The 66,786-nt window shown below is 33.2% G+C and overlaps 8 protein-coding genes and 1 pseudogene across 15 annotated transcripts; 3 read left to right on the plus strand and 6 right to left on the minus strand.

Moving 5' to 3' along the window:
* Positions 1–302: 302 nt before the first annotated feature.
* On the plus strand, positions 303–3,502 carry LOC111010691 (uncharacterized). 2 transcript variants are annotated; one of them, XM_088121993.1, is made up of 7 exons: positions 303–903; positions 1,311–1,828; positions 1,948–2,009; positions 2,171–2,224; positions 2,642–2,731; positions 2,828–3,004; positions 3,113–3,502. In XM_088121993.1, exons 1-7 carry the CDS (start codon positions 470–472, stop codon positions 3,143–3,145), a joined length of 1,368 nt encoding a protein of 455 aa, XP_087978119.1. In that variant the 5' UTR covers positions 303–469; the 3' UTR covers positions 3,146–3,502. The 2 variants fall into 2 exon arrangements, with proteins under 2 accessions (XP_087978119.1, XP_022139887.1); XM_022284195.2 differs by having other exon boundaries at positions 342–903; positions 3,146–3,502.
* A 443-nt stretch (positions 3,503–3,945) lies between these two features.
* On the minus strand, positions 3,946–5,219 carry LOC111010694 (Mitochondrial transcription termination factor family protein). The gene has a single exon (XM_022284197.2). It carries the CDS (start codon positions 5,095–5,097, stop codon positions 4,168–4,170), a length of 930 nt encoding a protein of 309 aa, XP_022139889.1. The 5' UTR covers positions 5,098–5,219; the 3' UTR covers positions 3,946–4,167.
* Positions 5,220–6,664: 1,445 nt separating this feature from the next.
* LOC111010717 (IAP-like protein 1) lies at positions 6,665–15,007 on the minus strand. Its single transcript, XM_022284228.2, has 8 exons — positions 14,823–15,007; positions 14,102–14,351; positions 12,728–12,851; positions 12,188–12,528; positions 10,371–12,078; positions 9,818–10,059; positions 7,069–7,156; positions 6,665–6,986 (listed from the first exon to the last, which is right to left on the minus strand). Exons 1-7 carry the CDS (start codon positions 14,876–14,878, stop codon positions 7,091–7,093), a joined length of 2,787 nt encoding a protein of 928 aa, XP_022139920.1. The 5' UTR covers positions 14,879–15,007; the 3' UTR covers positions 6,665–6,986; positions 7,069–7,090.
* Positions 15,008–17,552: 2,545 nt separating this feature from the next.
* LOC111010779 (CBL-interacting serine/threonine-protein kinase 23) lies at positions 17,553–24,614 on the minus strand. Of its 4 annotated transcripts, none has more exons than XM_022284329.2 (15): positions 23,803–24,613; positions 22,853–22,915; positions 22,611–22,682; positions 22,399–22,506; positions 22,212–22,292; positions 21,918–21,971; positions 21,717–21,842; positions 20,604–20,693; positions 20,110–20,229; positions 19,909–20,037; positions 19,558–19,674; positions 19,355–19,411; positions 19,175–19,249; positions 18,756–18,834; positions 17,553–17,837 (listed from the first exon to the last, which is right to left on the minus strand). In XM_022284329.2, exons 1-15 carry the CDS (start codon positions 24,004–24,006, stop codon positions 17,812–17,814), a joined length of 1,401 nt encoding a protein of 466 aa, XP_022140021.1. In that variant the 5' UTR covers positions 24,007–24,613; the 3' UTR covers positions 17,553–17,811. The 4 variants fall into 4 exon arrangements, 3 of the variants coding, with proteins under 3 accessions (XP_022140021.1, XP_022140023.1, XP_022140022.1); XM_022284331.2 differs by having other exon boundaries at positions 22,611–22,695; positions 23,803–23,861; XR_015789722.1 differs by lacking the exon at positions 17,553–17,837 and having other exon boundaries at positions 18,760–18,834; positions 19,175–19,271; positions 23,803–24,614.
* Positions 24,615–37,656: 13,042 nt separating this feature from the next.
* On the minus strand, positions 37,657–39,677 carry LOC148212501 (uncharacterized; annotated as a pseudogene). Its single transcript, XR_015789900.1, has 5 exons — positions 39,555–39,677; positions 39,221–39,418; positions 38,219–38,332; positions 37,952–38,120; positions 37,657–37,847 (listed from the first exon to the last, which is right to left on the minus strand). The product of XR_015789900.1 is annotated as an uncharacterized LOC148212501 (transcript).
* A 1,747-nt stretch (positions 39,678–41,424) lies between these two features.
* On the minus strand, positions 41,425–42,779 carry LOC111010839 (endochitinase EP3). Its single transcript, XM_022284410.2, has 2 exons — positions 42,283–42,779; positions 41,425–42,001 (listed from the first exon to the last, which is right to left on the minus strand). The coding sequence occupies exons 1-2, from the start codon at positions 42,698–42,700 to the stop codon at positions 41,595–41,597; spliced, it is 825 nt and encodes a 274-aa protein (XP_022140102.1). The 5' UTR covers positions 42,701–42,779; the 3' UTR covers positions 41,425–41,594.
* A 5,602-nt stretch (positions 42,780–48,381) lies between these two features.
* Positions 48,382–51,886, plus strand: LOC111010834 (uncharacterized). 3 transcript variants are annotated; one of them, XM_022284407.2, is made up of 4 exons: positions 48,382–48,540; positions 49,068–49,381; positions 50,458–50,703; positions 51,357–51,886. In XM_022284407.2, exons 2-4 carry the CDS (start codon positions 49,124–49,126, stop codon positions 51,681–51,683), a joined length of 831 nt encoding a protein of 276 aa, XP_022140099.1. In that variant the 5' UTR covers positions 48,382–48,540; positions 49,068–49,123; the 3' UTR covers positions 51,684–51,886. The 3 variants fall into 3 exon arrangements, with proteins under 3 accessions (XP_022140099.1, XP_087978211.1, XP_087978212.1); XM_088122085.1 differs by having other exon boundaries at positions 49,080–49,381; XM_088122086.1 differs by having other exon boundaries at positions 48,408–48,540; positions 49,048–49,381.
* A 902-nt stretch (positions 51,887–52,788) lies between these two features.
* LOC111010890 (Signal recognition particle, SRP9/SRP14 subunit) lies at positions 52,789–56,755 on the minus strand. The gene is made up of 4 exons (XM_022284466.2): positions 56,598–56,755; positions 54,123–54,216; positions 53,930–54,039; positions 52,789–53,204 (listed from the first exon to the last, which is right to left on the minus strand). Exons 1-4 carry the CDS (start codon positions 56,598–56,600, stop codon positions 53,055–53,057), a joined length of 357 nt encoding a protein of 118 aa, XP_022140158.1. The 5' UTR covers positions 56,601–56,755; the 3' UTR covers positions 52,789–53,054.
* A 4,634-nt stretch (positions 56,756–61,389) lies between these two features.
* LOC111010677 (pentatricopeptide repeat-containing protein At1g11290, chloroplastic-like) lies at positions 61,390–63,941 on the plus strand. Its single transcript, XM_022284177.2, has one exon. The coding sequence runs from the start codon at positions 61,591–61,593 to the stop codon at positions 63,751–63,753; it is 2,163 nt and encodes a 720-aa protein (XP_022139869.1). The 5' UTR covers positions 61,390–61,590; the 3' UTR covers positions 63,754–63,941.
* Positions 63,942–66,786: the final 2,845 nt, after the last annotated feature.

The raw sequence follows: 66,786 nt of genomic DNA on the forward strand, positions 1-66,786 counted from the left end.
GAAATTGTATTTAAAAAAAAAAGTAAATATATATATGTGTGTATAAAATTCTATTTTATTATTGTTATTTTGTTAGGAGTGTGGGTTAGATAATAGATAGTGCGAGAAAGAACCAAATCGTATTTATTACACTTTGAAACCCTGTCCCAAAAAAATAAAACAAGAGATATTATAAACATCATTTCTTTGATATTTAAAAAATAAAATGTCAGAAAAAAAAGTCCTCTTCATTTTTAAATTCATCTCAACATGAAAAAAGTAGTTCCGTTTGTTTTGTTGGAATATTAATTAAAAAAAATTCACAAAAAATGGCCGTAAAAGAAAAAATAAAATAAGCTTTTTGGTGTATAAATATGTGAAGGCAGAGCTTCCGTTTGTTCCCACGGTATACACCACCACCTTCACTTCATCTACTGAATCTCATATTTCTTCATTCTTTCAGTTTCTGCATCAGATTCTTGCCCGAATAATGGACCAAACCTGGCGAATGCGCTTTGGGATTCCGCGGTTCCGTTCCCGGAGATCGGAAGACGAAACCTTGCACCCCAAACCCACCACTTTCCACCCAGACGACTTCTCCGACGTCTTCGGCGGTCCGCTGCGGACAGTCATCTCCAGGCAATTTTCCGACTCCAGTTCCTTCTACGAAGAAGTATTCCGATCCACGGAGTTCGATTCTCGGCCGCGGAAGGCCGGGCGGAGCTTGCCGGCGTTCAGAATCCCGGTTAAGGAGGATAGGTTTTACCGCGATGTATTTGGATCCGACGACGGCCGGCGGTCGAGAGATAGGTCGGAGCCGAGCTCCAAGGAATTCACCAGATCGAACTCATCCTCCGACCTCAGCCCCCTCCGGCCGCTCGTCGGAGATGACGTGGCATTCCCTTCATCTTCTTCAAATCACAGGTTGGTAGTGTACTGCAGAAACTGAGGGGCCAGACCCCCCCTAGTTTGGATTATTCGATTTGGACATGTAGGCCCTTAAGGCTTTGGCCATTTTTCCATCTCTTGTTTGATATCATTTGGCGTTTTCATGGAGATAATTAACAAAAAATATGAATTATCTGGGTTTGATTTCATAGTATTAAGTTTATGAACTAACAACCAATTTTTGTTTTATTGAGGACTTTGCTTCTTAGAGCTTAATGATGAAGCATTAATGTTTTATTACTATGTATGTCTGTAAATTGATTCTCTGTTTTGAAGCTTGATTTGACCAGCGTTGTTTAGTACTTAGTTTAATATGTTTTATCCATTCCTATAATTTAGTTTTGACTGATAGAATTCAATATCTTACCTCCTGATTGAAATAGGCAAAGCAATGTCTCAGCTCAATGGAATTCATACAGAACCATGTTCAAGGAACAAGAAGTGCCTCAATTTCCACCCGATCTCTCTGCCCATATAGATAACCAGTATGTGGAAGATGAATACGATGATGGTTTCAGAAGCTCGGACCATGGATTCGGCGACCCAATGTCGTCACCAGAAACCGTTGGTCTGGAACCAAATTCATACAGAAGCATCAAAATCCCTGTGGATGATTTAGAACTCAACTCCCCGTCATCTGCTTATTCTTCACTCTGTGAAGATCCGGTTTATTATGGTGATATTCATTGTAATGTCTTACCAGAAGATGACGATGACGATGACGAAGATGCTATGAGCTCTTATGTCATTGAGATAAATTCCATCAATAGAGAAGAATATAGAGAAGAAGTTTCTATCGATGATGCAATTGCTTGGGCTAAATCGAAGTATCAAAGTCCCACGTCCGAGACAGATTTGAGCGGTAGACCACAAGAAAGTGAGCAATCTGGTGAAGAAGAAGGTAAATTCCAGTTGTCCAGTACCAGTACATGTATTTCCTTGTGGGACTGTTGTTTATGAATGTGTGTTCAATAGTGAAAATCAGTAACAGTATTCTCATTTGGTAATTTTATTTTGCAGGAAGACCTGTTGCGTTTGAATTTGCAGATCAGCAGTTGAATGGAAATTTGCAAACAGCAGAGGTAACGATTTTCAGCTTTGCACATGGGAAAATAGGAAATATGAATACATTTCGCTCATATTTGTGCTCCAACATGCCCTTTTATGCGATTCATCTAGATTTGCAATTGTGTAATAAAGTTTAATTGGTTTGCTAACCTAAGTGATCTACTTTCTGCCTCAGACACAACAGAGAGATGTAAAAGTTGAAGAAGGAACGCCACAGGTGGACATCGATGTAAGCAATTAGCTTGGAGCTTCATGTTTTTAAATATGGCATCATTTCATTTTCACCAGAATTTAAAGTACAGGATATTTTCCCGATTGATTTGCTCCTGGTTAGTTCTAAATTTAGGAAAAAGAGGAACCAAGCTAGCAAATTTATGCAAGACCATACAAAATGGTTGTCTAATGATTTCATCATGTACTCTTATTTATAAAGAAAAATATTTTATCATACACAAGGGACAAAGCCTGAGATGGGTTTAATTAATTTCAGGACTAAATATTTATCTGGCTACGTAAATGGTGGGGGGAAATGTTAAAGTTCTCTACAAATAATCCATATGATATCTACGTGGCATATTGCTCATATTCTTTTTGGCTAAGGAACGAGTTTTTAATCTCTGTTTATTCTCCTATTGTCAAATAACAGAGAGAACTGGAAGGACTGGATGAAAAAATCAAGTTATGGTCAGCCGGCAAGGAGACCAATATCCGTTTGCTACTTTCCACGCTGCATTATGTAAGTTCTTTGGAATCCAATAATATCATTAGCATCTCCTTTCTCTCCATGACAACTTGTGATCTAATGTCATTTTTATGTTTGGAATTAATACAGATCTTGTGGTCGAGTAGTGGGTGGTCTGCAATATCCTTGGCCAACCTGATAGGAGGCTCACAAGTGAAAAAGGCTTACCAAAAAGCAAGATTATGCCTCCACCCAGACAAGCTGCAGCAAAGAGGAGCAACAATGCTGCAAAAATATGTTGCTGAGAAGGCTTTTACCATTCTTCAGGTAACTCTTCGCTCAAACTTGAAGCCAAACACCAGCTTGCTCAACAATGTATCGGAGTTCAAAACAAACAAAAAAAAGGACTGAAGTGATTAGAATCTATATTTGCAGGATTTTGATTTTGTTTATGACTGTGCTTTATAGGACGCATGGGCTGCATATATATCTCAAGATGTCTTCCTTAACTAGAGCCATTTTGACTGTGAAGCTCAAGAAAGTAGCAAGTCTGGAACATTCAGAAGCTGATACCCATTTTTGCATCAAGGATTTGAGAGTGAGCCTGATTACACATATGAAGAAAGTTGTGTATAAAACAACAATCAGGTTGACTACGGCCTGTATGTAAGATATATTTACTTATGTAGTGTATGTGCAGATTTATATTTCCTTGTGCAGCTACGTTCTAAAGATGATTGCAGAACTCTTGCGCTTTGCATATGTACAAACACATTTGAATAGATTTATATACATATTAATACAAGTTCAGAGTCTTCAGATGCATGTTCTTTCAATGTAATGGAAATGTACTTTCAAGTTCTTTGGCAAAATATCTAGTTTGATAAGGATGCCTCTATTTTCTTTTTCCACTACGCCAACTCAGGATTATTTTGGATGCCTCTGTTTCTGCCATCCTAAAAAAACTTGTGATTTTTATCTGAAAACTAACTCGAATTGAAGGGGCAAAGACAGGCATCTGTATGGCAAATTTGACCATCGAAGAGCTGAAGTGAGATTCATATTCGAGTGCTTAACATGACTTGAGTTATGATTTTAAAATGAAATTATAGATATGCATTACAATAGATGTGAAAGATGATAATCACCAACTTAAAAAGAGTGTTGATAAAAATGAGGATGCTTCTGTTCATACAGTGAATTCACAGCTGGAAGAAAAGAGAACAAACTCACTGAAAACTTGAAAAGTAGTATCAAAGATAGGCAAGTTGAAGAATTTCATGGCTTTATCTATATTCAACAGTGAAAAATGTGGAGGATGAGTATGTAATCCAGATCAGAACATGATCGAGAAGAACTACAGTGAGATGCAAGAGATAAAATCAAAGAAAATAACTTACAGGTTACATATAGCTTTTGAAATCATGTAATTTACAGAGTAAAACGAAGGGGCAAGAGCAGAAAAAACCAGCCCCAAGAGAAAGAGAGATTCAACCACCCCCTTGGCCTTCTCTTAACAATTCTCTAAACTCATCATCTGTGGTCTTGAGCATAAGTGACAAAGGCACTTTCTTTCCACTCTGCACAGTCTCCAAATACCTTGGCTTTATCCTCTTTTCCAAGCTGAAGGCAAAATACTGAGGGAAGTCCTTGAGCTCCTCCAATTTTCCATGCATCTCCCCAGAAAAGTACTCAAACTTTGGCTTGAAGTTATTTTCAATGCTGAAAGTGAGCAGTGCTGGACACCTCAAGACCATCCCCACAGTTTCACTCCTCGAGAATCCCAAACTCTCCAAATACTTGAGTTTGGGAATCAAGGTCCTCTCCACACTAGAAACCAGCAGAACAGAGTCATGGTAAGCCAAGGCCTCCAAATCCCTCAACCCAAGTCTCTGAAGGTAAAACAGAGCTGGCTTCAGCTGGTCTTTGGCACTTGAAGCGAGCAGTCTTGGGCACTTGTTGATGGTCCTTCTGAAGCTCTGATCTGGGATTTTAAGGTCTTCAGAGAGGAAGTTGAAAACTGGGATGAGGTCAGTTTTGACATCTGAGGTGAGGATTTTGGGACACATTCCAAAGATTTTGGCGAAGTCCTTCTGGTGAATGCCTTTAGATTGGAGAAAGGAGATGACAGAGTGGATGGATTCAAGAGTTACAGAGTGGAGAGAGGGATTGAGAGAGAGGGCCTTGCCAGCATCGACACCCATGATTTCAAGGCACAGGATTTTCTCTTTGACTTGGGAAGAGAGGGTGGAGTGAAGAGGGGTGTAGAGGGGATGCTTATGGAAGAGGGTTTTGGGTTTGGCTGCTAATAAAGTGTTTGGTTGGTGGGAGTTGGAATGGGAATTTGAGGGAGAGGAAGAAAGTTTGTGAGAAGAGAAGCAGAAAGAAGAATGAAAAGCAGTTGCAGTTGCAGCAGGCATGGTGGAGGGAGAGAGATGGGGCTGTTGTGGAGAAGAGACATGGATGCAGAGGAAATTGATTTTGTGGGAATTTGGTGGAAGATGATTGGCCAGAATTGGATTTCGAAGATTGTTTTGTTTGGGTGAGAAATCGGCTCAAAAGGCTAAAGCTTTCTTTTTTTTCTTTTTTTTTTTTCCTTGGAGAAGATCCCATTGACATTCTGATCTCCATATTTCACTCTAAGGTGATCAACGAATAAATATTTTGACCAGTTGAATCCACGCTTTTTATCTTTCTTCTCTTTTTTCTGTTGTGAAAAGCATTTTTCCATTTAAAAAAAAAATGCATTTTCTTGATTTATGGGGCTTGTAATTATTTTCTAAATTTTTGGTATTTGTAAAGAAAGATATTTTTCGAAATTGCAAATAAATTTGAAGAAATGTCGGGTCTATTTCAATCTGAGTCATGTTTCTTGTTATCGGGAGAATTTAGTAAATATCTGTTTTTTAAAACCGATTTTGAATTCTATAATCCAAATAGTTAAATTTTTTTAAATATTTTCAGATTTCAAATCTAAAATCTAAAATACATAATAACATTTAGAAATTTAAAATTTTGACCAACTTAATATTTCATATTATAAACCCATTTTAATTTTTACTATAATAAGCAAAACATAATATATTATAAATTATATAATATTATAAAATAATTATGGTACAAAATTTATAACACGTATATCTTAATAAATTAATTAATAATATTTTAGATTGAATTAAATATTTAATTGATAACTATGACTAAACACAAATATTTAACTATTTTTAAAATTGAGATTAAATGTCAAATCTACCCTAAAATGAAAACATTTAATTCAATTTCTTGCTGTCATATCTTAATAAATACTGCATTATTTCCAATTTGCAAAAAAGAATTACGAAACTGATTCTTATGTGTGGTTTTTTTTTTAACATTGTATTAATTTTGTAAGATAGTATTTTTAGTAAAAAATAATAATAATTAATTGTAAATAAATTTATAATTTTGAAAAACAAACAAGAATATAGACAATATAATTAAATGCGTACTTTTGTGATGCTAAAATATATCCTTTAATGCTAATTTGAACATTAAAATAATCTATTAAAATAATTTCAAAGGTCAATAATCCAATCTCCGACACTCTAATTTTAGAACTCAGTATATATATACATACACAATTTTTCAAGGGAAATTTTTTAGTCATCTAAGATTCGTGCCATTAAAATTGATAACCAAAATCCTGATAAAATGGCACTACCCAATGGCACTTGCACCCACCCAATATTTGGACCCACAAGAGTTTTTTATATTAAATTCATCAGAAGGTTCGAACTTGAAACCTCTAAGTCAGTATGACCAAGAGACTCCAAGCTTGGGAACCAGCAAGACTACAATATTTTTGTAAACTACAACATTTCAGCTAGTTTTTTTGAAAACTACAATATTTGAAAGACAAAAAAGATCCACAGTGAAGCGCATTTATATAGATAAGGGCGAGAGCTAAACTACTCATACATCACATTTTCTAATTACAACAGTCAAACATAAACACAAGGATGGTACTGGTAGAACTTCAAAACCAAAAATTGTGCAGCAAAAAGGATAGAAAGTTCATAATACAATGAAGATTCTCCCAAATGGCACACAAGCAAAACCATCTTTTGGATAGTAGTAGTAGTAGTAGTACTTGCACCAAACAGGTGCTAAATAATTATTACTTGAGTCGGTTTTACTTAGCACTGAAAAATAAATGACGAAGGCTAAGTCATAATCATACCCATATTGCCTGGTTTTCTTTTCCTGCTCACCTCGAGACATATATTTCGTAGAATTTGAAGCTCATCCATCAGCAGCAAACTAGGGAGTGCTGACAAGAAGAATTGAAGAAATATAACAATCAGCAGCTATTTCATTAAGTTAAGAGATGACAAATTCGGGTTTGTGAATACTTTCAATTGGAAGTTTTAAGTCTCAAGATTTCCCGTGGCTTCTGCTTGCTGAGTGTTGTCGCAGCAGTTTCTTGCCATGATGATCATCCTGCAAAACCAAATTCAAGTTGACGTAGAAGATACTGAATTCAGTGATTTAACATTCAAATATTGGTATATGTTTTAGCTCCAAGCAAGATGCTAAGAAAGTTAAGTAGAAGATAGCCAATAACTGCATAGGATCAATCCCTAAAATATAATCCTCGAGCAACTTCCTCCACAGATTTACATCTTCGATTTTCCATTACCTGCTGCTTATCCCTCCTGCAATACTAACTCCTTACAGTTCTTGAGAAAATTGCTACATCTTTTTTTAAGATAAGAAACAATTTCCTAGACGACATGAAGCTAGAAAAGAAGCGGAATCCCAAGCCAAAGGAAATTACAGAAAACTGTTGGCCAAAGTGATTGAAAACTATAGTTGTTGAAAAAGATAAGTTTATCCCACCATTTGTCCATGGGAGAAGGGCAACGAACCAACTGAAAGTGGAGAGAATATAATTCCAAAACTTTCCAGCAAAGGAGTAATTTAAGAAACGGTGGCCTCATGACTTAGATCTCATTTTGCAAAAAGGGCACCATCCCAGGGATAAAGAGCGGGTATTTAAGCTTTTGTGACTAAGCTCCCATATGAAGAACTTGACCTTCTTTAAATATTTATCATGCCATATGACTTTGTATAAATAACTCCCCATGACCGATTCGACAACAGAGAGAACACAAAATGAGCCAATTGCAGCATCGTGAATGATTGGTCAACCACTTGCTCCAATCCGATCCATCAGTCTCTTATAAACTCTTCATGTACGTGAACTATATATTTATCATCCAATGAGCTAACTTTTTCGTCCCCTGTACAACATCTTAGTTTACGATCTCTTCTTTACTAGGTTTCAACTAGCCCAAAGACTTTCTCATAGCACAAAAGCTCCTCAAATCCGCAGGGAAAGATGAAAATAACTTTCCTTCACTTTCATTAGTTAAAGAGGAAAGACGAACCTAATACTTTCCTTACCAGGAATACTTTCATTAGTTAAAGAAGAAAGAAGACCAAGTATAGACAAGGGAAATTAAGGTTGGGACAAGTGGCGGATTCTGCAAGGTGAATAACTATGGACTCTCTGCCAGATGATTACATTCTCAAATTCAGTTAATCTTGAAACTAGGAAGATTCCATGAGCACACGAACATAGCGAGGCAACGGAACTATGTAGAGAGTAGACCATTCTTCTGAGAGCTAATTTGGATGGAAGAGGAGGTGAATCTTAAAAAATTAATTATTAAAAAAATCCCCAGTTGTAATCATTCATGCAACTGAATCACATTGCGTAAATATCCAATATAATAGAATTATTCCATCTTTTGATGCTACATTTGAGATTATTTTCTTGTGCTTCCTTCTTTTCCAATATCCACTAATCACTCCATATTGAAGAGTTCTAGTGTCTTTCTTAACTGTGATTTGCCCAAAAAGGTGATATTCTTGGCATGGCTTGTGGCTTGCCGAGAACAAAAACCATAGATGTCACTTTCAGTTCCTCTATGCCTTCTTCTCCAATGTTGCATTTTCTGCAAGCACGTGCAGGTTGACTCAAGAGATAGGTCACCTGACTGGTTCATTGTCAGTTCTATTCACATGTCTAGGCCACTAGTTACAGAGTTTTTGGTTTCACTTGGGATCATGAGTTATCTTGAGGGATGTTTTGGGGCTACCGGCCACGAGAGTTCCTCTTCATCCTCCCTCCGTTGGTGGGGGGTAGGTTATGTGGTTCAAGGCAGTACTGGTTGTTTTTGGGCTATTTGGTTAAAAACACAGGAGTTTTTCTAAGATGTTGTTCGAGATTTGGAGTGCTATTTGCTCTAATGCTTTCTCCCTTTTGTGGAGGAAAGATATTTCTCATTTTTTGGTAGCTGATGAGTTGGTTTATTATAGATTGGATTTTTGGATTCTTTGCTTTTATTTTGGCCCTTTCGTTTGGTTTGTTTTCTGGTGGTCTTTTGAATTCTTTCAGTGTTATTCATGAAAGTTTTGATTAAACTTGCATACATATACATGGTACGTTCCTAAGGCAAACTAGCACCACCACCCACATGCAGAGTCTTTCATCTCTGTTGCACTTACACATGTCTTGCCGTACTTTCATGTACCCATGATGTGCCAAGGCACATTTGCAAATTGGAAACTCACGACCATGCTCAACGTTTGAGGTCATGACACTAACACATGCTTAAATGAGGTTTCTCACCTAACTGAGGCAAGGTGCCTCTCGCCCACAAAGGCACGCACTGCACCTTTTTAAAACGGGAACAAACAAAAAATTTCCAAAAAGTAAGGTTATCATAACATGGATTTCCATAATGATGATGAGGACGATTCAAAAAATTAGAAAACTGCAATTTATGATTGTGTTTACTGAAAGTGCCCTGCAGCCCTCAATTTCATACCATAACCAGTCTATTGATGCATTTTTAACAAAACTGCTAAGCACTTGTCACTATCATAGAATGAGAGAAGCAAAAAATGATTTGCTCACACAAATCCAGAGTTCATGTATTGATTCACTTAAAAGAGAGAAACAAGATCTACCTTCATTTTCCACTAGATAATGATTTGTAATAAGACAAATTTTCTTTTTCTTTTGGATAGGGAACAATTTCATTGATAGGAAACAACTTAATAAGACAAAATATATATTAAAAGGGAACCAACCTTGTAAAGAGATGCTGCTGACTCAGATTGCAACGTCTGAACTCCTGTACGCCCAAGGGATTGCAGAGCATCCAGTGCATCTAACGTCAGCTGCCAGCCACTAAGAGCAACTGCATCTGCATTGGAGCCACTGCTCGTACTCCCAGCAGCAGCAACATTTCCATTTACCCAAGGGCAAAACTGATTGTGATGGACTATTGGGTCAAACTCTATTTCAAAATTGCTCTCCCCTTTTTGAGGCACTGAAAAATAAGTGTTTTCATCACTAACAGAAGAAAGGTGGAATTAACATGTTTACTAAGGTAAGCTAAATTTCAAATGCTAAGCCAGTTATTTAGGAGACAACATATACACCATACAATCTGCCCAAATCAAGCTGTAGATTAAGTTACAGATCCAGATTCTCAACGTTAGTTTTCAATATTCTAAGACTACATCAGTCTTCAACTAACTCAAAAATAAGCTTGATAGAGGCAGCTTAGGATGAAATGAAATAAAAAGGAAGAATTTATAAGAAAATAATAATCAACTATGCAGAATAAATGAAATATACCGGCATTTGTATCCTGATCCTCAATCTTATTTTGTTCATGAGAAGGGTGCGCATCGGCATTGTGACTGCTATTCACCAGAACTGTCTTGCAGCTTTGACTTGTCTTTCCACCACTTTCAACTGAATCGTCCTTAGTAGAACCATCAATTTTTGATCCACTATCAGCTCTTTCCACAGGCCGAGAAAACATCTCTTGGCTATCACCATGAGGGTCTTCCCTGATGATGTCATCAGGAACAATCTCATCCATTAATCCAGGATCAGGAGCAGATTCACCAGTTTGTCCCTGATTTTCTGCATCCTCTACTCTGGGTTCAACATCACCAACAACACTATCTGTCCTATGAACTGATGCATCAGCCCCATGAATTTCGGCCTCATGACTTGCACACATTCCAACACTTCCACCACTAATTCCAAAACTGAACACATCCCTTGCCTGAGTAGTGACGGTATCAGCATTGAATATTTCTTCACCATCATTTGTACTACTGACACCCATTTCACCAGGTATTTCAGAAGCCGGTCGAAGAAAAACGCTCTGCTGAGCTTGATTACTATAAACCAATTCTGACGTTTCATTATTGTCTAAATTCCCATGTGTGCTGGAAGAGGGGAAATGAACATCATCAACATCACCAGGATAATTTTCAACACTCTCCATAGAGTCCTCATCAGCACTATGACACACTGTATCCATCGCAATAACTGATGATGCACGGGTCGAATCCCTAGCTGATTGAATTCCAGTAAATTGGTCACCTCCTTGCTGAAATGAAGAAAATTTTTCCCCATCCATGCCAAGGTCTAAACCCATAGAATTACTTGGACCAGCACCCGATGAATCTCTTTGGTATGAACAGAAAGTATCAAAAAATTCAGAATCACGAGTTCTTTTTGAAGGTCCAGCTGAATATTGTCTATCATCTGTGACTTCATCGCCATCACGATCTATAACAGTTCCTTCAACACTATCGGCCTGATTCATCCTTACTTGTGCCCTGTCATCTGAACTCCCATCTTTATCCAAACTCCGTTTGCGGGAGCTAGGACCTCTTGATTCATATGAAGCAGCACGATCACCAACCTCACTGCCTGCAGGTTGCCCAATCATTAGATCCCTTCCCAAATCCCCATTGGGAATATTTTCAGTGGTTGCATTCTTTTCCAATTGAGAAACATTTAAGCCCCCTGCCATAGTCAGATTCAAATCAACATCCATGTTCGGATGTAAGTTTGCCTCATTTGTTGTTGCTACTTCATCACGGTCTTCAATACATTCCTTCTCAGCATCATCAGCAGTCACCCATCCATTAATTCCACTAGCTGCACTTACTCCACGTGTCAGTCCCATTTTCTTACTTGTAGAAGGTATGTCAATGTTGTTAGGGGCAAAATGAGCAGGTCGAGAAATGGTTAAGAAATCCAATATCCTAACTGTTGCACCACATATGCTACAATCTAGGACAGGTGATCTAAATTCACTTCTAGAGTCCTTAACCAGCAATTTACCCTTTCCAGTGTCCTTTTTAATGGAAGTAGACAGAGCTTTCTTACTTCGAGCAGCATCATGTGAAAGATGCAACTGAGCTTCAGTAGGACCAAAAGAACATCCATTTCGAGCTGATTGTGCAGAATGCTCTTCACAGTCTTGAACATCTAAATGCCATCTTGGTTCCCACCCACAAAGGCTAATAACTTTCTGTGCCTGGAAAAGTAAAACATAAAAGATAAATAGATGATAATATAGTATTAGCTGAAGAATAAATGGGTTTAAGAATATTGACCAAAAATTCATGATAAAGAAAGCAACCTACTTGAGAATACAAATAGAATGCTCCATCCTGAGAGCTGTCAAGAAGTTCCCGTGTACTCTCTGGTTTTACATTTTCGCCCATGGTCAAATTTGGGGGTTGTGCCAAAAAGCGATCGACCAGTGCACTCCGACAAATACGCATCTGTTCAATTGCAGAAGCAGCTATAGCAGGCAAAGATTGAAACTGCAGAAGTCCATCACATCTATCCTTAAATCCTCCAACTAAAGCAGACTGGGGTGTTGGAGGGAACTGCACCAAACTTTCAGGGCAGCTATTTCCTCTCCAAGGACAAGAGACTTTGTGCCCAGAATCCAGCTGCTTTGTAAACTCGGCAAGTTGAACTTCATTAACACCCAAATAGGAGGAGAATCAAAGGTCATTATTATTGGCCATTCAGAATTCATGAATTAATTAGTCAACTATCAGTTAAACCTCAGTAAATGTCTTAAGAAGCTTTCAGGATTTTGATTATAATTTTTTTTTGTTGGGGGGGAGGATAATCATATGTATTTAAAGTGGCTCTCCATTAATGAATCTAACCTTCTGCAGACGTCCATGACTGTAGTAATTCAAAGCTCAAACTGGCACCACAAGATTCACATTCAATTTTATCAACATCAACATTCATCCAACCTCTCTGTGCACATGAAAGTGAATTGACTCCCTGCACAATATCAAGAAAAATAGTGCTCCTTAACTTTAAAAAATAGTTACCATAGAACATTATTCATTATAACTTTCAGTAGTTTAAAAGATAAAAACAAATTTGTATGAAAAATAATTGACATATAAAAGTCCCGATATATTTCAAAATTCTGGTTGATTAATAAAAAAGATTCTTTTTTTTAACAAAATCAAAACTATACCATCTCTTTACATCAGTTACACCTATAACCAACTGTATTTAATAGGCAATCAGAGAAGTTTTCTTAACATAAATTGAGCACTGCCTCAAGATGTCACCTATGTCTAAAGCAAGGTATTAAGTATCCGCCGTAATGTCGACGTTTCCATGCATCCATGCGCTTGACATTAACATGAAGGGTAAATCGACATTTTGTATTCTAAAAAAATCGACCGAATATGAAAAATATCAACAAAATATCACTATTATAGACATAATATTAATATTAATCATTTTAAACTTATTCGGAAAGATTGAGAGGCATATTTGTTAATTAAAATATTTTTTACAAATTATTTATTTATTTTTATGACCTTTTCAGAAATATCCATCAACATCGACATTTTATCGATATTTCCATCAACATTTCCATGAAATTGAAACCTCAATATTTCCATCAGCATCAACATTTAAAACCTTGGCCTAAAGTAACTAACTGAAGAAAGGACCAGGTTTGGACTAGGTCGGCTTTTATTAAATGTCAAAATTTCAGTGCCATGAAGATTCAAACTTCAAAGTGGGTAACAAATAAAGGCTTTTTACCTAGATTCCATGGGATGCAGAAGGACTGAAGGAGTTACTGACAAAAGAAAGAAACGTGAAAAGGACCGTCAATTTTTCCATATGAAAGCTAAATGATTTCAACTTCATTATAGGCTTCTCACAAGGAATCAAAAGTTTGAAAGAAATTATTTCCTTTGAAGTTATGATTTCACATGAATGATACCATAAAATAAAACCAAGAGGACAAACAGTCTCCCACCAAAGCAAAAAGTAACAAAAAGTTGCATGCTCTTGTAGGTTGGTTCTTAAATATTTACTTCAATCAGCTCCAGTTAAGATTATGAGTAGAATATTATATATTGGAGCTTCAGGCTATAGGACTGTATGGCTTTGACTTTTTTGCAAAGAGACCAAATATATACAGTAATTATTAAGTTACATGCACAGTCACACGTACATACTGCAAGATTAATGTAAAATTGTAAATAGTCAAATAAAATTTTAACCTTCGGTTTCCCAAACCAATTTCCAGGCTTAAAGGTAGCCAAACGCCTTAGTAAATCCCCTCTTTCCCATGGTCTGCAGGAGTATCTCGACATTCCAAAAGCAGAACCGCCAACACCAGTGCTCAAGGAAGGCTGAGGTGGTTGTGAACCAACATAAGATAAAGAAGCAGCTTTTGAACCAAGTCCACGGACCGACCCGTCAACACTTCCAATATTTGTTGGAACAGCGGGTGACGAGGCTCCAGCAGAACTGATAAGATTCACAAATCAGCAAGAACTAAGGAAGACAATGTGAATTTTCTGTATCTAACCTTCCCCTCATTACCGACTGAGATAATTACAAGTATACTCCACGAATTTTATAGAATTATACCCAAATGGTTGACAAACATAGACTTTTCCTAAACATGTGCCGGAAGCTCCCCCATTAAGCACAAAAAATTCCTAGTTAAAAAAAAAAAAAAAAAAAATCACAACCCTTTAACACCCGTAAATCACAAGCACGGTAGATCCTCTCACGCATGACGAGTTAGCCAAATTAACCCACCCCACTACCGGAAACACGAGAGAGTAAGCGGAACAATTTCCTCGAAAAGAAACGCCTCAGAATCGCTCCAAATCAGCGAAGAAGAAGAAGAAAATTCTAAAACCCTAGGTTGACCAATTTTCAGAGACTCGGAAGTCTTATTCAGAATCTTAAAAGAGAGACGAGGAACGGTACCTGGCGGCAGGAGTTGGATCAACAGTTCCTGCTGAGCTGATTACCTCCTCCCTCATTTTCACGAATTGTTTCTGTTTTCGAAATTTTCAGGAACTGAGTTGAAACTTGAAAGGAAACAAAAACAAAAACAAAAACAAAAAAAATGGAAACTTTGCTTAAATCTTGCTTTTTATAATTGAGCGCTAACTGACATTAGTGCCATTTTGTTTATTAAAAATAAAAACTTTCACGTGGATTTTGTGGAATTTGGATCAGGTTCAGCCTACAACTTCTTTTTCGTTTCTGTAGTTTTTCCCTTTTTTTCCTTTTCTCAATGAAAAATTCAATTTTACCCCTCAATTTTAAATAGAATGCCAATGTTAACCTCTTTCAGCTTGCTAAATTGAAATTTCAATTTTCTTTTTAACAGAATTGAATTTTCAATTTGTATGTGTTAAACTAATACATTCTAAAAAAATGAATTGGAGGTAACGTTGAATCTAAAGGTTAAGATATCTATATCCAATCAAAATATTGTAATCAAATTAGAATTAAAATTTTATAAATACAGTTGCATCTCTCTTCTTGAAAAATTACAAGACCGACTAAAAATTGTAATTGATATAATCTAATTAGTAATTCAACATGTGTATAAGAGGTAATAGTATGGATCAAACAAAATTAAAAAGAAAGAAAGTTGATTGAATTAATAGTACAAATCATGGCATTAAAAAAAAAAAACATTTTTTCACTTGTTTATCATGTGCATCTAACTCTGGTTGAACTTTATCAACGATAGACCATTCTCATAATCACTGATATACTATTTTCATTTTGTCGATTTGATACATCATAATTGATTTTTTTTAGTACAACATGTAGAGATAGCAAAATATATCATAATTGATTTACCAAGTGGTAAATCGACAATGTAAACAGAATAATGATAGAAAAGGAAAGTTATCCAAACACTAACCTATCATTTTAATTTTATTGATGTGATATATTTATATGATAAATCAGTGATAAACCAAATATGGAATAATGCAAAAGAAACACAGGTAGAGAATGAAATTTTTATAGTCATCGTTATACTATTTTTATTGTATTGATATGGTATATTAGTGATAGATTGAATATTAAATAACATGTCTAACACCGATGGAAAATCAAACTTACATGATAATCGTTGATATATCATTTTCATTTAGTATATTAGTGATGTTGGTAAAACATTTTAATTACATTGATATGACATATCATTGATGTACCAAATATCAGATAAGTACGTAAAAAGAATACCAATAAAAATAAAAGTAATTACATAATTACTGTTACTATTATACCCTTTTTGTTTTATTGATATGATATATAGTAATATACTAAATATTAAATAAGCATGCAAATAGAATACCGATGGAAACCACCAAAGTAACATATCACTGTTTATCATTTTTATTCTATTGATATGGTATATCAATGATAGACAAAATTGTAAATCAAACGTGCAAAAAGAACATAGATTAGTTATTGATATATTGTTTTAATTCTAATACGGTACATCAGTGATATAATATATTGTTTTAATTCTATTGACGTGGTACATGAGTGATAGAATATATTGTTTTAATTCTAATGATGTGGTACATTAATGATAGATAAGATATTAAATAAGTGTCCAATAAGAACATCGGTAGAAAATGAAAGTTACCTAATCATGGTATTCTATTGTATGACATATTAGTGATATACGTTTATCACTAATAGAGTCTACCAGTAATAGACTCGTATCATTGATTTGGTAGTTGAAATACATATATCACCCGTACGATCTTTCACTAATAGACACATATCACCACCAATATGGTACATCTATGATAGATGCACGATGTTGAAATATTTTGATGGGCTTTTTCGACTTTTCATACATGTCTATTCGGGTTGGGTTTGAAATTGTGTTAAATTTGAGATGTCGTTACCTCGTGCCAAGATTTGTTATATTATACGTGGGGAATGTCAATTTTTTCTTTGTATTCAATTTTGAACAAAATTTAGGTGCATCTACATCCATCTTTCATTAACCCTCCAACGTCTAACAAGAGAAATGTTAATTGAGATGTTTTTTTTTTCTAAAAAAATTAAACGGCTAATAAAATTTTAATAGTGGTTATGTGCTAAGTCAGCAACTAAAGGTTGGTAACGTTTCTATTTCTTCTTTCTGTTTCTTTATTTTTAATGAAGAAAAATGTGTTGCATGGTTTCAACCTCTAAAAATTCATGTATGATAAAACAATATTTTTTATTTACGTTTGAAACAAATTGGAAATGGGAACAAGAAAAGAGAATCTTGTTTTGATTGTTTCCAAAATTTTTATACAATTATGAGAATGTTCCCAGAAAAGAAACAATAAATAAAGTTAGTTGTAAAATGCTTAAATTAATTAAGAAAATTGAAAACGAGAAACAAGAAATGGGAACAGGTCCTAAGTATTCGTCAACAATTTACCCCCAAAATAGTACGATCATTTTGGGTCAAAGATATTCATACTCCTCAAACAATCTACATCTTTTCAAATAGATACATAGGCAAAATGTTTAATTTTTTTGAGAGAAAACAGTGAAAGCAAGTTTCAATTACAATCTCCCAATAACCCAATATAATTTATACTAGAATTAAGTTTCTCAAATACAAATCCTATGATACGGATGATCAAGGACTAATTCTACATGATATAATACACAAAACAAAGATAAAATAACTATTTTGTAATGATTTTATTCATAGGAAAAAGAAAAGAACAATAGTGATTATTTAAACAGTAATGGATGAAACCATAACACAGAGTCAAGTAAGCAGTCAGCAAAGCAACATCCATCCAATCCGCGGGGAGAACTTATCATTCGTATCCAATGACAAGAATATCATATGATTTCAAAATCAACATACAAAAAGTGGACTGTAATATATTATCCACTCTCTTAAACTTCAACCGATATGAAACAATATAATTTACCTCGAGTGCGACACACTTGCACCTGCAATAGAAAGAAATGAAACATGTTTAATTCTTTTGTTTTCCCAAAATCAGTAATAAACAAGCCCCAGCAGCAGGGTGCAGCTATTTGTATGCATCAGAGTATACTTTTCATTCATGTATACAAGTAAGCCAACAGATGCTGCAACCTGAGCTTACTCCAAGATTTTTTTTTCTTAAATACAACTTACAATTTTATAGCCGAAAGTTACCTCCTCCATTCGATGATCCTAATTTCTCTCTCTATGTGGTATGGTCTTTAGTAGGGTGTTCTGTACAATCAATTCTGAGAGCTTGAATCATGTGTTTCGAGTAGTAATCTTGCAACCTTGATTGGGGATATATTTTTAGAGACCTTTGGCATGCTGTTTCACTCATAAAGTTTGTATTGCTTGTTGTTGGACGCGTTATTCCATCCTCCATTTGAGAACAAGGGAGAAGGTCTGGTAGAAGATAGTCTTTTTCGCTACTCGTAGAACATTTGGCTCGAAGAAGGGTGAAGACTCTCCTTTGAATATGACTAGGTTCAACGTCTCCCCCCTTTAGGTGTATGTTTCTAAAGAGTTAAGTCATTATCCTTTAGTTTCTTACCCCTGAGTTGGAGTCATTGCAATTATTCTTTAGCTTTTGTCTTTTGTTTTCGGTTTTGCATCGACTCCTTTAGAGGTGGACTAGTCTTTTCTTTTATTTAATTGTCCCTGCGTATTCTTTTATTTGCTCTATGAAAACTAAATTAAATGTCAAAGCTTCTAAACACCAAACTTGGGAATCAACCTTTTCCTAGGGAAATCTGAACATATCAGATTTAGAGGGCATATCAATCTGTAAGCATTTGCAGTACCTTAAGAGACAGAAAGCTAGAGGGGGACAAAGGAAAGAAGGAACCCAAACGGAAGAAATTAATGAACGAATTACGAACCACTGCTATCTTCTTCATCTGCATCCTCCTCATGTCTCCAGACAATGTCTTTCAGCCCGGTCTTGAGGTTCTTATAAAACTGAAAACAATTGCATATTATATGTAAGTCACTTAACACAAAGAATCGACATTATGCTGGGCAACAATTTCAACAGAATTAATCAGGTTTCTTTCTACGGATTATACTTCAGGGTTGCTGATGATTTTTGTTTCACTTTGGAGAATATAATTGCGTGATTGAATGCATTTGGACTCTAGAGACACATGAAAGTCAAAATCATGTTGAGGGCGCGATTATAGGCATCCATCGTATTAATTCACCAGACTGATTCTGAACCAAGTTTGTTACGGAATTATAATATCGAAAGATAGTTGTTTTACTCTCTAAGACACCAAGAGTTCATTGATGGTGGTCTTACCTTGTGAAATTCTAATGTATCTCCTCCAGCCTTGCGGACTTCAACCATGTACAGTGACGGAGCCACCTCATAAATCTGAAAATAACACCATCATAACCTAACTAATCTGCATCAAAGTTGACAAAATTTTACCCAAAAGATGCTTCTAAAATATAGAGAAGAAATGAAAAGGAGAAGCACCTCCGTGGCAACAGATAAGTGGCCTTTACGACCTGTTTTTTCGCCTTGAAGTTTCATCTGTGGGTACATAGTACAAAAATCAAATCAAGAACGAGAAGATTCACTCAGAAGACAATATGGAAAAAGAGTCCACTCTGTCCTCTACAACCAACATCTTTCTTCAAAATTTACCATCATCAACTTTATATGGAAAAATATCTTACCTTGTAGTTATTTTTCTTCACACCAAAACCCAATGGTGCTGCAGTTTCCTCAATTTTGGAAAGGATCTCTTTCGCAGGTCGATTGGATGTGAACCTTGTTTCCCTCTTAACGAGCCCCTGGTACCACAAGTTTCATCAACTCTCTTCAGTTCAAAAGTAAAATTTGTGAACAAACCACGACAAAAGAAGTTTGTAGACAATGGATAATCCAACTACTAGATTGCAATGTGACACTCCTTTATCGCAAGAAAAGAAAACTATTTTATCGAAGAGATGCAATACGACACTTTTTCTTTATAGGTAACTGGCTCTCACTCAATGCCACAACAAAGAACTAAAAGTTAAACACACCATTTGTTTCTCAAAAAGAGAACTGAGGTTGAGGCCTTGAGATTTAGAGATGAGCTCGAATGCATTCATCGTAAGAGGAGCAGCAGGTCGTCCTTCCTCTTTCCTTTCCACGACAAGACTACCAGAATCCTGAACGTCAAGGTCAATTTTAAGATCATGCCTAAATTATGGATTAGATATACCCAACTGTACTTAGCTTACCCCCGTTTCATTGAAGATAGCATCTACATCATCAAGAGTAATATCAGCTTGTTCAAAAGTGGGTGGCTTATATCCTTTTCTAAACCATTCATTTTCAATGACCTCTGGAATGGTAATTCTCTGTTGCAAAAATCAAGATTGTATAATAAACACAAATCTAATGGAAATCACAGTTTACCATTCAATAACAATAAAGCTCTAGTGACACACCACACATTTTCTCATTCCTAACGTATATAAACAGCATCAATATGAGCAATTTTCAGACTAATTTCAAGGCTGAGGGGGTTCAATAAGCATGTAAGTAGGGATAAAAGTTCTTATAGTTATTCTTACTCCATTTGATTAGATTAATATTATTTCTGCCTGCGCTCCAAATTCATTATCATTTAATTAGCATGGTCTTAGAGTATTTACACTTGAAGAAGAAAAACTCTGGGCCGTAAAGAACCAAAAAACATTCAAACCAAATTGAGAAAGAGATAAGGACACACCGTTGAGGGGTTGGGATCCAAAATTCTTTTGATTAGTTTCTTTGCATTTGTAGAGAACCACGGTGGACAAGTGAACTCAGCCTTGTGTATCTGGTGATAAAATAAACATGAAACTTAACAAAGAACCGTTAAAGAACATGCAATCAAGGAACCGGATATATAGTCATCTGTCAATATACAACTTGAATTCTTATTCAGCACTGTTATCCAAATAGAACATTACTCAAATACAGAGAATTAGAACAAAATGCAATAGAAAGTCGAATACCAATCACCTTTATTGAATATACAGAGAAATTCAACTGGATAACAATGATTTGAGATTGTGAAGTAAATAAAAGTATACATGCATATGTACGTGTGTGCATAATATATATATACACACACAAATACAGGTAAACGGTCCAATATCTTGATAAACAAATAGACAATGCAGTCATCAAGGTAATTGTTTATCTCAACTAGATGCCTAACCAATAATGGAAAGTTGCAGATTTGAGTGAGCAAAAGAACAATTCTCTAGTTTGAAGGGTTCTTAGCCCTAGTCAGAAAATTTTAGATCATAGTATCAGAAAGAAGCGAAAAGAGAGAAAAAGATGGCAACATAATATTTTTAAGACGGTTCAAGTAAACTTTAACAAAAAATCCAACAATGATGCTAACTTTCCTGTAATTCATAAAAACTAAATAATTTGAAGAGAAGAGAGGGATGTAATAACAAAAGAGATAAAATATATACAATGTACTTTACTGTCAACAGTTTTATATGCTGCTGGAGGGAACAAACATATCTATCTTAATTCATTATTCCATTTTGCCCATCTCATTTTAAAATATCTCATAAATATATGTTCTAAACAAGGGAAAATATTTTCAATTTTGACTCTTCCAAGAAATGCAGATGTCTGAATAAGGGTAAAAAAAACATTAAAAGAAGTTTAGGTGAATCCTAGATGTACTAGAATAAGAGCTTTTATATTCGCATTCAAGACAACATAAAATGGGGGAAATATATACAAGGAACATAACTTCAGTGAAAGTAAATAACGAGCATTTTATTTTCTCTTTTCTTCTTCTTGTTGCCTGTGGCAGATTGAGGAAAGGGAGACTTGCCTTCTTATACAGTGCAACCAGGTTGGAATCTTCGAAAGGCAAATAACCAGCCATCAAAACAAAAAGAATTACACCACATGACCACAAGTCTGCCTTTGCTCCGTCGTAGCCTTTGTTGTTGATCACCTAAAATATAATCTAATGGATTAGTTGTACGTAAACAAACACAATATACTTCAAGCAAAAGTTTATACAATATACCTCTGGAGCAACATAATTTGGTGTACCACATGTTGTGTGGAGTAATCCATCTTCCTGAAATTGAGTATTGAAAATCAGTTACAAATATTTCCATCAATAAATTAAGGAAAGATGGCCATTACAGAAATTGAGAAGTGACCATTTAATTTACAGTAATGGAGCTTTGGTAGGTGAAAACTAAATGGATTAGACGGCAGTTTTTTGAGTGCTTGTCACACTTGTTTTCAACTTCAAATAAAACCACAAAATGACAAAATTACAGTAAGTACATAATAACTAAATCCCCAAACTCACCCGAACTTGCTGAGGTAGTGCACTCAAACCAAAATCTGAAACTTTAAGAACCCCATTAGCATCAAGCAGCAAATTCTCTGGCTGAAATTGTGAATCATAACAACATTCTAATCCATTATTTAAGAAATTTTTGTTTTCAATGTCTTTAGTCAATTAGGAGGATTCATAAATATCTTTAAGAATGCACCTTTAGGTCTCTGTGAAAGACACCTCTGCTATGACAATAATCTACCGCATTAATAAGCTGTTGAAAATACTTTCTTGCTTCATCTTCCTTCATCCTGCCTCTACTAACCTGGTTCAAAAATAATAAACAAGAAATTAGAAGGAAAAGAAAAGCACTATTCGTGATAGCACATAACAATAGGTGGCAGAATACTGAAGCAATCATAATCTTACAATTTTGTCAAATAGTTCCCCACCAGTGACAAACTCCAACACAATGTATATTTTCGTCTTGCTAGCCATCACCTACACAAAAGATCTGCTAGATGTCATCTCAAATGCAAAATGTACATCAAAAATAACAGCCGAATTAGATTAAAATAACATAAAGGAAAGATAACGTGGAAATAAAAACATTAAAATTTTAAAATGATGAATGATAATGATATAGGTAAAACAGCAGGGCCACGTCTTACCTCAATCATGCGGATGACGTTTGGATGTCTAATTAATTTCATTGTTGATATCTCTCGTTTAATCTGCATAAAGCAAACCAAAACAATAAATGATAAATAATCATAAACTCAAGTGTTACAACAACTCATTATAAATAAAATCTAAAACCTTCCAAAAGACGGAAATGTAAGTATGACAAATAAAAGCTAAAGCTAAAGCATTCTTAGAACAATACCAGTGGTACTTAACAGGTTACTTCTTAATTCAATCAAGTTCTAAAATGCAAGATGTCCAAGAGTTCTGATTTTCACTTAACGCTTTTACTTCTGGACTAGTTTGATATGTACGGACATGAAAGCCAACCAAGAAGAATGATGAATGTTAAAATTATCTTGATATACCCATTAAATAAAAATCACAAAGTGGCAAATGGCTGTGTCCGGTTAGGACAATCACTCAGTAGGTGATTCATTTTAAAATAGCAACCAAACAACTTCTTTGTGTTTGTGTCGAGCTTATCAGTCACAACTCCGGCAGTAGACTTAAAATTAACGCAAGAAAAAGTTAAAAAGTCTGCAAATGTATAGAGCTTGGGCCGTAAATTGGGTGTTAACATACAAAACTTCCAAGTCAAACGTCTAAACCCACGTAACGCCATGGCCAAGTGCTTTAGAAATTACTTGGTCTTCGCCCTCAATATTATATTCTTTACTCGGTTTAAATTCTTTCAGATTCGACAAGAGAAATAGTAAACAATTACCCAACTGGTTATTTAGTCAGAAAATGACAAAATCACAATTAAACTTTTGACTTCTTCCAACTTTCACGAAACAAAGCAAAACAGAGCAGTAGTTACTTTCCCCTTTCTCCTCCATTTTCTCAGACAATCAAGCCCCACGTAAAAGTAAACCTTGGGGGACAAAGGGCAATTAAAAGTGGAATTTAGAAACGTTAATAGAGCAAAAAATACCTGACCGATCATCTTGTGCTTAAGAACTTTCTCCTTGTCGAGAATTTTGATCGCCACGTTCTCGCCGGTCTCCGGGTTCCGAGCAAACTTGACCTTGGCGAAGTTGCCCTCGCCTAGGGTTCTACCCAACTCGTATTTTCCCACGCGTGTTCTTCCACCATTGCTCGAACTCGATGCCTTCAATCTCCCACCGCCGCCGTCCATTTCCAATAATCGTCTCCTCTCTCTTTGACTCTCTTTCTCGCTCTCTCTCCCTCTCTAGATCCTCTCGATCAAGACCTCTTCTTCTTGCAGGGCTGCCATATCTGAGACTTCACCATCCTCATATTTCTCTTTTCCTTTTTAACAAGATTCGCTCCCCCAAGTAGAAGATCAAGCAAAAGCCAAAAGAGAAAGATGGAAAAAAAAATGAAACTCAATGATGGGGGACAACGAAAGAATTGCCTCTACCGACCGTCGGATCAGAAAAACCACCCATTGAATTCGGAGAGAATCGACGGACCATATAAAATCAAAGAGGAAAATTACCGGATTCGCAACAGGCAAACACGGCCCAAGAATCAAAAATCAAAAAGCAAAATAAAGAGATGAAGATAAAAAATGGGGAGAATCGAAAGAGGGGAATTTGGGGGAACAGTAATTCCAATTCCCAAAACAAGAAAAAGCAAAGAAATCCAAAAAGGGAAATGGATTGAATGCAGAGCAGGGAGTAAAATCAGAAAGGATTTTCCCCGGGAAGAAACGGCCTTGTTTCCACGATCTGGGAAAAAAAATGATAAATGAATTGGAGAAAGAGCTGATTGGATTCAAACTTGGAAGCCTGCGATCATTTACTTTCGGCCATGCCATGCCAAAAAAGTTTTGGGCAAGTAAGAAAAGTCAAAGCCCCTCAGTCACATTCTAAATTATTGTTAATATTTTATTATTTCACATTAATTTATTCAATTATGTACTCAAATATTTGTATACTAAATATATATATTATATGTAATGAAATATTGTTAATGTTATCCGATTTAGATTTCAAAATATATTATACATCTTTTAAAAAATAGACAAATATTTGGTATTGAAGTAACATTTAGAATTAGTTTGAAAAATATTGGTAGGGAAACGTAGATTGACGATTATGATGACTCTTATTGAATGATCATATGAAAGGTGATTCTTTTTAGACTTGAGGCCTCAATAATTATATGAAAAGAAAAGAGGGAGAGGTAGAGAAAACGTTTCAAGTTCCAGATGATGACATATGGAGAATGGTCGAGAAAGAAAAAATACTTCAAATTACATAATTAAAGACTCTTTTTTTTTTTTACATGACATAATTAAAGATTCATTGTTAATAACTTTAATAAATATGAAAACTTATTCAAAACATCATTTTTTTAAAGGGTAAATTCAACCTACAATCTGGAGGATAAAAGTTACGCATTTTCTCTTAATTGTGGCTATTATATATATATATATACTATATATATATATTCTTGTTTGGTATTTTCTTAATACAACAAACATAGGATCCAAGGAATTTAAATCTCTGGCCTGATAAAAGAAATTAAGTTGTATGAATTTATTTGTTAAGAATTATAAATAAAATTCTATTTTGATGATTTTTTTTCAAATAAAATTTGATGGTCTTAGATCCAACAATTTATTTAAATACTCACTCGATATTTAATAACTAAAATAACATGTAAATAAGTTGTAATTTAATTAACTTTCATTTTGCTTTAATTGAGATATTCACCCTACTTGACTAAATTATTCATAAATAATACTTAAATTCAATTATCTATTAATAGATATTTCATTATAAAATATTAAAGACCAATAACATGTCTGGATTGCAACAGAAGATCTTTAATTCGAAAAACTATTAACATATATATTTTCAACAACTAATCACAGACGACTTTTGTTCAACGAAGTTTTATAATGGTTTATTATTCCCACATTAATTAGCTTATAATACTGTGATACTCGTACAAAAAAATATAATTAGAGAAAATAAATAAATACTATGTTACAAAATAGAGGCAAATACATAATTGGTAAAATAAAATATGTATTTTTTAATACATGAGATAATCTAAAATTATACACAAATAGCACGAAAAAATAAAGTTCGTTTGAAAAGAAAAAAAAATACTCACATTTTCAAAAACACATAATAACTTAAATTCCTAACCTATACTGACAGTTTGATTTCTTCAACGTTTAATAAAATATAAGACATTTTATCAAAAAAAAAAAAAGTAAATAAAGAAATAAAATATAACACATTGTAGATTTTACTAGACCATTATCATGTGCAATCCACGGTCCCTTTTTAAGTTATTTAATTATTATTTTTAGTTTTTTTTAATGAAATCCAAAACCTAAGCCAACATCTGACATTAAAAATTTTCTTATTTTAGCATTTTACATTTCCTTTTATATTTTCCTTCGTTTTTTTTTTTTGAGTATTGTTTTCCTTTGTTTTGAATTATAATATTCTTAATTTTATATATATACACATAATATACACATAATTCGTTTATGGTAAATCTTAATGAATTTGAAGCTAAACTTTTTTTAGCTTTAATATCTAAAATTTCAAATATATAGCTATTTTTAATTTCTTTTTAATTTTGAAAAATACATTTATCCTAATCTAGAAGGTTTTTTTAGTACAACATGTGGGATGGGGGAGGTATATGTCAATTACCGTTGAGTCATGTTCGCTTTGACAATCTAGAAGGTTAAACTTACCACTTTACTTCCGTTGAATTATGAATAAATTATTTGAACTATTAATAAAATTTAGTTAATTAAGGAGAGAGAAAATACTTTAACATTTATACAATTTATTGGTTATTACTGTGGCATTTAGAAATTGAGAGAGTGACAAAATCGTCTGGAACTACTGTTTTAGGAGTCTTTTAGTATATTATATATAGAAAGATTGTGGATGTGAAAATTGTTTGTGTTATTTTCATAAATCTTTTAATTAAAATATGATGTGATGTTGTGAAAATATAACCACGGGAGAGGTACATGTGAATCGAGTCGAACACCAATATTTTGAGGGAGAGAAATTCTAAGATCATGTAGGCATGATTAAGAAATGTTTAAAAGTTAAAATGATTAGTAATAACTATCTATACAAATAAGTTGCACGGCCTTTCTTTTCGGTGACTCGATTATAAAAACTTCAAAATTAAGCGTATTAGAATTCAGATTCCAAATATTTGTCTGAGTCTAATTCATTACATGAATTTTGAATATCGATAAGTATTTAAAGTTTAGTGTAATTGATCAAATGAGGGATTTTGTAGCAGTATTTTAAAAACGAACTAAAAAGATTAAGAGTGTGTAATGCCCCGGGCCCAGGATTCAGAATCCGGATACTAGTCCTTCATTTGGAGTTCTTACGATTGAGCCACCAAAAAGGAGGGTGCACCTTGTTGGTATAGGTAGTGACTATCTATTCTTTTAACCCTTTCTTGACCATTATTATATGATCTCAGGATCCCTCTCATTCGGATGTGATATCGGTTCATTCATGCACCCCTTCGCTCTAGTCGGGCGTTACATGAAATACAAAGAAATTAAGTGTTAATATTTGATATTTTGGGTACACATTAAGGAGACTATGTTGGTTTTTGAAGAAATTGCAGAAAAAGAAAAGTTAAAGAAAAAAAAAGGGGGTCTGAGGAAGAAAGAAGAACGAAGAAAGGGGCGTGGGTTTTGAGTGGAAGAAGAAGATGGGTTGTTGAAGAGAGAAACAAATTATTGTGGATTTAAAAGTAAATAAGAAAAGAAAAATAAATGGAATTTGTGAGTAGTTATTTTATTAAACGTTTTGGATACTATTATTGGAATTTGTGAGTAGCTTATTTTAGAAATATTTTTAGAAATATATTAAATTTCAAAAAAGTATATCTAAGGTATGTTTTAGCATTTCTGTTGAGAATTAAAGAAAATGTATTATAAATAATTATTTTAGAAATGCTTATTAGAATTGAGAAATGTTTTATGATTTAGAAGAATGTTCGAGAAAAGTTATGAAATGTTATTTAAAAAGAGATTTCAGAAAATGATTTTAGAATTTCATGGAATGTGTTTAGAAAGAAATATTTCAGAAATGATTCGGTTGATTTTAGAGGCACAACATCGATGATCGATAGGTTTGTCATCCTAGATCTATGAAAAATCGATCGATCAATTGATAATAATAATATATTTATAGACGATAGTTTCCATCCGTACGATATACTATATAGGTATTATGCTCCTCTCTCTTGGCTCCTGATCTCTCTTGTACCATATACTCCTCTCTCTCTCATTCTTCTTCTTGATTTGCATGCACACCCCTCTCTCACTCGAGTTACTCCAATATGAATTTTTGCTTTCAAAGATAATTTTAAAAGACAAATTTTTTTTAAGTCCTTTTGTTGGGAACTTTATTTATTATTTCTTTTAAAAATTTGAATACGTTCATGGTTCGATATTCTGGTGTCCTAGACGTAGAAGAACCACACCAATCCATCCCGTACTTGGTGGTTAAACTCTACTGCGGGGAGGTCCTATGAAAAAATAGCTCGACGTCAGGATGATAAAAAACTTAACCCCTCTGATTCTTATTACTTTTTTATTTTTTATTTAACTGTTAAACTGCGAAGGAAATTCAAAGTTTACACCGGTGTATTATTAGTAAAAATCACGCAAAAAAAAGAAAGATCATATTTCGTTTGCTGCACATTTTGCTACGATTATTTATTATCATTATTTATTATTTACAATCACTACAATTTTATTGGATAAGATGTTAGACATCAACATATATGTTATTCTCTTGAAAAGGACTTGTATATTGTCCTCAACCAGATAATATATATCATCAGAATTCAGATGAACTAAAAAGAAAAAACAAAATCAAATACTATTATCTAATTTTGGTTTCTTATAAAAATGTTTTATCATTTTTAACAACAAATCTCCATTTTTTTTTTCTACTCTTAATATTATTCCCAAGTTTTAGCAAATTTATATCAAAATTTTGACAAACAAATAATTCTTTTGGAAACATTATTGAAGGCTACTTATATCGAAACCATTTAATTCTTATTAGAAGCGCAGCCGCAGCACTTAAAATTGCACAAAACATAAAATGGACGACAAAATTAAAGAACAGAAACAAGTAAAAACTTTCCACCATCTCTTGACCGGCGGCACCCGCATCCGCCGTCGACCCGATATATACAAACACCAATTCCGGCCAGGAAGGACCCGACCCGATCGGCGCAAAAAGCAAACAACAGATTCGGAGGGTTAATTCGCCGCGCCGCCCGAAGCAGCCATTGAAACTAGAAAATGGGGAAATTAGACCTCAAGGGGACCTGATTGAGATAGTATTTGGAATTAACGGCGGCGGAAGTTGCAGGAGAAGGCGGCGTCGCGGCCATGGGAGACATCGGTGAAGCAGCGGAGAATTTGTCGATCTTCAAGGAGGTGGAGGAGGAGGCTAGGGCTTCTCTGTAGTCTTCTTCGTTAATGGTGTCCAGAACTTTGGGGGTTCTGCGCCTCATGACGGAGACGACTTGAGGAGGGCAAGCCTCGCTTATAAACCTGGCCAATCGAGAAGTGGCTGCCATTTTTGAGAAATTTGCAGAAGATAGAAGGAAGAAGAAGAAGAAGAAGATTGTTCTGTAGAAGGAGATTGGCTTGTGGAGAAGAAAGCACGGGAAATGGGATTTTATAGAGAGAGTCCATGGCTACCACGCTTCCACGTCGCCATTTTCGACGCTCAGGATTTAATCTAGTAAGCCCAATTTTTTCTTTCTTTTAAAGCATGCCTCTACATATTTCTTTTTGGGGCTAATTTAGAAAATGAAAAAATTTGTATGGATTTATTTATGTAATAGCAACATTAAAAAAAAATTAATAAACTAGTTTGATAGTTTATAAAAATTGATTATTGAAATGAGTTTATTGGATAATGATTTCATTTTTTTAGTTTTCTAAATTTGATTGATAACAAATTCTTTTTTTGAAAGGAATTTATAACAATGATCTTTTTATTTGCTATGGTTTTCGAAACGTGTTTATAATCCTAGATAAAATTTAAATACTACGGTGTTATAAAATTGAGAAAATAAAGTTGTTATGTATAATTTTTTTTTTGTTAAACTAATTAAAATTGTCGACAAAATGATTATCAAGGAAACATTAGATAAATTACATTTTTTCGTTTCTAAAAAAGTAAAATCAAGGGAAAAAAAATAAAGGTAGAATTTATGGCCAAAAGTAAGGAACGTGCTAAACTCAAGCAATGACACACTGCTGACTTCATTAATACAAAAATCAGTCATGGTATTAATTTTTTTTTTCTTATGTATATTTTGGTTCTCTATATTCAATAATCTTATACATGAAAAATGTTATTTCTTGTTTCTCGATTCTTTTTTTTTAAATCAAGAAAAATAAAATTAAGTTTGATAACTGCTTCTTATTTCTTATTTTTTCTTTAATTATTGAAAAAAGAAACGGAAATATTTGATACTTTTAATGTTGTTTCTTGTTCTCTAAGATATTATATTAAAAAATTAAAAGTTTTATATTAAATTTAATTTTCAAATTAAATATTCAAACTTTTATGATATATTTATTTCTTTAGATATATATTATATATTTTAAAATAAATAATAATAAAACAATGCTCTTATCTATGTTTTGGATAAAACCAAAAGATTGGATTTTGTTATTTTCTAAAATTTCGTCGATACAACGTATGAATGTTTCTAAAAGTAAGAAACAGTTGTGTATCTCAAAAATTGAAAACGAGAAATAAGAAACAATAAGCGAAAATGTTACCATATCAAAAAGAAAATTCAAATTTAACGAGCCAAATTTAACGAGCCAATTTAGGACGAGGATGATATACATGGTTGGAAATGTGTAAAATTAGGGCTATATTGGGATATGGCATGGGTGGTGTGAGGTGGTGTAGGCAGTCCAAGTCAAATTAGGAGAGACTAGAAAGAAGAAACTGCCCTTTTTGCAGTTTTTGACGCCTTGTGCCGCCCACGCCCTCTTGCTTTTTACATTAATTGTAATATTTCCTTTTCCTTCTCTCATATTCTAATCGATTCCCTCCAAATTTCCACTTTAATTTCTCTTTTTCTTTCTTCATCTTCTTCTTTTTAGTCTCACTGCACTCCCCCAGCTCCACGTTTCCATCTCTATTTTGATTGCGAAAACCCATTGCCCATTGGCCAATATGTTTATAGGATGAGTTTGAATCATTCTACACAATCCAAAAAACGCTTTTTTAAGCCTATTATAAAAAGCGTCATCTCGAACGTAGTTAGATTGGAAGTTCAAATTCATATCCCTGCATCACTACTACATGTGGTTGAGCTTTAGAAAAAATCTACACTTTTTGAAGTTTTCATGGTGTTTTATTATACTTAGTACTTTTAGGAACAAGTATACTTAATTAAGGAGGAGAAGAAGTGTTTCTTTGACTGTAAGTCATCTTTTATGAATCATTCCGAGCCGATTCAATGCTTATTTGAAATTAGATTATACTTTCATATTAATTAGGAATAATAAAGCTAAAATAATTATTGTAATTTAGTAAATTACTTTGTAGTTAACGTTTTTGTTATGTAAATTAGATTGGAGGTGGGTAGTCTCTCAGACCACGTAAATCTCACTTAATACGAATAGAAAGTTGAATCTATATTTGGTATGACCTAAATTGTCTTGTCTTCTCTTTTACAAGGTATACGCTAGTTCAAATGGGAGAAGCTCGTCATACTAATGCAGGTAAGATGATCCATATTAATTTAAGTTTAATTTTAGGTATCTACGTAGCTAAGTATCCTCACCTCTATTAATGACACAAAATTATAACCTGCAGAGTTACCTAGCTAGTATGTTTTGTTTGATAGTTACAAACTCCAGCACTTACCACAACGTCATTTCTCAGGAGATACATAGATAAAACTTGAAAGTATAGTATTTTACGGAACTTAATATGAAAAAAGAATTGATAATATTTATTTATCAACTAGAGATGGAAAGACCTACTTGTGGGTAGGGATGATAAAATCATACATTATTCTTTTCCAAAACTAAGGAATAAAATCAAATTTTAATTTTGAAGATTGAATAATAAAAAATTCTATAAAAAAGAAAAGTTGAGAGAAAAAAATAATGTGAAAGGGACCCATTAGATTTAGGGTTGCATGAAAGAACAGATATCCACGTGAATGATGGCACACACAGCAACCATCCAACACACATCTTTTTTTGTTCAATTTAATGCTTTATTTGCCCTCCATTCCACGGCATGAACCTTTCAACATCTTCTTCCAAACAAACACTTTTATGTTGTAACTACAAATTCTAATTAATGCAACTTTTCCATTTTCTATATTTGCACTTTTTAGATAGATTCTTCTCTATAGATTCTTCTCTGTACGTATTTCTCGTCAGGACAATGACGATCACATTTGAAAAACGCGTTCATAACAGTTAATGTATTTGATTTGAAAGATTGGATCGACTCTGTGTACAAGTTGTCGTCCTAATTGTCCAGTCCAAACTATGTTGGTCTTATCAGTTTGAACGAGTTGATCTCTCATCGATATACGTATAGATATATATCAAATTATTGTTATTGGAACTATTATATGCTACATTAATCAAAACATGATCATAATATGCCATTATTAAACCCTTAAACAAAACAATTAGGAAAGCAAAAACTGGAATCTCTATCTAATGGGTATAGGAAATGACAATCATGTTTTAGGAGTCGCTCCAATAATTTCATTATTACCATAAAATCCTTTCAATGAATTACTTTTTAAAAGAAGTTTTTAAAATTTAGTTATAATTTATATAAATAAGAAAATTCTAGAGAGCATAGAGAAATTTTGGAAAAATTTAAACTTTTCATACGATTTTCTTTAAAAAAGGTTAGTAGAACAAGGGATCACAAAACTCACTTTAGTTAAATTTTGAGTTAATTGTTCATTGAGACATTTAAGACATGTTTTTATTTCTTGTTTTTTTGTTCTTTTTTTAATAAATAATAACAAAACTTCTTTTGATAATTATTTTTTGTTCTCTCATTTTTATTGAAGAAATAAATAAAAATATATTTGATAACTTTTTTTTGTTTCTTATTCTAAAGTTTTATAAAAATTAAATTGATTTTGAGCCAGTAAATATAGATCTAATTTTTTTAAAGTTTATGGTTTCATTTTTATAATTGAAAGTTTAGGAGTGGAATTTTTTCTTTTATGAAAGTTTGAGGGTTTAATTTTTACTATTGAATATTTAGGGGTCCAATTTTTTTTTTCACTTATCAAAGTTTGAAGGTTAAATATCTACCATTAATTAAAAGTTTAGCGGTGCAATTGTAACTAGCTATCATCATCCTTCATGAGTGGTTGATACAATTTGACCTATATTTATTATGCAATATTACAAGTAAAGAATGATCCAATTATATTGTTACCAAAATCTCTACCCAACTTTAGAAACGTTCTTCATTTTAAATCGGAATGGTCACAAAACTCTTATGTTTCGTACGAGCAGAAACATCATCAAACGAACCTTAACAGACTACTTTTCAACACCCTAGGCTATAGAAATCGAAACATTCTAAACCCGTGAACGTAACAGAAACATAGCCGGAGAAATTAAAGAGAGAAATGTGGGTAAGATCAGGAGAGAGTACAAAAAGAAAAAAAAACATTAATATATAAGATGGTGTGAAGTGACAAGTGAGTGTTTGTTGGGTGATGTGATAAACAAAATTGAGCAGCCAAAGATCTCTTATTGGCTCAGCCTTGACAGCAACCGCTGTGCCTGCCGCTGCCCTCCGCTTGTCGATAGAATCGCCACTGATTTCTCGCCACAATTGACATCTCCATCACACATTGCCCTATTAACTATGGCACTCAATTAATGCTTAAAGTTTTCTTTTTCTTTTATTTTTCCCCAATTTCCTCATTTATCCACTTCCATAAATTCAAATCATTTTCATTTCCTCACTTTCTAAATCCTAAATTTTGATTTTAATATTGAATTTAAATCATCATCATGTGTAGCGATGGTTTATCATCATTTGGTTTATTTCCTCTTAAGTTAGCGTGGGTTATTCTTAAAGTAGTTATAAAAGATTAAATTTATTGTAAAAAATTAGTTAAATGGCATGTTTGAGAATGACGGTAGATTTTGTAAAAGTAACTCAATTATAATAGATTAATGTTTTTTGAGGTGACTTTCATAAAAGGTGATTTTCCATCGTCTTAACAAAAATTACCTACCAACCAAATAATACTTCAAAGATCACTTTTATCTCTTTGCCAAACACCATCATTTTAATAGAAATGTGTTTTTTTTATGATGACAAAAGTGATTTTAGTCCTGTCAAAATTACTTTCAAACGTACTCTGAACTTTAAGGTTAGATTAATGACTTAACATGATATTAAAACATGAAGTCTTATGTTCAAATCATGATATAAATGAGGGAGGGTGTATTTGTGAGTGATTTTGGCATGATCAAAATCACTTTTGTTATTGTCAAAATCACTTCCCTTCCCATTGATCATGTTTGGCAAGTTAAAATTTGATTTTAAGAATGATTGGTGTCTTTGAGAGTGATGATACTCGAAGTATAATACATCACTGTCTATTTTCTTGAATTTTTTGGTCTATTAGTACTTTTAAAATATGTACATTGGAATAGTCATTTAAATTTTTTTTTTTATTTCAAGACGATCTTGATTCTCACATTAGTTCGAGTAGCTAAACATTAAAGTTGCAACACATGCCAAAATATAAAAATTTTTAGAACTCACCGATCTTGAAGATGTACAAAACTCTCATGTCAAGGCAAAGTGAATTTTGAGGATATTATTACCATTATTTATGTCCAAATTTAATTGTCTATGTTTGTAATTTAACATTATTAACAGAATTTAAAATAGTTATAAATATTGAGAGAAAAGACTCCAATATAGTTGGATCTTTTTTTTTTTTTTTATAATTAATGAAGAGGTGATGTGAAATATCCCAAATTGCAATTAATTTGGAAAAAGCAAGTCGTAATTATTTCAACGCGGTTCCCAAAAAACACAACCTTTACTGTCCGTACAACATTGAATTATTCTGCCTCATTTTGACCAAGATGCTTAATTCTTTAAATAAATTCGTAAAATGTTTCAAATCTCATTAAATTAACACATGCCGTAGTTTAATTGGATAAGAAATATATTTTTAATGAAAAGATTTAATATTCGAATCCCACTCTTATATGTTGTTGATTTAAAAAAGATACATTTATATATCATTGGAGAGAATAATTATTATTTTAGTATTATAATTTAAATGTTAATGATGCATGAATTATGAATACTTTGATGAGTTGAGTTATAATCTTAGAATTCATTTGTACTTGAATAGATTTTTTTTTTCTTTTTTACGGTGACTTGGATGAATTATTATTTGTGTTAGAAAGTGCAAAATGATATATGTTTATATTATTTATGCAGTTTTGTAATAATAAGATCTACACGTACCTATTTAAAAAAGAAAAATATGTATAGGTTTTTTTTAGACATTGCAAATATGTATAGTTGGTTAGCTATAATTGGGCTGTTATTAATATTTTTTTGTGGATGGTATGTTGTGTTTTTTATGTTGTTTGTTACTTTAGTTATATTAATGTTTAAATATTTGTGTTCTTGTAGTGTTTTATTATTATTTTTTATTTTTTACAAATCTCACTATTTTTTTATGCATTAACTTCCGTCGGTAAGATTCATCTTTTTCCTTGCAATATATAGCACTAATAAGTTAGGATAAAATTGAGGTTTAAATTTTCTTTTTAGTCCAATAACTTTTACATTTATTTTATTTAACCCTCAATTTTTCAAATATTTATTTTAGCTCCTAAACTTTGGTTGCTATCTACTATTTACTCATCTAATACTTTACTTTAACTCTTATTAAATAGTCTCAATTCAAATCTACACCAATGAAAACACATTAATGCACATTCAAAGTCACATTGAAAAGTAAAGTATTAATATATTTTTCAAAACTTAACTATATATATATATATATGCCAAAGCGAGCACAGTTAAGCGTCAATTGACATATATATTCAATCAAAACGTGCCAAAGCGAGCACAGTTAAGCGTCAATTGACATATATATTCAATCAAAACGTTGTAAGTTTGATCCCTCACTCCACATGTTGTATTAAATAATAATAATAAAAACGTAGAAATTAAAGTAAACATTTTAAAAGTTTACGAGCCAAAATGGAATAATCTCAAAATTCAAAGACAAATAAGGTCTAAAACTAATTTAATATTTTTCAATATATTCCTTATAATAACACCTCCTATTAAATTTGTTATTTTTAGAATATAATGCTACAAATATATGCTACGTAAACGTTTCCAATATTTAACCTATATGAGGATTACAATTACGTTTCAATATTGAACTACTAAAATAAAAATTTAACTATATTCAATCCGCTGAGATTATAGAATTATTTATCTAATCGAAATTGTCAATTTTTCAATGCAGCATGGAGAATTTATCCCTATTGGTTTAACTAGAAAAAACAAATTGTAATCCTAATAGAAATGAGAGACAGAGGGTCTATATAAATCCAAAAGGGTTAACCAAAAGCTCACACTCATCGCAAAGAAAGCCAAATTCAGAAATGGCCACGCCGGTAAGACCCAACCCGAAACGCCCAGAAACTTCCGGCGGATCATCGCCGGCGGCGCTGACCCGATTCTGTGCGATTGCGCCGCCTCGCCACGGCGGCGGTTCGAGAGCCCAAATTCAAATTACTCTGCACACCATCTATGAAGACGAGACGGAGACGAGCAAGAGCCAAGAAAACGACGTCGCAGAGCGGCGCACCAAAATCTGCCGCCGCCATTATTGTACTTATAATCGGAAGAAAGCTCCGTCTTTCTCTTCCATCCTTGAAATGTTCTTAATTAGTTAATTAATCAATTCAAATTTAGAACCCCCCACCCCTTCAATAATTTTGTTCCTCTAATTTTCTATTTTTCTTCAGCGCTATTAATGGCGTCCATCTTCGCTTTTGGGAGGTTCATTAAAACTGTTAATCTTTTTTGCTCTTTTTTTCTTTCTCTCTAATTTTTCCTTCTTCTCCTAACTTTTGTGTCATTTTTTACCATATTATTAGATGTTATGTTATTATGATTATTTTTAGCTATAATTACAAGTTTGGATCCATCTAGCACGTTAAGACAAGGTTTAATTTCTAACCTCCATAATTATTTAACTCAAAAGAAAGGAAAAAATGTTTGTGGTAGGTGCCTTTGTTTTCTTTAAAAAGATAATTTCAAACTAATTATTCATCAACCTTTAGAGTTGTGCTGAATTAATTTTTATATACATAAATTCTTTTATTTAATTTAACATTTTGGCCTAAACTCATCTAGAATTAGTCCACTAAAAATAATTTAAAATTTAGAAACTACTAAAAACTTCTAAGCTTGATATTTAAATTTAATCTTACTATTTCAGTGTACTAAAAGAGTTACAAATTACTGTTGAGATTTTTTAGAATCAATGTTAGTGTGGTTTAGCTATGAAAATTGAAAGATGATACCACAAAGTCTAAAGTAGGTAAATGTAAACTAAAAACATTATTTTATCACAGTAATAAAAAGATGCGTAAAAACAGACACTTCTATATATATATATTTGACGTTACTTTATTAATTACAAATAGATTGGAATATTGTTTTTTTTTATCTTTACTGGGAGAAAAAAAAAACTACTCCGTTTAATAAATTGATAAATTTAATAACCTCAGATGAATATTAATTTGATTCACCATGTATGATTAGTAGTCTTTAATTGTTTATGCAAAAACATTATTTGCTTTTCTAAAATCCTCAATTTTTTCTCGAGAAGCTTGACTTCGTTCCGAGCTTCAACTTGCTTCGACCTCAGCTCATCTAATTCCTCGTTCATAACCTGCACTTAATATCATAATTTAGCTGTTAAATCAAAGATTTCTTCTCTTTTTTTCTTTCACAAAATAAAAAGTTAATTATTTTTCCCATTTAATTTCTTTATACTTTAACTTGTTGTTGAATATGTTTTTTTGATCCCAAAGAGCTCCAGAGGGCTCCCCCCACTGCAGCATTGGCCACAGCCTTGCCTTCTGATTTCTCTGTGAATCTCTTCAAAATCTGTTCTGTATAAATACAAACGGGAGTTCTTCATCTGCTCATGCAACTTCTCGTTCTGTTTGGTTTCCGAGAAAATCAAATAGGAAAATTAATTAATTCATATATATCCAGAAACCCACAAGAAAAAGAAAAATTAAGGATGGATTTAAGTACAGGAGCATCAAGTTCATTAAGTGTTGTTCCACCAGCTTCCCTCTTGATCTCCCTTAATAGCCTCTTCTCATTGGCCAAATTTTGGCTTCTATGTAGCATTAGGAACTGCAATTTCTGTGTATCCAATTAATTATTTCATCCATATTTTGGTTACCAATGGTTGTATTATAATTTTTTACCTCTGTAAGAATAGTGCAAGTTTAGTTGGAAGTGACTACAGGGACCAAAACATCACAAGAATAAAAGTTGAAGAGATAAATATAATAACGATGTGTTTTAAGTTTACTTTTGTGAGAGTCTCCATCTAGAACAAAGGATATTTGGCATATGGAGAGTAAATATTACTAACGTCTTATGTCTTGTGGGTTAATAGAAATCTCTACTTATCATCGTTATATTTTTTAGAAGTAGAGGAGAGAAATGCGGGAAAAGAAAAATAAAGAACGAAAAAAAAAGTTAGAAAAAATAACTCGATATCAAATTTTTAGCGAGGTAAACAAAAATATTTTTGGAAGGTAAATATTACTTTTGCCCCACAAAATATAATCTACGAGGTAGAAGTCGGGACCATCGGAGCATGTGTGTCGAGTGTATATATATATTGTTCTTCCTATAATTAGTAAGTATTCTAACCAAACTTTTTCTTTTTCAACTTTTTTTGCAAAGGCTTTTAAAATAATTTGTAGGACCGACAAATACCAAATATGATATAACAAGGTAGAATTCATACTTCAGACAGTATATAAAATCTACATATGAACAATACTTTCATATACTTTCTCAAAGAAAAAAAGAAAATTTCATAGGTTTGATTCTAAGTTATTATAATTTTGAAATATAGTTTAAAGTTTGGAAGGTTAAATTTAGTTCGAGTCTATAGATTCTCATGTGTTTGATTGGTAAGTTTGCTCTCAAATCTATATAAACAAACTTTTAACGTCATAAATTTAAAGTTATACAAACTCAACCCATAACGCAGAAATATAGTAATTATAGTGTTACCTGCTTATCAAGTTCATCAGCTGACAAACATGAAATGGGTGAGGATTGGGCCCTATTGGCAGTGTTTGCAAAAGAGAGCTTATCCAAATATAACTGCAGCTTATTTAACTTATCCACCTTCAAATCTACATCTTCTTTGATCAATCGTTCTTGAAATCTTAGAAAGCTTACCTTGTTATTCATTTCCTTTTCTTCCAACTGCACCAATTCATTTAATACCAAAAACAAAGCCTTATAGGCTATAAATGTGCAATATATTGTGTATCTAAATGAAAGAGAAGTGAGATTCATGCAGGTAGAACAATATAATTATGAATATGTCGTCGTAGCATACCATTTTTTGAGAAAGGGTGTGGGAAATCTGATCATAATAAGAAGATTGCTTCTCCATTTTTCTGCAACTGCAACTGCAACAATAACCTTTTTTACTTCAGCTATATTACTGTTTAATGGTGGGATTCGCAAAAGGATATGCTAATTGAAGAGAAGGTAAAAAAAAGAAAGAGAGAAACCAAAAGAGTCAAATTTGGTGTAATAATGAGATAATATTTTGCAGCGTCTCTCTTGAGAAAGAGTAGCCATGCAATAAGACAATACCAGGCCACTAACTAAATTCAACATTTCAAACTGAAAAATGGGTCAAATCAGGCTGCCCACTTTGTTCCCTTCCCTCTCAAACTTTTACTTATCTTCTTTCCTTTCTTTTTGTTTGTGGAACATAGTTTAAGACATTCTGAGTCCAAGATGATCTTTTAAATCGGCCAAAGTTTATTTAGTTTAGTTACATTTTTTTGTTAAGATAATGTAGTTTTCCACTTTTCAAAATGTTCCTTTCGACTTCAATACTTTAAATTTTGGTCCATTTTAATTCCTAAATTTTTAAAAGGCTTATTTTGGCCTCTGAACTTAATGATTATTTTAGTGATTTCTATTTGTAAAGTTTTAACACAAACTCTACGCATGACGAAAACTTTTTAGTATAAAGTAATATTACATCTTAAGAAATATATTAAGTGTAGTGTCGTCGTGTTCAAACTGTGATAGAAAAATGATACTAAAAATAAAAGTAATAGACGATCAAAATTATCACTTTTTAAAAATACATTGATGAAAACGAATATTTTAAAATTATAAGGACTAAGATGAACTAAAGTTGAAAATATATGAACCAAAACGAAAATTTTGAAAGTACATGGACTGAAACAGTACTCTAACCTAGATTTTTTAAGGTTAAACAATGTGTAGGAGTGTGAATTCGAACCTGTAACCTTTTAATTGATCATATATATGCTTTAATTAGCTAAATTATACTTAGGTTGAATAATAATGTTTGACCGAGAAATTGATCAAGTCTATTAGCGAAGCTTGGATTGATGATACCGACAAATAAAAGGACATGTAAAACAAAGTTAGCACTCAGACGCGCTAATTAGTACTTATGCGATCTATACTTGAGGGAGAATATAGTTTCGTCTACCTTGCTTGCGTGAGAGGCGAGGATCTTATTTATAGATGTGAGCTTCCAACAGGGCTTCAACGACTCTTCGACCGTCCAAGAATTGCAGCATCTTGTCTGAAATCTTGTTTCGTGCTCGCGCCTGCAGGTTCTCTTCATGGTCAGCTTGTCCTTTGAGAAGGTCGGTCGAGATGGAGAATATAGCTCAGCTCGATAGACAATGGTCGAGCCACTTGAAATCTTCTTTAACAGTAAGTCCTCGTGATCTAGTTATTCCCTTCATCTAACTGTGTAATGATTTCTAATGTTAACACGTGACAAACGATAATTCATCCCAGCATTATACTCAAATGAATAAAGAGCTCTCTATCCCACATATATGTATCTATTATTTTTTCTTCATTTTATAGTATTTCTAAATTTGGGTTGATCGTTGGCTTTGTTTTCGTACGAGTAATTAGAAATCACAATTATCTACACTCTCTACCTTACAAATTATACCATATACATATAAACTATGGCTTATTTTGCATGTGTCACTTATATTAGTTTTGTCACATAACTAGACGAGAAAAGATATAAGTATGCTGATTTATTACAAGGGAGGAAAAAAAACAAAATAAATTAAATAAAAGAGAAAAGAACTTTCGGGTGAGTTTTGAGTTTAGTTTCGCCATTGAATTTGTCTTTAAATTTCAAAATTAGGCACTTTTGCCCGATTATTTGTAGCAAAAGTTACACAATGAAATAGGTTTGAATTTAAACTTTATTAATTAAAGAAAAACTTTCAAAACTCAAATTAAACATCAGTACATCTCATATGAATCTATATTGCATGAAAAAAGAAAAAAGAAAATTGCAACTCCCAGAAGTTTATTCTTTACTTTAACAATACAAAGCTGAAAATAATTAATTATTCTAACATGTCAAATTATCTCCCGGGGCAACTCCAAGTTGGTTACAGTACTGAGTGTAGAATTGGATCCGGCGTTGGACGGTGGCGGAGTTACCGCCGTCGCACTCGAGCGCGCCGTTAATGGCCCGAATGGTGGCTCCGAAGCCCTGGTTGATAACGGGTCGGACGAAGCTCATCCAGTACCACAGCGCCGTCTTGAAGGAGACGACCGGGTCGGTTGCGACGATTTCCGGGTTGTTTAGACCGTCGAACCCGATGGCCTCTCCGGCCGGACCGTAGTTGAAGTTCCACGATAGCTGGATCGGGCCGCGCCCGTAATACCCCTTGCTCGGGTTGCATGGGTATTGGGTATTTTCCTCGTCACAGTAGTCCCCCGATGGCCCATTTATTTCTTCTATGAAGCAAAAATCTATGTTCCAACAAAAAAAATATAATAAAATTACTTAATAAGGCATTTTAAGTTTAATCAAATTTATCTTTGATGAACCATTATTTGTTTCTTCACTTTCAAATGCTATTCTTTTAGCTCATTAACTTTGCAGGGAAATTATTTTAGTGTTTCTTAATTAGTTTCTTGTTAATTATTTATTTATTCTATAGTTTCTAAACTTTCAGAAATTTTGTACATACTTTCAAGAAGCTGAAAAGCAAAAAACACAAAATAAAATACTTTTATGAAACGAAGCTTACGTCCGGTCTCGTGAGTGACGTGGCCGAAGAAGGCGGCAATTTCTCTTTTAGAATCGTCAACAGATCCAATCCGTCCAAATCTATCGAACGATTGGAGAGCCTGAAGAAAAGTTGCTCTGCTGTAGAATCCCCGTCCGGCGCACCCCGCGTCGGCCTGGTTAATTATACCGTTGAAGAACTCCTCCGTCACGAAATCAGCCACGACGACGTCGTTCACGCTAGGGCTCAGCGGCGGAATGTTGCAAGGCCCCTCCCTGCACCCGCTCCCGCAGAAATCTTCTCCGGTCCCGCAGAATCCGAACCTGCTGCAGCACAGCCCCGCCGCGCACCCGCAGTTCTGCGCCGCCGCTCCCCCGATTACTCCGATAATCAGAGCCGCCGCTAGCAGCAGCGACCTTTTCGCCGCCGCAGCACCCATTTTTAATTTTCTGAGGGGGGAATTTGGTGAAGTGAAGAAGAAGAAGAGCGATGGGAGGGAGAATTGTGAGACTGAGGAGAAGACGGAAGGGTATTTATACGGAACTGCTGCGCGTGCTGTGCGTGGGTGTGATGAGAGAAAAAGGTTGTTTACGTAATTTCAACTTATGCGACTCGGATTTTTCAAACTTCTCTCTCCCGATGCTGTGGTGGACTTTGATTTGTCAAAGGTTATTTTGGTCCTTTCCATTTTCTCATTTTAATTATATATCTTATCCGCGTTTCAAATTATCATTAAATAAGATAAAATTTAACCGTTAAAAGAATTACAGCCTAGAGAGAAAACAGAGTGAATAATTATCAAATTTTTAGAGGAGATGAGTAGAAAGATATATGCTAATTACGTGAGATTTATAACGAAAGATAAGCTTTAACTTTATTATTTTTCTTTCATAATTATTTTGGTTTTTCTGTTTTTTTAATATATTATTTTGTGTTTTAAAAAATCAGATATATTTGATAATTATGTTTATTTTTTTTTTCTAAAAATGACTATGCAATACATTTTTCTTCTTCATCCAATTTACTTCAAAATATTTATTAAATAATTAGAATAAATACAGAGAAAGTTTGAAACAAATGAATAGAACCTAATACAAAAATCATGTAGGAGATTTACAAACAAATTAGATATTACATAGGAAAGAAAAATGATACTTATTATGGACGAGTTTGGAATAAACTTGGTACGGCGAAAGATGCGGTTTTAGCCAAATAATAACACTTTATAAAATTTGTATAGTATTTAATATAATTACACCGTCAAGAATATTTTTGAAAACTTTGGAAATATTGGTTTTAGAGGGAGCAAAAGTCCTCATCCCAAAATTACACTCAAGGTGATTAATTAGTAGTGAATTAATTCAAATGATTTTACATTAGGAACTAAATAACATATCCAATCTTAATTATGAAGACCAAAGAAAATCCCCTCAGTATGAAAAAGCAAGCAAACTTGTTGCCTCTAATTAATTTTTGGATAAGTCAAAGTGGTAATAAAGAATCAACAAAGCATTTTTATAAAAGTATATTTTCTCCAATTTCATAATTGGATTCCAATTTGAAAAAGACTGGAGCACCCAGAAAAGACTTTTCTAGATCAATATTGAAATTCTCACAATAATTTATATGTGGAAAAAAAGGTTTGAGTATGAAAGGATGATATTAATTTTCTTGGACATAATTAAAAAGATAAGTCTGTGCAAAATATAAATATAACTGTTGGTGGTCGAAAACCAGGATCGATACGTGTAATGATCATATACTCAGTTTGGGTCAATCCAGTCACAGCAAGGAGACCAATTGCTCCACACCGAGCTTAGATGAAAGCTAACACTTTATCTGACCTCAGTTCCAACCACCGATTTGGGGGTACGACAGCCGTGATTGTATGTCGTAACAATCCAACGGTCTTATCTCTCCGGCTTACCTATAAAAGGGACACTTCGTCCATGAACCAAGTAGGAAATTCTCTCTGAGAACAACCTAAAGATTCTGAGCACGCAAATTTGGGTGTCGGAATGTTTGTTCCTTGTACATATTCATTTGTGAACACCTCTGCTAATTGTCCACATCAGCTTGTTGAGTTTGACTGGAAAACAAAATCAACAATAATATTACAAAAATATCGTTCAGATTGATTAATTCCATTACAACTGTTCGGAATTGTTAATAAGGTTAAATTACAAATTTGTTTTTGTATATTTTAAATGTTAATTTAGAAAAGAAACATATTCTAAAGAGTTTATATGAATTTTGTTGACTTTGACTTGAAGACACCCATTGTTAAAGGGTGTTGGCCAAAGAAGAGTCTAATTCCACTTCTTCCTATTGGTTTGAATGGAGGAGCAAATTAAATCTCCATTCAACCATCTATATTCTACATCTTAACTTTGGAAAAAAATGCTAATTTGTAGCTCAATTAGTCAAACATTATCAATTTTCTTTCAGATTAGTAAATTTAAATCTCTAAAAGTAAGTCAAGGACACGAAACAACATGTGGTATTAATATCGTAAATGATATAATTTAATACTTGGCTTAACCTTCCCCTCTAATAAGTCAATTTGGATTCCGGATATCTTCAAAAAAGGGAATTTATTGTGCAAAACGATGTGATTCGATAGGTAATTTGTGTCTAACGAGATCAAAAAAAATTATGTTAAAATACTAGTTTGATCCCTGTACTTTCAACTTTGGTTCATTTTGGTCCACGTACTTTCAAAGTGTTCATTTTGGTCAATGTACTTTAAACTTTGGTTCAGTTTAGCCCCCTGTATTTTGAAAATGTTCATTTTAGTCCATATACTTTCAAAAAGTGATCATTTTAGTCCCTCTTTATAAAAATTTAACACATATTTTACGTACAACGACAACTCTTTAGTATAAAGTAATGTTTACATTTGAATAAATATATTGATTTTAGTGCCATGTTGAAATTGTGATATAAAAAATGAGATTAAGAATACAATTAAGGGACTAAAATGATCATTTTTTAAAAGTAGATGGGCCAAAATGTACATTTTGAAAGTACGGGGACTAAAACGAACCAAAGTTTAAAGTACAGTAACCAAAATGAACATTTTCAAAGTACGGTGACCAAAATGAACAAAGACTGAAAGTATGGGACCAAACTAGTATTTTAACCAAAAAAAATTATTAACTAGAAACAAGAACAAAGTCACCTTTTTGATCCGACTTCGATTCTAGTGAATGACGATTTCACCTCATGAATAATCATTCGTTTTCAGAATAAATTGAATAATTCTTTCTTAGGAAGAACAACCCCTTAAATTTAGTTATTTTTAGAAAATTTTTTTGGATGATCAATAGAGTAAAAGTCAAATATTTCTCTTTTCATTTTTTTTTAAAGATATTACATCATATATATTGAGAAGTTGATCATTCATACCTCATTGAAAAATATGTATGTGTGAACTTGTATGAAACCCACAAATATCCTCCAAACACACAAAAAAGTAAAAAAAAAAAAAAAAGGCCTTTATAGTGGCAAACAAATTGGTTGAAATTTCTTATATTTAAGTACGTTTTCTTTAAACCTAGGGGGAGCAATGAATTGATTTTAAAGTATAACCAAATTTTTTTATAACTGGGAGTTGAACCTTTGCTCTCCTATACTCTCCGTCTCAAGGCACCGACCCAAGAGACATCCAGAATTTTTTACTTTATTTCAATGCAATTTTTATGCTTTAGATTTGGTTTCTAATTTGGTGCTTATAATTATGTTAAACTTTGTAAATTATGTAGGAAATAAAGTAGAATTTAGATCACACCATCATGGTTGAACCGCTCCCTTGAAAGCAATTTCGGCACGATTATGGTGCTAAATCGTATATTAGCCGACAGGGGTACAGTAGCCGAGGGGGGCTCGAGCCCCGCCTCAACTTTGAAACTTTTGGATTATATACAAACTAATGTGTTAACTGAATATAAAACTCTAGATTGGCGTAGTGGAATATGAGACCAAGCCTCTACTCAGTTCCCAGCGTTCGAATGTTCTTGTTAAAAAAAATTTTGCCTTTAAAGTTACCTGCGGGTGTCTATATATATTATTAAAATATAAAAATAAATATTATATTATAAAATATACTGCATAAAAAAATTTTATATAAATATGTCAAATTTTTTACATTTTTATCAAATTTTCGAGTTTTTTTTTATATAATTTTTATTTTGAATAAGTCGACAATTTTGAGATTAATTGTCTAAGGTGCATTTTTTTTTAACTTTAGTACTATGAATTTGAGACTATTTTTAATATAATAGTTAGTTAAAAAGACAACCAAACTAAAATTTTTTATCTGCAACGTGGATTACGATTGTAATATTTGAGATCAAATTTGTAAAAGATATTTACAAAAATGACCTTGTCAGCCTCAAGATCATACTTTTATGAATTATAAAAATTACTTACATGTAAATTAATTGAAGCCCCCTCAACAAAATTTCTGGATCTGTCACTGTATGCCGGTTGCTCAAGTCGAACTCAGGCATACATTCGGCGATGGAATCGAAAAACCCGTTCATAAATTTTTTTCAAAAGCCCATAATATTTCCCAAAGCTTGATTTAGTTTAAAAAAAAATGTTTTAACTTTATTAATTAAAATTTACAAAACAAAATGAATTAATTATTTAAAATGTTAAATAATTAATTATGTAACATTTAAATAATTAAAAGGAAATAAAACGTTTTTTCAAAAGCTTCGACACATTTGTCATTCCCAATAAATTATTCCTAAATTATGTTTTACACAATAAAAAATCCACCTATTTTCTTTTTATAGTTTTTTATTTGGCTCTTCTAAACTCTAATATGGTAAGCTAAAACATTTGGCAAAATACAAAATATTGATTCATGTCAAAGTAAAAATAATAGTAAACTCAAACCATATAACCCAATTTGAAATTAAGCTGATAAGAACTAAATTTACTTCCAAAATGTACTTAAAAATTTTAAAAATTAAAATTTAATATGCTAATACCTAAACTATAACAAGTAAATAAAATTTTGGTATGTTATTAACCAAATTGAATTTATGCCCAAGACTAAAATTTAAAATGTGCACTTTCATTGTAAAAAAAAAGGAAAAAATTGCACTTTCGTTGTAATATCAGCCATGAGTCGTTGATGTCAGTGGCGCTCTCTCACTCTCATCTTCAGTAACGATTCCACGTATTAGATGTATCCGCATAATTTATTGCCGGAGCCACATAAGCTAGAGCCAATCGTGCACGTTTCAGTAAAGATTCTGATTAGAGGAAGAAGTGTGGAAAGAAATTTCACCCTAATTTTTTGGAGCGGGAGAAAACATTTTGAGTTGGTCATCGTTAATCACTGACTTTTTTTTAAGTATAACAAGTGGGAGTTGAGGAATGGAACTCGTGACTTTTTAGTCAAAGATAGATACTAACTATTGTTAGATAAACTCAGGCAGCTAGTCAATTCCTTTTTACTTAAGGGTCTAGAGAGTAACTCTGGTAAGAGAAGTACTTTCTCTCCAAAGTAAATTTTTTTTAGATAAAATATTAGTTAACTATTACTTTTAAGTTTTAACTCAGTATTATAATAAATTGACAAGCTTTTCTAATTGGAAATTTTTTTAATTTACAAAAAAAAAAAAGGTCTTAAACTTACTTTTTAGTATGTTTTGAGTTTTCTTTTACTATCTAAATTTGACTGAACCTATTCTTTAAAAACTTTTTTCCAAGACTTCTAAAAAAATGTTTCAAACATTTCAGAAAGTTATTTTGGTTGACACATTTGGGAAATGTTTAAATTAGTCCAAATATCAAATCGTTTATGTTTAACTTAGAAATACTTTCTATGTATAAAGAAATAATCAAAATATTTAGAAGTTACTTTCTCAAATAAACTTTTTATTCAGTATGTGAACACTTTATTGAATCAAATCACTACATATTTTTTTTTCACTAATTAACTTTTTACGAACACAAATTTTCAACCTTTAGAAATATAAATAATATCTTGACTAATTGAGTAACGGTCGGTGGAAATATATTTTGATGGAAAGAAAAATGGTCATTTGGGCTTAGGTAGTTAGCCCAACTTCCCATTCAGAACCTAAAGCCCATCTCTTTCTGAATCCCTATCGTCTGTAATCTGTTCACTCCACATTTCTCTGAAATCTTATATCCTCCATTTTTTTCTTCGCCTCAGACCCATAAAGCACGCATTTTGCTTTCCCTCCTGCTATGAACCATCGGAGGAGCCTACTGGGGAGTCTTCGCCGGCAGCTTTAGGTAACCCTCCTTCTATTGTTTTAGACACCGAAACCTGTGATAGCTTAAGAGGGGAAACTCTGAACACACAGAATTCTTTCCTCTTTCTAAGTCTGTGGGAAGGAAAGCGCTAGATTTCATATCGAGCAGTTCCTCTTTTTCTTTGCTTAATTTCTGTATGCGGGTAAATGTACACTGGGAAATATTGAAGAAGGACAATTGAGGCTTAGACAAGAATTGCGTAGATTAATGATTGAACAAACTGTGAATACGAAGTAAGGAAAGAAATTTCCCATTTCATAGGCTAAGCTTTTGGATTTTGTTGTGGTTTAAACAAGTACGGGGAATAGGAATACAAGTTCACTTCATTCAACATTGTTTTCTTAATTTTAAAATTTTGAAGAGATAGCAAAAATATGTTAATATGCGGTTATGGAGCTTTCAGATGGGTTTTCCTGTAGTTTTTTTCCCCCTTCAGTTATACATTTATTTTATCCGGTTATGTTTAGTAATTTTCATGATTCATAGTTCATACTATGATATTGAAGCTTGGACATCAGGGTGCTGGAGCTTGGCATGCGATTATAGAGGTGTTTATCAAAGGATGAGCAGCATGCAGATAACTGCTACACAGAATTCTATTTGTTCTAGTAGATCAATATGCATTGCTTCTAAGTCAATATATCCATCATTTCGAGCTACTCGCTCCCGTAGTGCTCTTGTGAACCTAAGTGCCAATGCATCTTATTTCAAGCAAGGTCTACCAGTATTGAAGTATAAACATCGGAGGGCTGGATTAAATCACCAGCATACCCCAATTGTTTCCTTATTTGGTAGCAAGGGAAAGGAAAGTGGTGATGGGGTGAGAATATCTCTAAATTTGTGGTCATTTGTCATCTATTCTTTGATTTATTTCTTATCGAAATAACTATTCGTAAAGTTTTATTCTCTGATGGCTTTATCTGCCTGTAATAATTTGTATAGCTTTCGTCTTTATTTCTTTCCTTTTCTTTTCCTTTTATTTATTTTATTTTCTTTCAACAGTTATTTTGGAAGTTCTAAAAGAAAAAGATGTTTATAGTTTGGTTCACAGAAGTTTCTTAATGATTGAAGGAGTGGTAGAACCAAAATTGTCTCTAATTTAGATTGTATGATATGCTTCTTGCAAATCTTGTGTGTCTTTTTGTCTTCAATGAAGCTATGGTGGATGGTTTTAGAGTACATTTTAATTGCTGAATTTTCACCAATCTGAGAAATTCAGCTTAACATTGTTATTCCTGTCTTGTTACTGACAAATGTTCAGCATCCATCATCGTGTTAATTTTGGAAAAGTCAGCAATGGAAGTTTTTTTCATCAATGCATGAACTTTTCGTGTTTGACCATAATTTTCTGATTTTATGCTCTTGATTTTTGTGATATATCTGCTTTGGCTGTTTCGCCATTTTGTGATTGATACAGATCCATGTCTTATCAAAAATTCTTTTTTATGGTATCTGTAAACAGTTAGTTTTGTAAGCAAGGTAGAACATCTTAAACTTTCAAATGGATTAAGATACAATCCATGTGATTTAGGTTACCCTTTATGAAGATCAGGTTTTATGACAAGAAAATGTGTTTGATATGATATCAACAATCTTTTTCACTCTTTATTCATGAATTTTTCAGGATGCATGAAATTATTTCCATTCACATTTCCAGAAGGGCAACAATTTATATTAGTTTTTTGTAATTTCTTTTTTGGGTTCAAGTTGTTTGATGCGAAATACCCGATGGGGAATGGTTTGGAGCGTCTATTCATTTTATTCACTATTATGTGCATGTCCCTTGTCTGGTCTAAAGTTTAAAATCTGTAAATCATGACTTTTGAAGTTAGATAGGCTGCTATATAAGAGGCATCTGTAAATATTGATATAGTAATAATACTTTGTATCTAGCAGGGTTCTCCGTGGAAAACTTTTGACAAAGTTGTTGAAAATTTTAAGAAGGGGCGATCAGTAGAAGATGTATTGCGACAGCAAATCGAAAAAAAAGAGTTCTATGATGGTGGAGATGGTGGCAAAAGACCTCCAAGTGGTGGCGGTGGCAGCGGGGATAGCTCTAGCGGATCTGAGGATGATAGCCTTGGAGGAATTATTGATGAAACACTGCAAGTGATTTTGGCGACCATCGGCTTTATTTTCTTGGTAATAGTCATTGTTACAGGAAACAGGGCGTTTAACTAACCAAACAGAAAGTAGAGAAGTACACTATCCCAAGTTAATAGAAATTACAAAAATTGCTCTTGAGTTGGCTTGGTAGTAAAACATAGAGTTCATATTTTACCTTAAGAAGTCCAGCTAGAACTATAAGCTCTAACCGCTCGTGTTTTTTACTTTTTAGTAGTCGCATCCCTTCGACCCTTAAAAACGCGTTCAACTCCTCTCATAAGAATCTGGCAGTAAGCTCTCACTGAGACAGTACCTGGTAGGTTATAAGAAGCTCTCCCTAGATTAGATTCTAATTCATATCTACTAGCTAAAGAAACTGTTGTGTCTCTAGAATGCATTTGTTGGAGAAAAGAACTAAGCCTAACTGGGTGGTTCAGGTAAAATGAATATGATTAGGGAGAGAATCTTCATATTTCTCTTTTCACATCATTACATTAGGATTGATCAAGCCAAATTACATGCTATATATTCCATAACTCAGAAATCTGTGAAGGAAAATGATTTTGAACTGTTCTTCAGACCATGATATTTTCCTTTGTAAATTTTGGAGGAAAATCATGTTGCTTTGTATGCATATCTGGATCTGGTTTGTGGGTTGTGTAGTTATGTTTGCTTATTTGTTATGGCAGTACATTTACATCATTAGCGGGGAAGAGCTGACCCGATTAGCGAAGGATTACATAAAGTTTGTATTCGGAGGAAGCAAGAGCGTCCGATTGAAGCGAGCCATGTACAAATGGGGAAGGTTTTACCAGAAACTGACTGAGAAGAAGCAGTATGATGAATACTGGCTGGAGAAGGCTATTATCAACACTCCAACTTGGTGGGATCATCCTGACAAGTACAGGCGTGCTGTAATGGATTATATGGAGTCCCAGTATGAGAATCAGCATTCTGCATCAAATGTAAATGATGATGCAGAAATGGATGTCTCAAATTCTGACGATGAAACATAGTTCGATCGACTTACTTTTTGTTGGTTTCTTTTAGAGATTTTAGGGTGTTCAAAAAGTTGGATGACTTGAAAATATTCCTCAACTGAATCCCATCTAATACTGTTTGGGCTGGGTCAAATAAATGGAAATTTTATAAGTTGTATTTGGTTTTGAATTGAATCGAACCTACAGGACATATTATTAATTTTAAAATTACTTTTTTACTTACTGTGCAATTACATACAGATATGTTTAATTTTATTTTATTTAATAGTTTTTTATGGATTATTTATTCTACCACCACCACTAGTCAAGATAATTTTTTAAATCTTGGTTTAATGTTAGAAAATATTTAAATAAATATTTGAGATATTATCATTTACTTTTTCTTATTATACAATACTTTTAATAAGATCATATATAGTATACATAATTTGCATTGATTTAGTACCCCTCAAAGGCCACATTGAAACAATGTTTTGATTATAGATGTCCGATCAACTCCTTTGTCTCAATGCATTTTGAAGAGAATCAACTAACTCAAACTTGATCTCAATGCATTTTGAAGAGAATCAACTAACTCAAACTCTGAGTTTGAGTGACATTTCATTCCTAACTCATTCATTCATTCTTTAATATCTGTCAATTCTATTCTTTAAAACAAAAAAAAAAAAAAAGAAAAAAAAATCTGTCAATTCAAACCTCCATTTAGTTTAACTCAAACTTCATCCTTGTCACTGATAGATCACCTAAGTTCGGATCCATAAGTAATGACAATTGCCTCCTAAAGACCTCTACATGGTTTCACTACCACGTGTTTGTACCAGAAAAAACAACTTATGAAATTCTATAAGTATTAAATAAATATTTCTGTTTATCATCTATAATTCTCCCTGTCATGGATAATTACTTACACGCGGTCGATGAGCAAAATTTACAGCAAGTCGCAATTCTTTCATGAGTGAGACTAGAACAAGATTTATATGGAAAGTTGGAGGGAGAACAGCAGCTGAGATTTCCTTCCACAAGTTCTCAGGTGATTCACAAACAATATCAACATCGTCATTGCACATTTTCAAATTTTTCTATGGCTTCAAGGATGAGAGAATGCAAAATTTCCAGAAAATTCCACAGTAAAATCACATGTATATTTCAAATCTTTTTTCTTTCAAGGAAAAATGGCTAAACAAATAACAAACTCAAATATTTTTCAATTCCTGAAATTCCAAAATCCTACCTCTGCCCTTTTTTCCTCTGCATTTTCCTAGAAAGATGGGGGAAGCATAACACTCATCAGGTCAAAGGATCAGAGTCATCGTAAAAACAAAAGGGTAAGTAAGCCAAGGAAGCAACTCTAGTTTGAGGATCCTTCAGAAGCAAGAGAACCCCCCTTCATACTTTCTTGGGTTTTTTCTTGGGATCCTTCTCTGCCGCTGGTGCCTTCTTCTTCTCCTTCCTCTCCCTCTTTTTAAGAGCAGTCATGTGGGCTTTAAGAATGGTTGAATAGGAAGCTTGAAATTTCAGGTGATCTTTTGCCCCAACCTTTAAGAGCAAATGTTACAAATGCTTCAGATTCAAGAAAGTTAGAAACCTCCACAAGGGTGGTAAAATCAGACCAAGAGTAAATATGTAAGGGAATCAAGATTAGGTTAAATGCAGTTTAAACGATAGCATAGATAATAAGATCTGAAGAATGTGAAATGACTACATGCGGCGGTTTGGTTTCTGTTTACCAAGAAGAATGAAATGAATGGGATAAAAGATAATTCGAAGCTCCAGAGACTAGAAAAGAAAAATAAGAAATGAGAGGGGGATGAAGGGAGTGGAATCTACATTACTTCTTCAGTATTGAGCAGCAAGATGGTATAATAAACGTCAATCTTAAATGCCTAGATTTCAATTTGAGTTCTAATTCTATTTCTTCATTACTGATCATGTCTACAATATACAAGTGCCATCACATAAAAAAGATGGCATACACTAAATGATAATTTATTAATGAAAAGTGAACTGTGCCCGTCCTTAATTTCCTAAAATCTAGCAGAAGTTCTTTAATAATCACCCCACTCCCAGGATGCATTGAGTTGTAATATGAACTTTGTGTAAAGCATAAATAAAATAAAATAAAAAGATGTCTAAACGCAGCATCCTCCACTTGGATGGGTAAGAAACTTTAGCTGAGTAAATTTAGAATTTACTAGAAAAACTCGAATGCTCGGGCAAAGTTTTTAATCCAGAAAAGAACTAAATGATGAGCCAATACTCACTGAAGTAGAAATTGTCTTCTTCCCATCAGTTGCACGGATGAGGCACCTGTACTCAATAGGTTGCCCGGCAGTGGTCATTTTATTTCTCTGCACCTTAGACTTCAGTGATGCTACAATAATATGAGATGCAATATAGTTAAAGAATACCACAAAAGATTCAAGAAACTAATTAACAATGCTGATATACACATACATCGTTTCAGAGTAACCCACACAGAGCCCTTCTCGGTGCTACGCTCAAACATGCTGGTAAGTTCATTGAGAAAAGGGTCTAGCTGCAATAGAACCTAAATAAAAAGAAAAAACATAGGAACTTAACAGTGTCATAATCAAGCCGAAGTATAACTCTTCAATGAAACAATTAATGCTAATTATACACATCTCATTATCCGGATCAATAAATTCCATAAATAAAGTAATTTTGAGTATCGTCCAAATACCAGTGAGACAATGACTATACTTGATATAGCATTGTAATCTTTCTATTGTTGTTTAGCAGATTATATGAGGTAGTCAGTTTTCCATTTCACTAATTAGCTGGTTGTTATATGCTTCCAGTCATTTTCTGTTACAAACAGTCCATCCTCTGCAGTAGTTTCAGACTTGAATGCTATACAAGAATATGTCTTCTACAAATTTGAAATCTTCTGCCGAAGGTGATTAAGAGAGCAGAATTTCCTGGTTCTGCACCAAAGTGATTTGAAACTTGAAAGCACCATGATCCTGGTCTGTACTCTGTACACGAGTCTTCCATGTATAATCTGCAAGATGTTGGCACTTGGCAACAACATTCCATCTGCAGCAAATTTTTGGCAACTGTCTTCAATTCCAATAGTGGTCCTCTCTTTGGAGGAAACTTATGAGTGAAGTCCAACAAGCAATCTGACATCTTTTTCCAGTAGTTGACAAGAAACAGAGACTTTGATCAAAGAAAAACATAGGAGATTTGATTGAAATAGGAGATTAAACAAAATACCCTCAATCTAAGTTGACCATAGTGGAGTAATTATAAAAATGTGTGTAAAGCACTCTAGTTGTGTCATGTTCTTATTTTTTATTTTTAAAAAAGCACTCCAAATGAATAAGATCATACAAATCACAAAAAGACCTATACTTGTCATTGAAGATTCTATAATCTCTTTCCTTCATATGTGCAATAGGAGAGCTCTAGAGGCAAATTTCAGTAAGGTCGAATGCAGCAGCAAAGTTTTGAAACCCTGAAACAGAAACTTTTCGAAGCACCATCATTTCAACACTAAGCGTATGATAAACATTATATAGTATAAGTGGATGCCTTGGAATAGGTATAGAAGTTTTCCCCGCTGAAGAGGGAGAACTGACTGATCTGCTCAGTGAGAAGCTGAGTTAACCAAGGAAATGTTGGAGTTCATATGATCCAAAAGCTATACAAATAGTGGAAACACTTACCTTTTGACGAAAGAATTTGTAGCATTCAGTGATCATCAAATTCCTAAGTGTTGATTCGCTTCTGGATTTAATGAAAGCTGGTTTTATTTTTATTTAAAAAAAACGTTAAGGAACCTAATAAGATGCCTAAGACAGATAAACCCCAAAATCAGGACTTATCCGTAGCTCAATACAGATTCACATTTAAAAACATGAAGATTAAGTCCATAAATGAAATATTGAGTGAGAGGGATCCTAAATTCTTGGACCATTGGCAAAGAAAAATTTAGGTTGCATGAGAAAGTGTTGGAAAACCTTTGTAAGACTAATGCAAAATATGAAGAAGCGGCAAACAGGCACAGGTGCACCAAGCAAAGAGAACCTTGGGATGGTACATCTAGTCCTGATGGAACTTGCAACGAACTACGTGATGTAGTTCAAAACTACCAAATATCTTACATATTATTTTGTTCAACTACCAAATATCTTACATATTTTTTGTAGTCCAGTTCCTCAAGACTAATCAAAGTACCATGCCCCAGATGAATGCCAATTGGCCAAAAAAAACCAAGGGTGTGATATAGCACTTGAATTTATTCTATTGTTGTTTAACCAATACCATCTGTTGTTAGATGTTTTTTGGTGTTTTCTATTGGACGGGATTAATTCTATTAATCGGTCGTTTGCTATAGACCAAAAATCCATTGAAGAGTCTCTTCTTGGCAAATTCAGCCATTCTTTTTGCCAAATCTGAATAAGAGAATTGAATTTCCTGCAACAGAACTGAATTCACACCAAGACTTTCAACCAAATTAGATATTATTTCGTAATTAAAATCAGAAACACAACTAGGCCCAATTTTCTCCGGGCTTAAATAGAAAACCAACCATCGAAAAGCGAGACTGAGCCGAAAATGGTGGAACTGGAGAAAAGGAACAATGCAGTACGCGCCACTTGAATTTCATTCATACGCACAAAACTAAAATACAAGCCCATAATTGCAATAATCAAACAGCAAAATCGAAAAGGCACACGCATATATATCCAAACGGAGGTAAAACAAAGTTAGTCTTCTAAAAAGCATCAAAACCAACGCAGAGTGCTAGATAATTCTGTTAACTAGGTCAAAATTACGGTATCAAGATGAATAATCGAAATGCGGAATAGGACAGCGGTTTCAAGAATTCCGAAGCACCTGTATCATGAATATACAGAAGAGTTCAATCAGGAGATGAGTGAGACGAAGAGAAAACGGAGTTACCATGGCGATGGTTGCGGAGCAGATCTTGAGAAGTCTGTGTAACCCGATCGATCGACGTCCGTTCAACGGAGATGACGAAGCAGTAGCTACGGGTAGAGCTTTCTTTCTTGCTTACGAAATTGGGCTTCCTGTGTGATGTTCTTTGTAAAACATTGGTGTGAACCGGTTCAGTTTATTCGAACCGATATGTTTGGTTCCGTGTATGAATGGTAACAAACCGTACATATGGCATCCAACATTTTAAATGTTGTCGATACAAACGTGGAGGTGATGAAAATGCAATCGATAGGTATTTTTTTGAAAAATTATCAAAATAGAAAATCGTAAAAAATATTTAAATTAATAAATAAGTATTTCATCCTTTCTAAATGAGTTAAAAATTATTGATATATATATACTGTATGAATTAGTGATATTTTCGTATTTCGTCGATTTTTCTACAATATTACAGAAATGTTGATTTATCCCTTACGTCAGTGTTGAATTCATAGATACAATGAAATATCGATATGTCCACGGATATTTAATACCTTAGTGGCATCAAGTGTGTTGTACTTTCAATTGGTTTATTTTAGTTAAATTTTACAAATAGGGACTAAAATGACCACTTTTTAAAAGTACATAAATTAAAATAGTAAAATGAATACTTTGAGAATACAGAGAATAAGATAAACAAAAATTAAAAACATAATAACCATCAAAATGAACATTTTGATGTATAGGATAAAAATGAATCAAGGTTGGAACTAAAAAGACCAAAATAACATGTTAACTCATTCACATTTTACAAACCTAATTAAAAATAAGAGTGAATTTCTAAATAAGAGTGAATTTTTGAGGGAAAGAACTTTTTCTTTTGTCATATTTTTCCTTTGGCAAGCTCGAACTCAGGTGGTCAATACTCAAGTCAGTTCGAGTTTGATTTATACTCAGAGAGAGATTAGTTTCGTGTATTTGAGAAGTAAGACGAAACTCTTTATTTATAAACTTTGGATTTCCGACATCACTTGTGGAGCAGTTACAGCCGTCCTATAAATCAGAGTGTTATTGGAAAAGTAGTCATATGTAAGAGACATGTGGTGTTGTGATCCTCAACTTGTCCTTCATGAAGGTTGGCTGTTGAGATCTATATTGGTCGACTCGACCTAATTTACGAAGTTCAGGATGACTAATAACATATACATCGGCTTGACCAAGGAAAGGTGGTCATTCTCTTTTCTCTTTTGAAGCTTCCAATCTTCATCTTAGTGAACTTAAAAAAAACCGACCATAGCTTGACAATTATTATCTCAAATATTAATAGTTCAATCTACACTTTTGTAATGGTTGAACTAAAAAAAACTAAACATATGTTTTAGCTTGTGAATTATTATCTCAAATATAAATGTTTGAGTAGTTTTTTTTTTATAATCAATTTAGTTGTTAGGGATTAATTAATCCTTATGTTTTAACATATTTCAATTTAATCGTAAATGTTAAAGTTGACAGATGATAAACTTACATTAGTAAAATTGACATAAATTTAGAAGGAAAAATATAAACTAAGAGAATAAAGTTTTCCATTATTCATCCAAATTTTAGAGAAATAAGTAGATATTTTGAGTTTTCTAAATTTATCATCAATCAATTTTAATATTTACGACGCTAAATTAAAACGGTTTAAATAATTCGCACTAAATTAAAAACCTATCAAACGTTAGGGACTAATGTTAGGTTATTGCTAAAAAATGATCCATGAATTGAAACAAACTTATAATGTTAGGTTATTACTAAAAAATGATCCATGAATTGAAACAAACTAGTTATTACTAGTAATCAATTTGGTTATTTCAATTTTAGATTTAATGGTCTAATTTAGAAACACATATTTTGATTTTGAGTATTCTTATTTAGTTATTATAATGGGAGAGACATGAGAATTCAATCTCCAATATTAATGATATTTTGACTGGGTTCAACAAGTTCGTTGGTAAAATTTTAGTTAGATATATTTAATTATGTGTTGGACTCAATAATTTACGTAAATTTCCTCGACCCAATATCTAAAGTTCAAATTTCAAACATTATTTGTCTTGAGCTTCCTCTTGATATTAAGCACGAGCAAAAATTAAAAAAAGAATTCAGATAAAATCTAGTATAATTTGAGAGCAGGGGAGGGAATATGGAATTAAAGATTTCGAACTTTTTTTTTAGATATATATATTTTTTTGTTTTGTTTTTGTTTTTCGACATGGCCTGTAAAGCCGACGCCCAAAACGACGACGAATTCCCAATAGAATTCAGGCGACGACATGTCTGTAGAGCAAAAAATAAGAAAGAAAAGAAAGAACTACAGGAACAAAAAACAGAATCCTCTTGGGCAGAACCAGAACCTCCATTTTCTCCGATCCTTCTTCCAAAATCGTCTCCAGCCTCCGGCAATTCGAACCCGGCTTTTGCTTTTCATACGATATGTACACCGCCGGCGCCACTTCTCCGCCCCATTTCCCCACGCTCCTCCCCTCCTTCATCATCATAATCACCGTTCTTAAACCTACCTACAAAATGTTCCCGAGAACCAAACAGAAAAAACACGTCCCTCCAAAAAAATTACAATCAAATTTCTAAGCGGTCGGGTCTCGAGTCTTGATTCGCCGATCAGAAGATTGAAACAATTCTCGGGATTTGAGGAGAGCGAGGGGTGGATTGTCGGTATAAATACGCGATTTGCGGGGGGAGGGGTTGGAGAATTTTGGGGGAGGTTGTTTCGTTGGGTTGGCCAGGGGAAGAAATTTGATTGGTCCAGATTCTGCCATGTCACTCTTTGACCTGGTCCTCCAATTTATGGAATTTACAGCGACTCGAACCCAGCGTGGGTTCCTGTTCTAGAAGGATACGACGTGGCAGAAACTGCCGTGTCTTCGCGTGATCTGGCTGCACGTGGCACCCTCTGACCGTTGGATGGTTGACAAGTGGGATGAGGAGAGAGGATGATGGTTTTTACATTTGGGCCCGGCCTTGATTGAGTTTCGTTACGGACGGGAGTGGATAACGTGTTGAAATATCTAAATTTAGTTGGTATTTAAAGATAAATTATTTTTAAAAATTATCTACGTCCTACTGTCTGACCTTTTTTTTTTTCCTGAAAATTCATTTTTGACTTTGTACAGTAAATGGGAAAAGTATTTTTTTTTCTTCTTAAACATTGTTTGTTGGCAAAATGTAAATAAAACATTATTAGCTTAAAAAGCTTTTTCTAAATGATTACAGCAAATCTGTAAGTATCTAGTCATAAATGTTATTTTTTTATATCTCTTACTTTATATTTCCATATTTGTTCTTATTCATATTTTTATATGTGAAGATTGAGTTAATGAATTAAAGTTCTGTAAATCGAAAATAATTCAAATATGAAACATAAATATAAACAATTATGTTATCGTAGGTTTTGAGTTTTCAATATGTTGAATTGGTAAGAGATATTATAAACTTTCAAAAAGAAAATATATTTATCGTACAACAAATAGTTGACAAATAAATAATATCTTTTTGATTCGATATCTTAAATGAATGATAACATGCGATTATAACACTTTGAAATTCATCTCGTCTCGTCGTAAACTAAAAAATCATCTTATTATATAGTAAATGAAAAGATAAACTTATTTATCTAAAAATAGGAGATGTGTTTTTAATCTGTATTAATTTTTTTTTTCAATGCAAAATTTGTATATTAATCAAAACCATTATTAATTGGCACACAAAATAAGATGGTTCCTTTTTAACTGATAATTTTCCCATATTAAATTAAAAATAAAATAATTTTCAGCCGCCACCTGCATGCCACATGGCACCGGTCGTTTTCTGCTGGCTATTGTTTATTGGAACAAAAAAAAAGGCGAGGAATTTTCTTCCGATTATAGTTAGACCAATTTATTTTTTTTATTATTTTTATTTTGAAAAAAGTAGTTAGATCAATTTATTTTTCCTAAATCGCAGTTTGTATTATTTTTTTTAAGGACAGTTGAAATATCTAACGACGAATATCAACACTAACTTTTGTTGTAAAGTTATAATCATATAAATATATATTTTTTAAAATAATGTCAAAGTCTTCTAGCTTTTATTGAACTCAACAAATATTAGAGAAAAAAGATAAGATATTAGAGAAAAAAGATAAAGAAGATAAAAGTAAAATAATTTGACCACAAAGATTGCTCAATTGACCATTAGTTTATTATGGGTTTAACCGTTCAAGTTGCATTTTCATTCCTTCAATAAATTATTTAACAAAAAACTTAAACATTACAAGTATTTGTTTATGAAATTAAAAAGTTTTCATATACAAGTAGTTTTATGAATGTTTTTTTAAATACATAGAAAATTGTTTCTAACCCTATACAGTCAGTCACGTCTAGGTCTTTCATTAAAAAAAAGACAGACTTACATAGAAAAATTACAAGAATTAGTCATATTACAAATTTAGTTTTGAATTTTAATAATTATATTATCTTAATCCTATTAATCTTAGTTTTAAAATTTTAATTTTCATTATAATTTTGTTTTAAGTAGAACATGATAGGATAGAGTGGAGATTCAATGATCTTTAGGTCGTAGGTAGGTATTTTAACTCGTTAAGTCATAATTAAGTCAAACCTTAAAAATAATTGTAGATTTCATTTATGTCGTGTAATCACTGGGCCAAATTGAATCAAAATAGTTGTACTAAAAAAGGAAAAAAAATCGGCAAATTTAAGGATTTAAATGAAATTTGGAACTTAATAATTATATCTATGAAATCCGAAGACTAAATTTGAGGGTTGAAAAGTATGTTTGGTTCACTGATTTTGAAACTTGTACGTGGAAAATCTCAGGTGAAGAAACTTCACAAGTCAAAATCTTCTTCTATTTTGAATGGGGGCGAATTTCTCGAACGTTGACGATTTCTTGAACTTGAAAGGCAAATTCCGAGTCTCGTAGCTCTACCAAAAATGTGCCGCAGCTTTCGCCCGACATGCTTCATCTTCAACGATCGAAACCCATTTTCCGTTTCGAATTCTCGAATTTTCCCGCCACCCAATCGAGACCGCTCAACACGCTTTCGTTCCTCTTCAGCCGATGCAGCTCACGTCAACAACTCGAGCAGATTCACGCTAGGTTCATCCTCCATGGCTTGCACCAAAACCCAGCTCTCTCTTGCGAACTTATCGACTCCTATGCGAATCTTGGACTTCTTACTCTCTCTCAACAAGTTTTCAACTCTATAATCGACCCCACTTCAACTCTTTACAGTGCGATACTGAGAAATTTGTCGAGCTTTGGAGAATATGAGCGGACCCTGTTGGTGTACCGGGAAATGTTCGCAAAATCTATGCACCCGGATGAAGAAACTTACCCTTCTGTATTGCGATCGTGTTGCTGTTTATCAAATGTTGAATATGGGAGGAAGATTCACGGGCATTTGGTTAAACTTGGTGTTGATTTATATGATTCGACAGCCACTGCTCTGGCTGAGATGTATCGGAAGTGCATAGGTTTTGAGAATGGTCATGATCTGTTCGACAAAATGCCTATGAAGGATTTTGAATGCTGGAATTCGTTGAATTCAGAGGCTTCTCAAAATGGGAACGGGGACGAAATTTTCCAGCTCTTTGGGAGAATGAGAACAGAACAACTGGTATCGGACTCACTCACATTTATCAATCTCTTGAGGTCCATAGTGGGTTTGAATTCAATTCAGCTTGCAAAGATTGTGCATTGTGTTGCAATCACGAGCAACTTGTGCGGAGACTTGTTAGTAAATACTGCTGTGTTGTCTCTTTACTCAAAGTTGGGTTGCTTAGTCAATGCTAGAAAATTGTTTGACAAAATGCCAGAGAAGGACCGTGTTGTATGGAATATAATGATAGCAGCTTATGACCGAGAAGGGAACCCGGCAGAATGTCTCGAGCTTTTCAAGTCCATGGCACGATCAGGGATTAGAGCTGATCTATTTACTGCACTTCCTGTCATCTCTTCAATCTCACAGTTGAAATGTGTTGATTGGGGCAAACAAACTCATGCCCATACATTGAGGAATGGCTCAGACAATCAAGTTTCAGTTCATAACTCTCTCATTGATATGTACTGCGAGTTGAACATTTTAGATTCAGCCTGTAAGATCTTCAGCTGGATGACTAACAAGACTGTAATTTCATGGAGTGCAATGATTAAGGGGTGTGTGAAACATGGTCAATCTCTTAATGCTTTGTCCCTCTTCTCCAGGATGAAGTCAGATGGGATTCAAGCTGATTTTATTACAGTGATCAATATCTTGCCTGCTTTTGTTCACATAGGGGCACTAGAGAATGTCAAATATTTACATGGTTACTCAATGAAGCTAGGCCTGACTTCTCTTCCATCACTTAACACAGCCCTCCTAATCACCTATGCAAAATGTGGGTGTATTGAGATGGCCCAGAGGCTATTTGAGGAAGAGAGAGTTGATGATAAAGATTTGATAATGTGGAACTCCATGATCAGTGCCCACGCCAACCATGGAGACTGGTCTCAATGTTTCAAGATATACAATCAAATGAAGTGCTCAAATTCAAGGCCCGATCAGGTAACCTTTCTGGGACTATTAACAGCTTGTGTCAATTCCGGTCTCGTGGAAAAAGGAAAGGAGTGTTTCAAGGAGATGATTGAAAATTATGGTTGCCAACCAAGTCAAGAGCATTATGCTTGTATGGTTAATCTCTTGGGGAGAGCCGGGCTTATCAATGATGCTGGAGCACTTGTGAGAAACATGCCCATCAAACCCGATGCTCGAGTTTGGGGTCCATTGTTGAGTGCCTGTAAGTTGCATCCTGGGTCAAAGCTTGCAGAGTTTGCTGCCGAGAAGCTCATCGATATGGAGCCGAAAAATGCAGGGAATTACATATTGCTCTCAAACATATATGCTGCAGCAGGAAAATGGGATGGAGTGGCAAAAATGAGAAGTTTCCTCAGAGATAAAGGGCTCAAGAAAACCCCCGGTTGTAGTTGGCTGGAAATAAATGGCCATGTAACCGAGTTTCGTGTTGCAGATCGAACTCATCCCAGAGCAGAAGATATATATACCATCCTAGGAAACCTTGAACTCGAAATCAAGGAGGCCAGAGAAAAGAGTCCAGAGAAATTGGGTATTCTTCTATAACACTTGCATCCATTTTTTCTTATTTACATCTTCACGTTACACTGTTTTCATGACCTATTCTAATGTATCATGATGTCCGAAAATGTTATGTTAGCATTGATACTTAACAAATGGTCGACTTAGTATATTGATGTAAATGATCTCATTTTGTCAGTAATAATATTATTTAACTTTAATTAGTTGCATTAGTCGAGTACTAATTTCATATCGTAGAAAATGGGAAGTTAACATAAGCTACTGCAATTTCTGTAGTCTAACAAGCAGATTATTTGTGCTAGCAACCTTGCATGGACTAGGCTTGACCTTTATTTGGAGGGCCAGACTTGGCCCCTTTTTTGGGATATTTTTATAATTCTTTAAAAAATCATTATCAAATAAGTGATTGATATTTAGTCAAACATGTATATTGTATACTTGAATGTATTTTAATATTTCTCTCCATAAATTATTTATAACTTTTAAAAGACATCATAATGGTTCTGAGCTGACTGACCATGTGACTAGACAAACTCTCATTTGCTGCTATCTGATAATTATCACTAAGGCCCCAATACTTCTGGGGAATGAAAATCTTAATTTTAGCAGTTCAACTTTTTAAAATGTGACTAAAGCTCCAAAATTGGCAGTTCAAAAGTCCCAATTTTTGAATAACCCTAATTGCAAACCAACATAAATTGTCTGATCTCCAAATGGATTTAGAATCTGATCCACCTCCCAAACTTGATAGACAGAGCTAGCTGGTGTGATTGAGGTTCAGAAATAAGTCTCTGTTTTTTCTTTTTCTTTTTTTCCTTCTTATTTTCTCTTTTTGGAATTGGGAGTTGTATTCAGAACCCTGAAGAGTTGTTATTTGAACAAAGTAAAGTAGGAAATGAGCACTAAACTGAAAGGTAGAAATCAAAAGAAAGCAGAGAAAAGTAAAAGGTAGAAATCATTATTTTTGTATACAGTATATAATATATATTGTTTTTTTGAAATCATCTACTGAACAAATGATTTTGTAATTACCCTAAAACTAACAACTCTTTTGTTAATCTTTTCAACAAATAACTTTACTAAAACTAACCCACCACACAAGTAAAAACTAGTGCATATCTCAAAATTCTTAGTAAGTACCATGTTCTTAGAAATATTTTAAAAAATTTATAGTGTTAATTAAAAAGATCCCTAAAATTGGAGATCTATGTCTCAATCTTGCACAAGAAAAGATGCGTAAAATAGAATATTAAGGAGTTGGCATTGCCATATAAAATGGAATATTGAGTTATTGCCATTGCCATAAATGTGCAAAAAGTGAATGTGCCTTTGCACAGAAAAAAGAAAAAAGAAATGTTTTATTGTGGTCCTTACAAATGATGAATATCAATCCCACTTTTAGCAAGCTTTTGTTTTGTGGATTTTCAATGCTTCTTTGAAGTCACATTAATATGATAGTAAAAGATTTGACCAATCCTAATTTAAATCATCAACAACCCTCTTTCTATTGGTGGAATTCAACCAGTTTGGTATTCTAGTTTATTTCTAATATTTATCTCTTTTTCTTTCCCTCTAAAAAATTGCTTTTTCTATATAATGAAAACAAATCAGTTCTTTTGGAAATGGAATTTTTTATTATTGAGAAAAGTTAGCATTTTTTTTAAAGAAGCTTTTGGAATATCATACAACTTTTTCAAATGTGACTTATTTAAAATTCATTTTGGTTTTGTCAATCTGAATAGTTTAACTGGTTAAGGTACCTATCACTAGAATAAAATATGCTTAAAAGTTTAAACCTTAATAATATGTATCAAAAAAAAAAATGTTCACCATACGGCAATATTTATTTAATTTTTAACAAATTGTTGATCTTAGACGTTGGACCTGAGGATCTAAAAATAATAAAAGAAAAGAAAAAGAATTTAACCATGTTACATTTTCTTGATGAATATTATCAAACATGTGACATCATGCAAGAGTGAATGGATGTTTTGAATGTAATTGGTCCTAAAAGAGCATGACCATCAACAATGAATGATGCAAAAGCAAAAGCAAAAGCCAAATTATAATTTATTCTTTTGAGCATACAATTTTCATATTCTTGTAATTATGGAAAAGGGTTCTTGCATCTTCTTTTAGTCCAACAAAACAAGATAGGACTATTAAGAAAGGCAAAATTGCTTTTGGATAAATAATTTAAGGTCCAATTTTCTAGCTTTATTGAAAGGCTTTGAACATTGCTGCCCTAAGATGTGTTTGCATCAACTTTTTGAAAAAGTTCACTTCCAAGAACACACATGACTGCACCCAAAAAAAAAAAAAAAAAAAAACCACACATGCTATTCTATTTACCTTCTTTAAATCAATGATTTGAAAATAAATATTACATTATAGCGTTTCATTTTAGTTTCCCTAAATGTCGATGGTTCGATCTTCCATCCTTATAATGGTAGAACTAAAAGAAATGTCTAGATATTATCTTGGTCTATACTTTTAACTCTGATTCATTATGATTTCTATACTTTCAAAACATATATCATAGTTTCTATACTTTTAAAAAGTGACCAATTTAGTCTCTATTTGCAAAATTTTAATACAGTTTATCCACAATAGAAACCTTTTCATATAAATTTATGGTTACATTTTAAGAAACTTAGTAAGTGAAGGAAGTGTTATGCTAAAATTATAATAGAAAGAAATGAGATAAAAATATCAAAATGATCACTTTTCAAAAGTAAAAAAAAAATACAATGAATGTACGTTTCGAAAGTATATAGGTTAAAATAAACAAAAATTGAAAATACATGGACTAAAATAAACGTTTTGAAATTATATGAACAAAATAAACATAAGTAAAAAAAATTATATGGACCAAAATAATATTTAAATAAAAAAAATCACCCAAAAGGCCTTTTTTGATATAATATAAATCATGGATGTAGGAATAGGTAAAACTTGATAAATGATTATTTTAATTATTCACTTCTTTTTAATAGAAGGATTGTGACAAATGCAAAATAATCCCCCCAAAATCTTGCAATTTAGTGTTTGGCACCT

The sequence above is a fragment of the Momordica charantia genome, assembly GCF_013281855.1.
Source record: "Momordica charantia cultivar OHB3-1 chromosome 3 unlocalized genomic scaffold, Mcharantia_2.0 BLBB01000003.1, whole genome shotgun sequence".
Classification (NCBI taxonomy): domain Eukaryota; kingdom Viridiplantae; phylum Streptophyta; class Magnoliopsida; order Cucurbitales; family Cucurbitaceae; genus Momordica; species Momordica charantia.

Coding starts and splice junctions, on each gene's coding strand:
- LOC111010691 (XM_022284195.2), top strand. CDS start 470: ATGGACCAAACCTGGCGAATGCGCTTTGGGATTCCGCGGTTCCGTTCC. Junction 904..1,310: donor TCATCTTCTTCAAATCACAG/GTTGGTAGTGTA, acceptor TGATTGAAATAG/GCAAAGCAATGTCTCAGCTC. Junction 3,005..3,145: donor AGGCTTTTACCATTCTTCAG/GTAACTCTTCGC, acceptor TGTGCTTTATAG/GACGCATGGGCTGCATATAT.
- LOC111010694 (XM_022284197.2), bottom strand. CDS start 5,097: ATGCCTGCTGCAACTGCAACTGCTTTTCATTCTTCTTTCTGCTTCTCT.
- LOC111010717 (XM_022284228.2), bottom strand. CDS start 14,878: ATGAGGGAGGAGGTAATCAGCTCAGCAGGAACTGTTGATCCAACTCCT. Junction 12,852..14,101: donor ATTGGTTTGGGAAACCGAAG/GTTAAAATTTTA, acceptor GATATTGTGCAG/GGAGTCAATTCACTTTCATG. Junction 12,529..12,727: donor GTCATGGACGTCTGCAGAAG/GTTAGATTCATT, acceptor GTGTTAATGAAG/TTCAACTTGCCGAGTTTACA.
- LOC111010779 (XM_022284329.2), bottom strand. CDS start 24,006: ATGGACGGCGGCGGTGGGAGATTGAAGGCATCGAGTTCGAGCAATGGT. Junction 21,843..21,917: donor CAAATTATGTTGCTCCAGAG/GTATATTGTATA, acceptor ATTATATTTTAG/GTGATCAACAACAAAGGCTA. Junction 20,694..21,716: donor TGGTTGCACTGTATAAGAAG/GCAAGTCTCCCT, acceptor TTTTATCACCAG/ATACACAAGGCTGAGTTCAC.
- LOC111010839 (XM_022284410.2), bottom strand. CDS start 42,700: ATGGGTGCTGCGGCGGCGAAAAGGTCGCTGCTGCTAGCGGCGGCTCTG. Junction 42,002..42,282: donor CGTCACTCACGAGACCGGAC/GTAAGCTTCGTT, acceptor GTTGGAACATAG/ATTTTTGCTTCATAGAAGAA.
- LOC111010834 (XM_022284407.2), top strand. CDS start 49,124: ATGAGCAGCATGCAGATAACTGCTACACAGAATTCTATTTGTTCTAGT. Junction 49,382..50,457: donor GAAAGGAAAGTGGTGATGGG/GTGAGAATATCT, acceptor TGTATCTAGCAG/GGTTCTCCGTGGAAAACTTT. Junction 50,704..51,356: donor CCATCGGCTTTATTTTCTTG/GTAATAGTCATT, acceptor TTGTTATGGCAG/TACATTTACATCATTAGCGG.
- LOC111010890 (XM_022284466.2), bottom strand. Junction 54,040..54,122: donor GTGGGTTACTCTGAAACGAT/GTATGTGTATAT, acceptor ATATTATTGTAG/CATCACTGAAGTCTAAGGTG. Junction 53,205..53,929: donor AGAAGACAATTTCTACTTCA/GTGAGTATTGGC, acceptor TTGCTCTTAAAG/GTTGGGGCAAAAGATCACCT.
- LOC111010677 (XM_022284177.2), top strand. CDS start 61,591: ATGCTTCATCTTCAACGATCGAAACCCATTTTCCGTTTCGAATTCTCG.